Below are 72,089 nucleotides of genomic sequence, written 5' to 3'. Positions count from 1 at the left end.
ATACTTGTTCCCTCCTTCAGATAAATAAATGATTCACAGTAAATAGCTTACTAATCATAACTGATGCTAAATTTACAAAAATAATAAACACCAGTGTGCTCCTGTATCTGTGCTATCATATAAATGCTGTCTTGCTGTGCATCTGCAATGCACTTTATTTGTACAAAAGGGATTATTCAACAGATATAGGTATAGGCAACTTCAAAATGCTGATCTAGTAATTGATGGCAACCAGCTAGCTATACCAATAGAGACCTCCTGCACTCACAGTGTCTTGCCAATGAAACAGAGAAGTCTACTGCCCCACTCCTTGTGTCCTTCCAAAACCTTAATCAAAAGAGGCTCAAAGAGCTGCAGTCAGGGCCAAGTCTCTGTCACTGTAGCAGAAGTTTTGGCAGTGCACCCAGATGGGTGAGGGTACTCCACACTGTGGAGCCATATTTAGCCATCTTCCAACAAAGGATTCTGTTGTGATGCCCTCTGGCATGCCCAAAAGCCAATATTGTTTTGCTAAAAGGTAATTCTTTAAGTCATCTGCCTTGGCTTCCAGCACATATATTTGCCTAGAGATAGTGCCATGTGGCCTGGCAGGGAAGATGCTAAGTCCTCAAGGTCTCCAATCCCTCTCTCCGCCTCCCCAATTCTTTCTCTCCTGCCTGAATATTGCAAAGTTTGTGTGCATTTCATCAACTTTAGTAAACAAAGCAGAATGGTTGCTAGTGATTATATGCAGCACTTCTATTAGAGTTGGTTCCATGGGAGGTGGGGCAGGGAGTGGGTTTGCCTAGAGCAGTTACCATTCATACATACAATTTAATAGTTGCAGAACCACTTTTTGCAGCAAGATGAGATTCTTTTAGAGTATGTACCATTTTTGTCCACTGTTTGGAATGCTTCAGATTATTCTTCCAGTCAGAATTGCTCCATGATGTTCAAATCCAATGCTTTGTATATCAGGTTTTAAATAGTACCACAGATTCTCAAGTGGAATTTTTTTTCTGAAGTAAAGTACTCTTAGATTTGGCCCAACATATGGCTTTGTACTTTGGCCAAAATGGACTAACTACTGAAAGTCTCATCTGGCCATTAAACATTTCCCCAGTGTGGTTATTCATATGTTTTTTGTGAAACTCCAGACATCCATTCACATAGTTGTTTCTTTGTCTTTTACTTTTGTTTGTTTGTTTTTTTTTTACCACCCTAAAATACAGGCCAGTATTATAGAGAGTCCTAAATATGGTTGACCAATCCTTCAGTAGAGGGGGATGGGTTGAAATGACATCATGGTCAAAAAGAAAATATAGGCAGATCTAACAATTAACATTTATCAACACACTTTCCACTTTCACTTTCCAGTTTGTCAGAATGTGTTTAACTGCTTTTTTTTTTTTTACAGTAGAACTCCATTCTGTGCTATGGGGTGTTAGAGCTCAGTGTCTGCAAAGACTCCATCAGCAATAATTTCCCTTTGTAGTAGAAGCTAATTGGAAAGAACACACACAATTCAAACATTCAATACAAGTCTATATATCATAAGTTTATATTGCTTGTTTGAGTAAGAGAAGAGATCTGAGAATTTGCTAAACTTTCTTAAGCTGGAGGTTGGGGAGATAGGAATTAAACAATTCATGTGCTACCATTCATGTGCACCTACTACTGTACACATGCTACTGTTAATTTAAGATACTGACACATGCTTCTGCTGATCGGTATATTTCAGTATTGGTTTAATATTTCACACCTACAGTTAAGTGGAGGCAAGTGAAGAAATCTAAGAAGAGACCTAAATAGCTGATATATCTCTTTGTTATTTACATTCCTACTGACACTAAGAGGATGGATGAGTGATAATAAATTGTCACCTTACTGGTAAAGACCCACCATTCACATCAAAAACCTTGCTCATTTCAACACTGTACTGTAAAAGACAATTACAGAGCCTACGCAGCTGTGTTTTGGTTTGCCCATTTAATACAATCATTGAAAACCTTAAGGCAAGTAATATAATAAACTCATACATATTCCACTGCCAGAATTTATGTTCCCTTGTGATTTGTACATACCCGGCAGTTCTATAAAATAAAGTGAGTTAAGCGAGTGTAGAATCTAAAACACAGGAAATAAAATGTGAAATAAAGTATGCAAACAATCCATTTATTCACCTCTTCTTAGATTAATTCTAAATGTAGAAGTGAACAAAACATAATGAGAAAGCAACAAATACTTAAGAACAGCATTCTACCTCCTCTATTTAACAAGATTAGATAGGCTCAGTATATTTAAGGCAGGGTCTTTGACTGCATATGATTTGGGGAATATGGTAATATTGCCTTATTACCAACAGTATTCCTTACTTATGTAAATTGGTAATAAATGATTGGCACTCAAATGCATCTGGAAGCAGCTTATAGTTAATTAGCAAGGCATGTAGACACACGGTCACGAAAACCGAGGATGATGGATCTGCAATATAACGATTCCCTATTAATAGTTAATGATGCATGTCAAGACCAACTTTGTGACCGACGGTGAGTCCTTGCTCTTTAAGAGAATGTGTAAATCAACACTTCCCCCAACATGCACTTTAGCTGGTCAAGCTTTTCTCTCTTTCCCGTGTCTGGTCTATATTGAATCACAGCCAGGAGTAAGTAATTGAAATTTCACCAAGCTAAACACCATGAAGAAGTCAATCATGAAACAAGAGTCACTGCTCTCCTCTCAGTTTCTCAGTGTGCAGGAATATTATCACAAAGAAATACTCAAATGTCAAACTTGCTCAAGCAACCATTCACAGCATTGTTTTATGACCAGCCATTAATGGCTTTGCTCAATCTATAAACCATCTAAATAATGCACTATGAAATTTACTGAATTCAATTTTTTTTCTCAGGGACTGGTTATAAGTAGAGTTTGATTTATTTAAAAGACTGCATTTATTAAAAACAAAAAAGTCCAATCCCAAAGGCAATACATTTTTTTTATTGATTGTAAAACAACCCAATCACAATTATTTTAATTTGAAAGTATTAAAATAGTAGTGTCTTTTTCTGGGGTTAACAGCTGGTAACCTTTAATAATTAACATCTGTGGTGAAAACGCTATCATAATGTTAATAAACAGCATCCTAGACTTTCATATTGGTAGCATGTTTGATTGACACTAATTGCTTGTAAGGTTGAGCAAGGAGCCCAGGGATAAAATCTTTGTATTCTTTTTGTGTTAATGTGTCCAGTCAAACAGACTTGATAAGGGATAGGCAACCTTTACTCATGGAATTGTGGGTAAATTACATACTAGCACAAGGTAAGAGATACACATCTAAAATCTATCCAACCAATCCACAGTATTATCCTGTAGTAGGGCATTTATTTAGAGTGTTGAAAGTGTGACCAGTGTTTGGGGGAAAAGATGGCTAGAGGGTTGGAGGAGATTTTAAACTAGGAGTGGGGGGGGAGGGTGCAGAGGGAAATTCTGTGGTAGACAGGATAGATGAGGTAGTGGGCATAGTAAGGGAAAATGGGGGAGGAGACTTGCTTCGGGATACTGATAATGGCAGGGAGGCCCATAAGTTGTTTACACGTCATTCTCACGCCGGAACCAGTATTAAATGTATGTTTACCAATGCAAGGAGTCTGACTGGTAAAATGGGAGAGCTGGAGGTGCTGGCGTTGGAGCGGAAATATGATGTGATTGGAGTTGCTGAAACTTGGTTGAATGAGTCTCATGACTGGGCAGTTAATATTGGGGGGTATACATTGTTTCGGAGGGACAGGGGCAATAGAAAAGGAGGAGGAGTGTGTCTGTTCATTAAGCAGGAATTAAAAGCAAATATTAGGGAGGAAGTGATGGGGTTAACAGAGGGAGCTGAATCCTTATGGGTTGAGCTTCTCACAGATAGTAAGGAATCTACCAAACTAATTGTAGGGGTATGCTATAGACCCCCTAATGTAAGCGAAGAGGAGGAGGCCCAGCTCCTGTTGCAAAAAGAAAAGGCTGCTAGTTTGGGGCAAGTGATAATAATGGGGGATTTTAATTACCCTGATATTGACTGGGGCAATAGTACTGCCAGGACAGTAAATGGGAACAAGTTTATAAACTTGCTGCATGACAACTTTATGTCACAAGTTGTTGAGGAGCCAACCAGGAACCATGCTATACTAGATCTAGTGATCTCTAATGACCCAGAACGTATAGCAAATGTGCAAGTGGTTGAACCCCTGGGTAATAGTGACCATAATGTTATTTCATTTAATGTTTGGTGCAGGAAACAAATTTACACGGGGGCAACAAAGACACTGAATTTTAGGAAGGCAAATTTTAGCTCCTTAAGGGCAGCGCTTCAGGGCATAGATTGGGGCATTATGTTTTCTGATAAAAACACAGAGCAGAAATGGTTGTCATTTAAAATGATATTAAATCATTACTGTTCTCAATTTATTCCATTAATAAGAAAAAGTAGAAGTGTTAAGAATCACCCTATGTGGCTTAACTCTGAGGTAAAGAAGTTAATAGGGAGAAAAAGGAAAGCTTTTAAGAAATATAAGTCAGAGGGGACAGTAGCTGCGTTTAATGATTTTAAACACTATAACAAGTGTTGTAAAACAGCAATCCGGAAGGCAAAGATAGAAAATGAGGAGCGCATCGCGGCCGAGGCCAAGACTAATCCCAAAAAGTTTTTTAAGTATATTAATAGTAAAAAGATGCAGGTTGAGGGTGTGGCCCCATTGAGTTATAATAACAATATGGTTACAGCGGATACAGAAAAGGCAGATGTGCTTAACCAGTTCTTTTCTTCTGTGTATACAGTAGAGGAGCCAGTGGGCCAAGTCCCACCCAATAGCTGCACTGTTGCCTCAGCTCCAACTACACAGTGGTTGGCACAGGATATGGTGCTTAAAGGGTTACACACGATAAATGTAAACAAGGCACCTGGGCCAGATGGAATACACCCTCGGGTACTGAGAGAGCTAGGGGCAGAATTGCAGTGGCCCTTGTTTCTGATATTCTCAGACTCTCTTTCATCAGGTATGGTACCTAGGGATTGGAAGAAGGCGAATGTCATTCCCATATTTAAAAAGGGAGTAAGATCTCAGCCTGGCAATTATAGGCCTGTAAGTTTGACATCCGTGGTGGGCAAGTTATTTGAAGGCTTGTTAAGGGATCACATTCAAAATTATGTAGTGGAGAATGCCATTATGAGCAGTAATCAGCATGGCTTTATGAAGGACAGGTCATGTCAGACCAATTTAATTGCTTTTTATGATGAGGTAAGTAAGAAGCTGGACAGTGGGGATGCAGTAGATATCATCTATTTGGATTTTGCGAAAGCATTTGATACCGTTCCCCACAAACGACTGCTTTCTAAGCTAAGGTCTATTGGTCTTAGTGAAGCCGTTTGCACATGGATAGAAAACTGGCTACAGGATCGGGTACAGAGGGTGGTTGTTAATGGTACATTCTCTACTTGGAATAAGGTCCTCAGTGGGGTCCCTCAGGGTTCTGTACTGGGTCCACTTTTGTTTAATTTGTTCATAAATGACTTAGGGGAGGGTATTATGAGTAATGTATCAGTGTTTGCAGATGACACAAAACTCTGCAGACCAGTCAATTCTATCCAGGATGTGACATCCCTGCAGCAGGATCTTGACCAACTGGCAATCTGGGCAGCTAAGTGGCAGATGAGATTTAATGTGGATAAATGTAAGGTCATGCACCTGGGATGTAAAAACATGCAAGCCCCGTATACCCTTAATGGGACTGCACTAGGCAAATCCATAATGGAGAAGGACCTTGGAGTCCTTGTAGATAATAAACTTGGCTGTAGCAAGCAATGCCAGGCAGCAGCTGCAAGGGCAAACAAGGTTTTGAGCTGTATTAAAAGGGGTATAGATTCACGGGAGGAGGGGGTTATTCTTCCCCTTTACAGAGCGCTGGTAAGGCCCCATCTAGAATATGCTGTTCAGTTTTGGTCTCCAGTGCTCAAACGGGACATTATTGAGTTAGAGAGGGTCCAGAGAAGGGCAACTAAGCTGGTAAAGGGTATGGAAAGTCTCAGTTATGAAGAAAGACTGGCCAAGTTGGGTCTGTTTACACTGGAGAAGAGGCGCTTAAGAGGTGACATGATAACTATGTAAAAATATATAAAGGGATCATATAATAACCTTTCTAATGTTTTATTTACCAGTAGGTCCTTCCAACGGACACGAGGGCACCCACTCCGTTTAGAAGAAGGGAGGTTCCATTTAAACATTCGGAAAGGATTTTTTACAGTGAGAGCTGTGAAGTTGTGGAATTCCCTCCCCGAATCAGTCGTGCTGGCTGATACATTATATAACTTTAAGAAGGGGCTGGATGGATTCTTAGCAAGTGAGGGAATACAGGGTTATGGGAGATAGCTCTTAGTACTAGTTGATCCAGGGACTGGTCCGATTGCCATCTTGGAGTCAGGAAGGAATTTTTTCCCCTCTGTGGCAAATTAGAGAGGCTTCAGATGGGGTTTTTTGCCTTCCTCTGGATCAACTAGTAGTTAGGCAGGTTATATATAGACATTATGGTTGAACTTGATGGACGTATGTCTTTTTTCAACCCAACTTACTATGTTACTATGTTACTATGTTACTATGTTACTATGTTACTATGTTACTATGTTCTCTGCTTAATTATACTTGTCCAGTGTCCATCTACATCTGTAAAAGCACCAATACACCCACATAATTTTTGCCATTATACCTCAAGTAATTCTACTGTCCAATAATATCAAACCAAATCAAATTCTCTCACCCCATAGCACTACTGGCTTGTATCTTCTCAGCACCATTATATTCTTAAACACATACCTTGATAACATTGTTATACTTGTTGATATCCGCTATTAAAGGTTTTTATACAATATAATTTGGTACCATGTAAATATCAAACGTGTATTTTATCTACAGTAAATATATATATAATATAAGCTAAAGGTTTTTATGTATAATGAGTCACTAATGCACTTGATGGATGCATACCTGTTATCTTTTATGATAATCAGCAACATGGATATATTGTAGCCTCTTTCATTAAATAAAGTATCTTTCTGTAATAAAAAACATCTGTCCATGGAAATCACAGTGTATGGTTTTATGTAAAAGGAATTGCAGCCCCATGGTCACCTCCAGTTTCAGGCAGATACACTCTTGCCAAAAGCTGCCAGATCACTTTATTGATTTTCTTGTATAAAACTGAACTGATACATGTTAACTGACTGTCCATCTTCCATGCAGGATCACCCAAAAATTATAACAATAACTAAAAACCCAGCTGGTATGATGCAGCCTGTCAGGCACTTTTTAAGGGAAAAGGTTTCCCTCAAATCCCTTACCCTGGAATGGTGCATTCTTTAGCAGCTCTGCCATTGTGGGACCAAGTCTAAAGTTCACATTCTCACCAGCCTGGTTTTTAAAATCCATTTAAATTACTGGTCAAATCACTTTTATTTAAATTGAAACTTTTATCACTCCAGTTGCATGAGAATTTTCAATTATTGGCAGTTATAATAAAGACGCTGTAGAAACACAATCAACAAGATAAATTCCAACCATGTAGTGACTTGCCATTGCTTGATTCCTGATCACTGTTTTACTATTATTGCTTATTGCTTCCTACTTATAGCTTTCCTCTCCCCAGTCCTGTCTCATCTCCCTACCTGCTGCCTAGTCCTCTTTTCCAGCACCACGCTCAAACCACCAACCAAACAGGCCTGCCCTGAAGTCAACTCTAAGCTTGCAAAAACCACTAAGTTTACCTTTGATACTGTGGTGAAGTAGACTGAAAAAAAACAAGGTTTTTATCCACAGTACAAATTAAAAAGTAAAATGGAAAACAAAATCAAGGAGAAATGTTAATGGTCATGGAAGATCTTGGTGAGAGTAAGACTTCTGGGGATGGGCTAGTTTAATAAAGTTTTTGCTGGCATTTGATCAGCTCATGCAGATTCCTATAGCACAGTCGATAAACAGTTTTATGCCATTTTCCTTAAACTATGCGTCATGTGATATGGTATTCTGTTCAGTAGGAACACATTATGCAAATAATAAGTTATCATAACATGGGGTTAATGCCTTTGGCAAATAAAGACATTAAAACTCCTTTTGGGCATTTGCACATATGATACAATTTCCCATGAAATACAACAAGATGTATGTTGGCTATAGTTTCTCATAAGTAAGTGCTTTAGTAATTTGCCACTATATTCTAAAATGCTTTTACAGAGCTCACTATTCCTTCCAAAATACAACTTTGCTTCTTGGTAATACTGCTTACACAGGCATAACTAATGCAGTAATTCTCTTGTGATTTAGGAAGAAAATGACCGCCAAGATATATGTTTATAGCTGGTTCTGAATAACACATTCCCATTACCATTTACCGAAACTGTACAGATTCACTGTAGCAGGTGAAATTTAGATTTATACATGGATATCTGTAAAATGTACACATCCAACGAAAAGGGCATAATGCCACCAAGTGAAAGCTTTAATTAAAATGGAAAAATATAGGTCCGTGAATGTATAAATACTTAAAATGTATTGATTCTATGTCTTTATAGTGGGCACAGAAACAAAGATAAACCTTTTAAATGTTTTCTTAAAATGTCAAAGATATGCTGATTAACCTCATTTTTATTCCTCAGCAAATATGCCACGTTTGCAGGTTAAAGGGGCAAATTATGATATTATTGAGTCAACCACTTAACGGTATATGTGTTTTACTTTTAAAGGCCATCTTCAATGACTATCTTAGACTGTATAAACATAATTAACTCCCCAAAGACAGTGATGCACAGCAGAAAGGGAACTGTTAAAGCCTCATTTTTAGACATCATCTATGACACAAAAACTTTTTTTAGTTGTTTGCACAAATATTTAAAAATCAGTTTCAATCCAAAAGGCCAGGATGTGGTTTTACTATAACCTTATATAATTAGCCGCCTCTGAAATGTTGAAATAATTTAAGCAAACATGAGTGAGTAGGAGTGCTTTTTCCCAAAGGCAACTTCCTATTGCTTTCTAGGGCTATGGTAGAATCTGAAATCTAAGATGACCTGTAGGAATAGATTCTACACACGCTTGCTAGAGAAGTTTGTTCATAATCAATTCCTTTCCATACCCTCATGAAAAACCACATTTAGAGAAATGTAATAAACCATCTACAGTGTCTACTGTGTTACTATGCTCTCACCTAAAAGAGCTAGAGTAATCTAAAGCTCCAAAATCCATATGACAAGGTGACAGAAGCTTTTCTTACCTTCTTTAGATGAGTCCATTTTATTCCAAATGAAAACCTGTTCACACAGACACACGGAGCTACTTAGTAGCAGCTACCTGCCATAAACAATACTGAGAATTGCCTCTGATAAAACACATGTAGAGACAATTATCAGTAAATGATCAGCATTGTCTATTTTAGTAGCTGTGAAAATACCTTGTCATAAACAATACTCAGAACTCACTCTGCTAAAACACCCGTAGAGACAATTATCAGTAAATGATCAGCATTGTCTATTTTAGTAGCCATGACAAGTAGCTGCTACAAGTAGCTCTGTGTGTCTTCACCCTAACAAGTGAGAAGAATGAAAAAATATTGCAAAACTCACACAGAAGCATACATACAAATCTAGGGTAAGATATTCAGTAGAGAGACACCTGGGCTGAGTAATTGTGGCAATATTTCAGCTTTAATCTAAGGGGATTCAGACAGTAAAGGTGGCCATACACGAGCAGATCCGCTCGCTTGGCGATGTCGCCAAGCGAGCGGATCTTCCCCCGATATCCCCACCTACGGGTGGGCGATATCGGGGACCATTTAGGTAAAAAAAATAATAATCCGATCGTTTGGCCCTGGGGCCAGACGATCGGATTATGTGGGCGGCAATGGGGCAGTCGGATCGAGGACCGCATCAACGAGCCGATGCGGTCCCCGATCCGACCAGATTTTCTAACCTGGCCGATCGAGATCTGGCCAATTTCAGGCCAGATATTGGTCGGCCAGGCCGATCTGCTCTCCCCATACACGGGCCGATTAGCTGCCGAATCGGTCCAAGGGACCGATATCGGCAGCTATAGTCGGCCCGTGTATGGCCACCTTAAATCCAGTAGAGTAAAGCTAGCTTAGACTTTCCACTACTAGGGGGCTGATTTACTAAGACACGAATTCGAATCCGAATTGGAAAAATTCCGATTGGAAAACGAACATTTTGCGACTTTTTCTTATTTTTTGCGATCTTTTCAGCACCTTTACGACTTTTCGGAAATTGTCGCGACTTTTTCGTTACCAATACGATTTGCGTGAAAAAACGTGAGTTTTTCGTAGCCATTGCGACTTGCGTGAAAAAACGTGAGTTTTTCGTAGCCATTACGATTCGCTCGTATCTTGTCGCAACTTTTTCGTATTGAGCGCTCGTAAGCGGCGGGCGAAACTTTCAGACTTAGCATGATTTTGGAAGCCTCCCATAGGACTCAATGGCACCCTGCAGCTCCAACCTGGCCAAAGAAAAGTCACCATACTGAAGCTTGAATGAATCCGAATGTTTCATACTCGGCGCGAAAGCTGCGGAAAAGGCGCGACTTTTCGCGCAAGTTTTAACGCTACGAAAAAATCGCAACATTTTGCGCAACTTTCGGAATGGCTACCGAAAAGGCGCTACTTTTCGCGCAAGTTTTAACGCTACGAAAAAATCGCCAGATTTTGCGCAACATTCGGAATGGCAACGAAAAAGTCGCGACAATTTTCCGAAAAATCGCCAAATACCGATCATTACGAAAAAAACGCAATCGGACACATTCGGCCCGTTCGTGAGTAAGTAAATTTGCCCCTAAATGTTTATTGGCTAGTAATCTTGGAATGATAGAGCCCCAACATAATTTTTGCTTGACTACACAGGTTGCAGATTGATCTGTTATCCAGAATGCTTGGAACCTGGGGTTTTTCAGATAAGGGGTCTTTTTCTAAAGTGGATCACCATACTTTGCCTACTAAAAAATCATCTAAACATTAAATAAACTCAATAGAATTGTTTTACCTCCATAAGGATTAATTATATCTTAGTTGGGATCAAGTACAAGCTACTGTTTTACTATGATAGAGAAAAAGCTAATTATTTTATTAAAATTGAGTCTATGAGAGACAGATAACAGATCCCATACCTGTACCTTATTTGCCATTAAAATAAATTACTATTTCTGCTGTATTGCAACAAAGTGATTTTTCATATTTCAACAATAATAAACCGTTACCAAACCATATTAAAAAAAAAAGCTGATTGCTCTGGTTTTAATGTGTGCTTTCCATATATTGCAGCTGTATATTTAAATAGATAAATAAATGTAATATGCTTCTTATATGTTTCTAATGCAATATCTAAATGATAGTTTTTTTTAGATGGGAAACACTACCTGCTGTATTGCCTTAAAATATGCTGTCTAGCAGCATTATGGTTTTTGCAGGGTTGCATAAAAATGCTACGCTCATATCCTGTATGGATAATTAGAGGAAAGTGCTTTGTATGTGAAACAGAAAGAAAATGGCATATTTGGACAAGACAAAAGAATGATCTACACCTCACATAGAGAGGCTAAGTGGCATCATAGGACACATCATTTTATTGAGTACCTATGGATTAGCAGAATAGCTGTTTAAGGGCACCCTAGTGTTAAGCCACATAAAAGTAAATAAATCAAAACAACACAACATAATTATTACAAGCAAGCTAATTCCATCAAATTCCATGAATGCTGAAGAATTAACTATGCTGTGTTTAATTCAACCAAAAACATCAAAAACCATATGTAGGTTTTGTAGAAGAAATTTGCCAAATTATTTTCCCACATTGCAGCGTTTTCACCTGCAATCCAGCAGCATTGCGCCTGGGTGCCAAACTGCATCCACCACAATTTTGTGTTGTGTTCCAAAATGCACTCTGTTGCATGTGTGAATTTTTGTGAATCAAGTGCAATTTTTAGAGTGGGGATAGAGTCACTTTCACAAGTCTGTTGTGATTGTGAATATAGAAGCAACCCACTGTAGGAACCATAGAATTACCTTCATGTCTAGGATTGCAGTAGCTCCAGGGTTCCCTAGCATCATTAGGCACACTTGCACGCTATTCATCAAAGGGGGTTGGTGGTTGCATTGGTGCTCAGGACAGCTACAGTAAAGTGCAAGAAACATGTTTGGGCACAAGTACCTTTTATGATTGGTGATGAACACAGAGTCCATTTGTGTGCACCAGACTTGCGTTTGTAGTCGAGAATAGCCATTAAATGTCTCACATGTCCCAGCCTTGGTCTTATTTTGGTGTTAATGCTTAAAACTTAATCTAAGCACAAATCAAAATTAACTTGTGAAGTTACCACTCATGACCTGTGCATTAAATAGAAAATAATGCTAATTTCCTCTTTAATCATTATTTTCTGGAAACAGCTCCCAGGCACAAAGTCTGAGCCTGCTGTGTTTCATACCATGCGCGCTACTTATTTTCTTGTTCCTTTCCATATTAGATCTAATTAATCAATGTGCTAGGAATACTCCTATCCTTAATTATGTTAGCCTAGATATCAAGTGCAAAGAAATATCTCATTTGTTATAGCCGAGAAAATCAATGATAGACATTTATGTCTTCCCTGGGCTGTAGTACAAATGTAAGGATATGGATCAATCCTACGTCATCTAAAAAGTCCTGTACAAACATTTCCTATTAGATTTAGGTATGCTAATAAAATTCACATGACCAACGCACAGCTAAGCTTTAATTACATCTCCTATAAATACAATAGTGTATGCACAGATTAAGCGGGTGCAGCTATCATATGTTCCAAAAACCTTCTGAAACAGCCTTGTTTACCCCTTATTGATTTTCATGTTTTCCTCAGGACACATAAATTTGTATTCTATACAGGGTCAGTATAGTCACTAGTCATAATGGCTTTTAAAGCAAATATGTATTTAGATGTGTTTCTTAAGGGAAAACATAATATACTTGATAACTCAGATTGCTAAAAATGGAATGCTTTAACAATGTAAAAGGCACTCTTTCTCCCTTCTGGTGATTTCTAGGTGTTGCCCATTAGGACAGATGCTGACCGATGTTTCCATTGTAACCTAGAAAAGAAGATTCTCACTCAACAGCAGATTTAGGATTCTACACCTCAATCTGCAACTTAGCTGAGGCCCAAGGAATTGGTTTCTCTGCAGAGATAGCCTGACTACCAAGCCAGTTCTTAACAGAACACAAACGGGATACGCACATGCTATCATCATAATGAATTGAAACATAAACAGGAATAAAAGCTTAAATAGGTTCTCATTTTTATTTTATTCATTGAGCAGAACTTGACAAACTTCTAACAGGGTCTGAAAGTAGAAGGGAGAAATGTGCACATTGTAGGCAGGGCTGGAACTAGAGGTAGGCAGAAGAGGGACCTGCCTTGGGTGCAGCAGTGAGGGGTGCTAGACATTTAAGCCTTTTGCCAACCCCTAGTCCTGGATCTCTTACCCCTGCCATTCATTTCATGGTGCTTTCCCCCCTCCACAACATCTGCATGCCTGGTGCACCACACTCCCCCACTCCACGACATCTCCGCGCATGCACACCTTCGTGCACACATGGGAGAGGGAGCGGTGTGAGCGAGGAGTCTTTGGTAGATCGTCAGTATGCAAAGAATTTATCGGGGTGATAAAAATCTGAGTTGAAAAAGCACAAACAAAATGAAAGCGAAAAGAACACAAAAAACAGAATTTTTTGTGGTTTTTCCAACGAATCTTTGGTGGACTTAAAAACAACAACAACACCCAAAAACCTCTAAAATCACAAATGAAATAAAGGTTGTTACAGTTTGCCTAGGGCAACTCCCACTGACTTATACTAGATGGCAGTTTGTATTAGTGTTCTTTGTGGCTTTTACACTTTACATTTTTTTTTACTTTTTTACATGAAAAATGTGAGTTTTAGCACAAAAAAACACAAATTGTGAAAGAAAACAAAACAACGTTATTAAATGCTCCACTTAGATTTGCTGCAACCTGCTTAACTGGAGAAACCAAAGGGACTCATTAAGCAGATATAAAGAGAACAGAATAACAAATCGTCATTTTCTGGGTAAAAAGGCTGGCCTTATACCTATATCTACAGATTTTGGTGAGCTTTTGGTGACTTTTTAAACAATGGTACCACATTCTGCTCACGGTCTTGCAGCAGCAATTCCTATCCAATCATCCTTTTAGGGACTAGGGATTGGTCAGTTATAGACTCTATCAGCACACATGGTTGTATATGTGTAGCCAGAGATTTAAAATTCTGCTTGGGTTCAATCAAATTGTGGAGCTGTTTATCTATTTGTTGATATTGTAACCATTTCTTTCAGTTTTAGGACTATACATATCGGTTCCCTGTACATCTTGTTTTAAAAGATTTTTTCCAATGTCATTGAAATGTTACCTTCAGTTCTTAGTTCATGACTGGATTTTTTGATTATTTGCTAATTTACTTTTCATCTTTCTATGTGCACTGCAGTATTGTGTCCTGCCTGACAAAAATATGAAGGCATTTATAAACATAATTACATGTGTCTAGTTTTCTCTACATCGGCTGTGCTTCAGGTTATTGCATTTTGCTGACTCGACCTGTCAAAGTCTTTATATGGAAAATATCTTTAATCATAAATATTAGCCATGCATAGGATGATACTCATACTGTATTCATGGAAATAACTCAAAAAATGGATTTATTTACTTATAGCTGCTAGTGGAAAAGTTGCCACCTGCTAGACTGTTTTTCAATTAACAACTTTCTAGAAACCTGAGTATATGTTCTTTTCTCATTTGTGACTCAAAATACACACAGGTACTTTTTCAGTTTATTTATTAATGACCTGGAAGTAGGTCTGGAAAGTAAAGTATCATTTTTTTTTCTGACAATACTAAATTATGTAAGGTAAGTATTGCAGGTAAAGATATCCATTCATTACATATCTATCCAAGAGAACTGGGGATGGAAATCTGATGTGAAATTGGGGCAAATAAAAATATATATAAACTGAAGAAGAAACTTAAAGATACATTTGTAATATAAATGGGCTTGTAGGCATTAAACTAGACAACTTTTCTATGTCAAGCAGCAGCTAGTTAATAAATAAAATAAAAATGTTTATTCACACTGAAATGAGTTAGGAAGGCCAAACAACATCAGTCAGTAATTGGTTTGGTGTAAGTAGAATAATAAAGGTAAATAATCAGTTGTTGACAATTGCTGAAGATGGCCACAAGATTTTAGAGGATATCAAAATCAGATAAAAGGTTAAAAGCATCTCCATACCTTGAGATCCATCCTAATAAATGGAGCAAATGCTTTGATCTACCGCTCTTGTACAGACCTACGTACATAAACAAAAGAAATACAGAAAGCTAGTGTTGCTCTTCCCAAATTCACTACATAGTGCAGTATACATATGTACTGATCTATAGGTAACACCAATAAATAAAAATGTTCTTGGCAAAGTTATCACCTCCCACTGGTCTCCATTACAATAAGCTAAAAAGTGACATGGTCTAGGCCTCAGCCTGACGCCGACTTCCCTGCTCCATTCTTCTCTTCAGGGACACTGTACCTCATTACAGACTTTCAGCACCGGGGTCAACCTTGTGTAAGCCCTACTTAGCCTAGTCCCTGTTCCACTGGTTTACTATCTGGGCAAGGAACCACTGGGACACAGGTCCCTCTATATCTCCTTGTTGGAGCCTTGGCTGCTCGCCTTACTAACTGCTCACTAACCCTCTCTAACTTCCCTACTCTGAGTTGGTACCTGGCTGGGGTGTGAGGCCTCAGAATCCTTGGCATCATTCACTTGTTTTCAGCTAAAAAGGAAGTAGTAATCTGTACTCTCTCTTATGTAACCTCTCCTGGGGACTTTCCTCTCTCACTGCACCACCTGGTGGCTAAAGTATAAATGACAGTGTTTATCTAACATAAATTATCCCACTCCTTACAACCATGTATAAAAGATACCCATGCATTGAAACAGTTGCTCAGAGACAGTTGAGAGGTTGATCTGTGACTGAAAGAAGCGTGAGAACTGAGAAGCAGCTGGCTGGAAGCACATTAGAAAACAGTACAAGAGAAGTACCAAACAGGGAGAAACGGCAAAGTCTAGTTGCTGAAATATATATATGTGGTGGTAAAACTGGGACAATGTCCCTGTTCTGTGTACTGACTGACTTTCACAATTGTTGTGCAATATCTTGACCTGCATATTGCTATATATTACAATATGAACACATGATATTTAGGGGCTGATTTACTAACCCACGAATTCGAATCCGAATTGGAAAAATTCCGATTGGAAAACGAACATTTTGCGACTTTTTCGTATTTTTTGCGATTTTTTTCGGCGCCTTTACGACTTTTCAGAAATTATCGCGACTTTTTCGTTACCAATACGATTTGCGCGAAAAAACGCGAGTTTTTCGTAGCCATTCCGAAAGTTGCGATTTTTTCGTAGCGTTAAAACTTGCGCGAAAAGTTGCGCTTTTTTCGTAGCGTTAAAACTTAAAAGGCGCGACGTTTTGCGCAAGTTTTAACACTACGAAAAAATCGCAACTTTTTGCGCAAGTTTTAACGCTACGAAAAAATTGCAACTTTCGGAATGGCTACGAAAAACTCGCGTTTTTTCGCAAAAATCGTATAGGTAACGAAAAAGTCGCGACAATTTTCCGAAAAAATCGCAAAATACCGATCATTACGAAAAAAACGCAATCGGACGCATTCGGCCCGTTCGTGAGTAAGTAAATGGGCCCCTTAGTGTAGCTGTGATATTGATCTCCTCATTTTGCTTTATGGTGGTGCTTTCATCCTTCCAAACTTTTAAGCTTAAAGGTGAACATTATGTTCAACTGCAACCAGTCAGAGCAGTGTACAGGCATGCAGTGCAGAATGGGCCAGCTAAAGATGTGCAGAAGAGGGAGGGGGGGGGCAGCCAAGGGCAGTGGAGTGGGAGCCTAGATATTTATTTGGGGCGGGGGCTGGTCCAGTAATATTACATGAGTTGTAATATGTTTTGTAATCTGTCATCTTTATATGGTTCTTATGTGTTGGGGGAAGCCACAGAGGTTGTAAGGAATGTTGCAGATTAAAATTCATTTTGAGGGGTTGAGCTTGATGGACTTTGGTCTTTTTTCAACCCAACTTAATTATGTAACTATGTAAAGTGTGCCTTGTACATTACCATATTAAGGTCATATTTACAATAATATCATGCTACCTGTTTAAGTATTTCTTTGGTTGGTAACCTTTCCCTCTTACAGGGGACTATGCCCTCTGAAACAATCCTATAGTTATAAGGAGGATGATAATGTATGTGACAGTACCACAACCACACCCAGCCAAGCATATATTTTAAACAGATATAAAACTTGAGAGGAGACATAACCTCAGTAACCTTCAGATGAAATAAATCTATATAAAATACTGCTTCAATTTGCACAGCTCCCTGGAAAATGAATTAAATGAAACAAATAAGATGTATGACTGTGCAAAGAATTTTCATATGGATAAAGTATTCATCCGAATGTCTTAGTAAAGCAGAAACTGTTCTTCAAGGGGACAAATTAATGTAGACTGCAGTTGTGGAGTATAAACTTTAAAGAATGAAACAAAACAGTACTAAATGCCGTGCTTTTTCAACATGTCTTGTACTTCCATATGTTGATTTTACTTGTTACAAATAAAGATTAGCCTTAAATTAATAAATTCAGATAGATTGTGTCATTTCTGCATAATGGAATTGGATTTGCCCCAGCATGATTGTGTATCCCAATATTAGTAGTATTTAAATATTAGTATTTATAATCTTGGTATGCCATTAACCATCTGAAAATGACTGTCTAGTTATTTCATATTTGCTACAGTGTAGCGCGATCACTACTATGCACACAGAATGCCAGATAAATAGGGTTTAGGCATCTGTCAGCTGCGTAATTTTTCCCTGAAGGCTGAAGTAGTGTCAATTTTTAAATCTGCATAGCTATGCTGTCTACTGTGCCAGAATTCTTCATGAATAGACCTCATTGTCACTCCCTGCTCACATGAGTCTCAATTACTCAAATGCAATATTTCTCAGTTGCTACAGGCCAAAGATAGACTATCATAGATCTTTTTTGTGCGAGATATGTACAATTTATGATGACTGCCTTCTAACTACAGTATCGCGTATGCAAAATAATGTCCATCCATAAACACGCATTGTATTATTGCCTGTTCATTACAATGTGCTGCAATCCTTTTATCACCCACACAGGCATGACATACTTAATATGCAAATATGAATGAAATGCAAGACAAAGATTAGAGCAGCTGCTGTGGGTTCACATTTCACAGCCGTACACAGGAGTCGAGAGAACATTATGAACTTTCCTGTTTCCTGTCACACAAGTACTGTATTTCTGACCAAAAATGATAGCTACCTACTAATGTATAGACTTTAACACAGCTATTAATTGTGTGACATTACAGACGCCATATGTGATAAAATCAACCTTACATAGGTACTATAATTAAAAAAAAAACCCCAATATAAAGCTAGCTTATAACTCTAAAAAAAAGTGGTCTTCCGTCCCAGACAAATGAAGGGCACCCAAAGGCAAAGCTGGTAATGGAGATGCCGTAAGCTCATCTTACCTAGGGGTTCTTATCTGACTAAGGTCTAAAGGGAAAGCTATGCTAATGGTCACTCTTTTCTAGCAGCCTCTAAGTTTTATATCTACTATGTACATAAGGTGTATTTATCTGTTAACATTACCATTTCAGTACAATAATAAAGGGTTTAGCAGGAAGTGTGCAGAATTCAGGGATTCAAGGATATGAACATTAGGGCATCTTGATATGTGGTCTTGTCAGGTTAATGTTGCCAGGTAAAGGGATAATTCTGTGCTCCTTTATTACAAACCCAAATGAGATGGAGCTGGCACAGCAGCTGGTAAGCAAATGTTACTTGCTGCAGAAAAGACGTGAGGCCGTGATTAAGTGCCCATGGTTATAGTTCACTGATCCCACCTGGCAGCAGTCCCTTTATCCATAGCCACATCATGTTGGTTTTGAAAATGTAGGAAAGTAGGCCACCTAGCAATTACAACCTACAATTACACTTAAAATAACACAACTTTACCAAACCATAAACTATATCTACCCTTCCTACCTACCTTATAAGTAACTGCCCACTGCAAAAGTGAAATACTCAGTCTTTCACTTTGTCAACTTTACACCGTGGCTTTCACATTCACCTTGTTCTTTTAGATTTTAAACTCTAATAAAGAGGGCATTCTGTAACATCTGTATTTACACCTGTGAGTTCAATGAACATCCTTCTGTTGAATAGAGCTGTGAAATATATTGATGCTTTATAGATAATTGTCATTAATAATAATATTTATGGCCCTGTCTAAAAAGAGGTTTTATTTGCCAAAAAATAGATGGGATAGGGCCAAAGCTGTGTTGGTCATTCAGGTTATATGTTAAACTGGGAATGGTATTGGGTTTGCAATGTATCACAAAAATCTTTGGCCGTGATTAGTCCTGTAAATATTTCAATATATACAAGTAAATACTAATAATGACTTATATGAAGCAACTTGGTCTTAGATATATCGCAAACCTAAATTGTAATTTTGCTTTTATTTTGTCTTGCATATCACTGGCATAGAGATAGTAACCCTTCCAAAATACTTGTTTACTGGTTCTATCTTTCCACTTGGTTTTCATACACAAAGACATACAGTACTTAAATGCATACTAAATCCCAACTGTAATAGGTATTGTACATAACATTTACAGCAATATATAAACAATAAAACACAAGAAATATTGAACATCAAAATGAAGAAATTCTGTATTGTGTATTTCTCGGTAGGATTCTGCACTTGCACGAATGTTATATTTGGGTGTCATTTGTTCTGATTGGATGACAATATTATTATCCCAAAGCTAGACCAAGTAGAAACACTAATCAAATTAACTGCTGCATAGATATTTCTAACGTTTTCATTTATCTATAAAACTTTGATTAACATCCTATATAATATACCTTGTGCTTCCTTCCAATACCAGAGAAAGCAGGCAGTAAGATAGTTTCAAATAACTGTTGCTGTCTACAACAATTCAGATTAATCCAGCTAACAGATAAGCTTCCATTGTAATATTTCATTCAATATTTAAGCAGTGTATTTTCTATCTTCTGTATTCCTCATTGTGTCTTCATACAGAACTAACATCTTTGGCATTTCATGCCGTGTGCTTGGCAGCTACATAATACCTTTTTCAAGCTTCAGTGTTGGGATTTGTATCATGCAAGCCTTGTATATTGGATTCCTATGTTGTAGGCTATTGTGGTGTCTGGGAACTTTCTGGATGGGGTAGTAAGGTCACAGCTTTGAGAGTTTAGTATACTCTTTTTTTCTACTTCTCAGTTAGATCGGATTAATATTGTATTTGCTGTCTTTTAAACAGTATGGCATTGCGTTTTATCCCTAATTCAGGCTCCAACAGATATCTGAATATGTGTTTTACTAATAGGGTTGTCATACAGTCGGTAAAATTAAAAACCTGATGTTATCAATAAGGAAGAATGATAAAAAATAGGAAGAACATTATTTTCCCTGAATAATAAGCGCTTCACTGATATAGCTAACAAAAGGATACCCGGAGGACATGTCCCAAGGCACACAGCAAATGCCCAAACAATCATTAGTATTACACCCTTTCATTTATCAGCAATACCTACAGTAGACACCTGTAAAAGAACAGTGTTGCATACACATATGGTAAAGTGCCATTAATCACAAAAAAGGATGGTTTTCAGTCAAGGAATTATAGGCCTAATGGTTTGACATCAGTGGTAGGAAATCTTTTGCATGAAGAGACATAATATTGGAATAAATGCCAAAAAGATACACTTTAAGTATGTGCCAGCACAGAGTTATGTGCAAAGAATTGTACTGGGCAAATCAAATTGTCTTCCATGAGAGGGGGAGCAAAAACAAAGTCTTGGGATTGAGGTGTATGTACTTTATATACATTTTGTACTTGAATAGAGAACTGGTAAAAAAACCACCAAAAACAGATTACAAAAAGTGGTCATAAACAGGACATTTTCTATTTGAACCAGAGTTGTTAGTTGAGTACCTCAGGATTGTCTCCTTGGTAAATTGCTTTTAAATCATTCACTGTACCAAAAGTACTGCTTCTGTGTTTGCTGATGATATTAAATGGGGTCTAACCAGAATGTTTCCACTTTGCACAGTGATTTGAATAAATTGTGGGACTGGGCAGCAAACTGGTTAATGAGGTTCAACAGTGCTAACTGAAAGTTTATGTTTTTGGGTAAACATGAATGCTAGTTACACACTAAGGGAATATTTATTAAGGTGTGAAATGTAAATTTTTATTGAAGATTCTGTGAATCAATAAGGATTTTTTTTTTTTGCCAGTTTTTTTTTATTTTTCACCTATAATTTTTTCACCAATAATTTCAGATTTTTGCATAGTAGTTGAGCACTACTAAAACTTTGCCAAATTTGTTAAAAAATATGTGACCATCAAGTAGTTGGCTTATGCCAGTGGTTCATTGAGCTGCTGACTAGACAAACTGAGGCAATATCTAAAATTACTTTTGCTGTCCCTATTAATGTTCAAGAGTCAGCTGTCCCTGCAAGGATCAGAGTGCCCAGGAGTTTTAGAAGCTGCATCTTGCATGGGCGCCTGGAATAGGGGTAAGGGGGGGGGGGGTCACTAGTGCCTGCATTTCCGTCACACAGATTTTTAGGCAGTCTTTTTCTTTTTTTTGTCAAGTCTGGTGTGAGACAGTCCCTGCCTTTGTTTTTTTTTCAAGTCTGGTACAGATCAGTCCCCTGCCTTTTTTCACATCAGGCTAGCCACTGGCCCTGTAGGTTTCCAGGAGCTGTGATCAGAGCTTATTTCAGGGGAATAGCATAAGATGCAAAATACAAAGGCTTCTAATTATGAAATTGTAGAGAATTTATTTTATTTGGTCTAAAAAACACACACAAGGATTATGATTTTTGACATCCCCTTCAAGAGAAAACTAGTAGTCTAAAAAGATATGTAAGGAGAAAAATTATGCAAGCACAACAGGAAAGGCCCAGCCCGGAAAGATTTTTGGCTTGCCACAGTAAACATTATTCTAGAGTTAGTGGAATGCTCACTGGGCATTTTTAGTGATCCTTCTACAGTGATTACAGTGGCACGTCTGTATTTTATATGCTGGTCTCCATTATCTGTAGTATACTGGCACATCTGGGGTTAAAATGCCCAGTATCTACTATATTTAGTGTTTTTTCTTGCTCTTCCAGGGTTAATATGCAGATTATTCATTTAATATGCTTGTAGTGATTATACGTGATGAGCAGATCTGTCCCATTTCGCCGAAAAATTTGTGAATCTTTGAAAAGATCCGTGAAACGGAGAAAAATTAGCAAATGACACAGGTCAAAAAAAAAATTGTTGTGTGTGTCATTTTTTTGATGTGCGACATTTTGTTTATGTTCGTCACAATTTTTTTCAACGCGGGAGAAAATGTTTCCATGCGAGCAACATTTTTTAGGCGCGGGCGACAATTATTTGTGGCACACCACATTTAGCACAAAAATCCGCCAATGGCGAAACATGTAAATTCACCATCCATGCCTGGTGAATTATTTCCCTAGTGATTTTACTGGTTCATCTGGTTATTATGCCCATTATCCATTTTCTGTAGTAATTATAATGGCAAGTCTGGGGTATGCTTTGGTTAAATAGGCGTGTTATTTAGGGGTGTGTTTACAAATTGCACATGGCCAAAAGATTTTCATGATATTTACTCTCTTAAACAGCCCCCCCCCCCAGTTTTACAATTATGTAAGTTATATGCAACTAATACATTTAATTCCTACAATCTTGGCACCTATACAGGTTTAGTCTAGAAAAGCAGGTTGGTTTTACTTTACCTGGAAAGTTTTCTGTGGACGCCCATGGTATCTTTCATGCTTTCCATTTGTGCAGAGTTGAAATGATGCAAAAGGCAGGGAGCAATGAGAGCCCCAGACTTTACACACCAAAACCTGTGAGCTTTTTATTGTATTAAGAAAACCTGATACTGGGAAAAATGCAGGGGAAAAAAGCAATCAATGCCAAACAATACAAGCAAGTTAAAGAACTCACTTGCATTCTCTGACTTTGTCTTACTCAAATACGAGGACTGAATGACCCCTATGGATTTGGCATCCCTAAAAGATAAAGATAAGTGATTCCACCCAGTAATTTGTTCTGCACCCACAAAAGAAGCTAAAAGTAGACTTTAAGCTACAATAAATAATATAATTTTGATGTCTGTAACATGACAATAGGTGAAAGCAGCATTGCAAATGGGAATTATAGAAAGACTGCGTTACAGCTAGAGTTCAGTTACAGCAGAAGCCTGCCACTTAAACTATTTCAGCCCATTGATTCTGATCGTACGTATTGATTTTCAGTCTTTTGAATAGCAAAGCATGAATTGTGTACAGATGGCTTGAACAAGAGCTAGAGTAGTCAAGCTGGCATTCTAGTCTTGTTGATCACATTTACTTTCCAAGTCAATAATCTGTGTGGTTATTTTCCTTTCTTTTCATCAGAAACTAAGCATGAAAATTTGAAGAAACAAAAACACACTTGTTTATGTTACTGGACAAATTCCAGGACACAAATACACCATTCCCGGTAAAATGTTTCATACATGCTCATAGGACAGAAAATCCAAATTAAACCGGTAATTAATGTATGACAAGCTTTTGGGTGTGAAAGCATAAATACAGACTATAGACTATACTACTGCCAGCAGGGCGTGGAGATATAGAAACTGGGCCAGTGGGAAACTGAAGGATAAGCACTCTCAGTATATATTGCAGTGTATTGAAACTAGTTATGCCACTGTTTAAACACTATCCCCAGCATGAAGAACAGGTGATGCTTTTGGATATTAGCTGTGTGTCACCATCCTTACTGTCAAGTAGATCTGAGTCTTTGTATTGGTCTGGGGAAACTACAAGTCTAAATATTGCAGATCTTATTCCTTTTTGAAAAATTTTTTCATAGATCACTTACTAAAGAATAAATGATCTATAGACTTTTCATTCAGAATGCATAGTACACAAGGTCAAATGAATAAAGAAAGTTTAAATCTCGTTCCTGGCAATTACTTTACATGACTAATTCATATGTATATGTAAAATATATGTAAGCTCCTGATAAACTTGTTAGGGTTATCTTAACCTTTCTTAATTTTTCTGATTCACTGTGTTTAGGCCAATTGATGGTATGTATATATTGGAAATGTGAAAATTGTTTTGTAAACATCTACTATATAAAGAGCATTATATGTTAAACATACTATCTGCCATTCCTTTTTTTTTTTATAGGCGTGCATTAACCATTTGATCTTAACCCCTTATCCACCAATGTTCTAGGCCAGCATGTTGCTAGTCAACATCCTATTGACTTATACAGAACCCTGAAACATAGAACCTACGGTACTTGTACTATATAGCTTCCTAACAAGGACGCAGATTCTATAGAGATAGGGATGAAGGTCTGAGGCATTTTGAGATTTCTGGACTATTGTAATAATGTCAATTTATTTTTCTATATTGCTTTACTCTTTTGTACAGTGTGATCATCTATGGTATTATATTCTCATCTGCAACCATGACAAACTCTCACTTTACAAATCAAATGTAAGAAATCACAAATTACATACAAGAAATTAAGGGTTTTAAAAGTATTTTTAATTTACATAAAGCAAATTTAACCTATAAAAAGAGTTAATACAATTAAAATGTAACAACTTCTTTAATAAGTAATCTATGCAAGACAAGATCTATAAAAGTGGACATATTTTCATGCTTGTGTTGCTCCCCAACATTTCTTACATTTAAATGTTGCTCATGGGTAAAAAAAGTTTGGGGACCCCTGATCAAGAGCATTTATAACTTTTTGGGGTTAAAGTAATAAGTCTGGCCTTGTATAACAGGCATAAAATGGAACCACGTCATACTACATAACAAGTGGGAGATTTATAACTATAAATGTATCCGGTCCTAATTGTTTCTACTAAAATATATGCAGATGCTCCTTCACATTAATGTATGGGCAGAATAAATACTGGGGTACTTGTTCTGAAAAAGCAGCTGTATATTATAAAGGACATCTGGGCCATATAACAGCACTGATAACAGTTAATATAATGAATTCTTTAGGGCCATGCCACATAACTATATTTTATCAACACAAGAAACTAAATTATTTCATTAGCTGTCCAAGCAAGCATTTCCATAACACTTCACAAATAAACCTAAAAACACTATCTCAATAAGGATAAGATGCTTTACTGGTGATTTTAATCAGTACTTAGCCAACTCTCAAGCCAAAATTCTAAACAAATACATTTTAAGCAGAAATGGAAGACAGTTATGATTCATACCCACAGTTGCATCTTGGATGAGGAAGAATGTACCAAGATTTTTGGTCAGTACTGATGTTTCTTAAAACTTATATTTAAAGCTTTGGGTTTCACGTATAGTAAAGGAAGCTCATTGGATGTAATTGTATAAAAGCATGGTGATCCTCCACCTTGACAGGGCTTTACTGTGAATTTTGCATACGATACCTCCCCCAGTCCTCTATTTGCTTGTTGTATTATAACAACCAGTGTCATTCATGGTAACCTTTATTAATGGCAACTTCACCTAAAAAGCAATTTCATTTGTCCACAGTATACAATGAATACTTGGTGCTTTAAAGTCTTAGAACCTGCAGTTCTGCTCTGTTGTCCTCTGCCTTTATTGGAAAAGCCAACAATATCTGTGATGACACAAGGATTGTCAAGAAGTTAAAGAATATTGAAAAGGTCAGAACAGCTTCATGACTGCAATACTTTATATCATTAAGCATCAAGCATTTTCCCTTCCTCGTGGCAGCTAATTTATAATGAATACGTAATGACAGAACATTACTGATCGGCGTTCCTGTGACCTGGACTGTAGGGAAAATATTAAGTACAATAAATATTCAGTTAACTATAATGCATATGACATTCAGGCATGAAATACACAGTAGACTGTTCCAGTTTTGTTAATGTAAATGGCATCAGTACATACTCCAGATTTGCTGGACAACTGATAAAATGTTATTCTTATGGGTTTTTTTGAACATGTTCCTCCAAAAATGGCCTTTGGATGCATGCTGGCTGGGTGAATATGTCTGTAAAACAATGACTGTTATTATATTATACTGATCTTACTATATTGTTGTTCACCTGTGTTTCCTCCAATCCCAATGTAAGATACAGTTTTAGTATTTATTAATTTTAAGGTTTATTTAGATAAAAAACAATACATTTATGTTCATATCTATTTGTGTAATATTTGACTTAGCTTCAAGCCAAAGCTCATAAAAGCATACATACAGAAAGGTATTAGAAAATCTAAGTCTAAAAGAGGAATTCTTTAATACTGCCTTTTGATAAAACACTTTCTTATACTGAAGTGTGAAAGCAGGGAATGTTTTCAAATGACTTGCAGCAGATACAACATCCACTGCCAGAATATTAAATTCAACCATCTCATATATAAATCAATATATCCTTGCAGGATGGACCTTGGGAACTTTAAATGAACACTGAAGCTTCACAAAATAATTGTAAGACAATATATGACTACATTGACATTTTCAGTGTGGGCAGTATTTAGTTTTTATTCTACAGATAAATAACACTTTTTCATTGTAAGTCAATATTTGTTTCATTAGAGGGAACATTGCATCTAAAGACGGGTTCCCTCCGCCCATATATACAGCCATATCATCAGACTTGAAACAACTCACCCATTATATAAAAACATTGATAAAAATCAAAGTAACATGTTCTGGGTACCAACATGTGCTTACATTAACTTTAATGAATTCCTGTCACCCATACAATATAAACCTGTACTCTAGGGGGCACATTTACTATGGGTCAAATCCGAGTCCGAATTGGAAAAATCCGATTTGAAAACGAACATTTTGCGACTTTTTCGTATTTTTTGCGATTTTTTCGCCACCTTTACGACTTTTCGGAAATTATCGCGTCTTTTTCGTTACCAATACGATTTTTGCGAAAAAACGCGAGTTTTTCGTAGCCATTCCGAAAGTTGCGATTTTTTCGTAGCGTTAAAACTTGCGCGAAAAGTTGCGCTTTTTTCGTAGCATTAAAACTTAAAAGGCGCAGCGTTTTGCGCAAGTTTTAACGCTACGAAAAAATCGCAACTTTCGGAATGGCTACGAAAAACTTGCGTTTTTTCGCAAAAATCGTATTGGTAACGAAAAAGTTGCGTTAATTTTCCGAAAAAATCGCAAAATACCGATCATTACGAAAAAAACGCAATCGGACGCATTCGGCCCGTTCGTGGCTTAGTAAATGTGCCCCTAAAAGTGCTTTTCAAATGATTTTATTTTGTTAAAACATCTATACCTGTTATAAAAGTAAATGCCGTCAATCATATATTGCCTGCACTACCTCTATGCCTCTGGGCAGGCAATTACTTTCACTTCCTAGATGTCATTGCACTTCTCCCTCCTCACTGTCTATGATTGTGTAGTTTGTGCATGGGCATTAGGTCCCCCATTCTGGTGCATACTCAAGATTTTGGGATGATGATGCAAAATGGCACCTGCATGCTTGCTGTGATTGTGAATTCCATTCCATTCCATTTCTGAAGAAAACAGAATTTGTATAAAAGTAAAGTAAATGAAGTTTATTTTGCCTGACTAGCACAATAGAAAATAATTTGGAATTATTTTATAGGGTAACAGGCCCCTTTGAGACATCGCTTTAGTTCTTCCTACTTACTTTTTTCAGTAAACAGATTTGTGACATTTACTACTTGTTATTGCTATTATAGTTGGTAACATGACTTTATTTTTTAGGCCCATGGTTCCATTTTGGATGAAAATGTTTATACTGAGGAGCCAAGCCTCCGTCTGCTTTACCATGATGACACTGATGATAATGTGATGATCTGCACAAAAGAGACTTATGAGCGGATAGTGCAGGTATGCCATAACTACCCTTATAATATGAAACAGTTTTACCCTTCTCTATTCTACATAACAAATACCCAAAAGCTCAGTATGAGAGAAACGTTATTTTTAATGCTCATTCCAAAACCAGGTAATGAAGAGAATGGGATCTCTGTAACTTGTCAAGCCAAAGTAGGTGTGGTGAATTAATCTGGAGAAAATACAGGGCAACCATCTTAATAAAACAGGGATAGGCAACATGTAAGCGACTTTTTAGTTTTAATTTGTATTTTTGTAAGTTGTTGATTACCAGATACTTGAATATGATCTATGGTCCTTCCCATCTGCTAAAATTACAAAGGGTGTTTCTCCAACACACAACTCTTTATATTTTTCATCCATTTTGATCATCCTGCAGGCCAAATGTGGTCATTAACATTTTTCTTTATTTGACAAGTAACCCTCAGAGGTACAGCATACTCTAATTGTACTGATAGCCTTTTAGACTGCATGGATTCTAGATATTGTATGGAGGCAATATTTTTCACCTTATGCCTGCCATGTTGGTTATGTGACAGCTTTGCACCTGGGTGTCATTCACAAATGGGGAAGATTGTAAATGGCTTATCTAATTGACTACATATTAGTATGCTGTGCGGCTGCAAGTAAGTAATGCTATGTTTATCTAAATCTCTCTGCATCATTTCCCTCTTAAACCGTTTAATTATAAAAAGGTCACCTACTGTATATAACTAACTAAAGATTATGACAGTCACATAGCAAATGGAACATGTGTAATTTTGTGGAAGACTTTTTGATTTGCTTGTAAAATATTCGATACATGTAAGAAAAATATGCTGGTTTTTTACAAAATAGATTTTGTACAAGGCATGATGAATATTATGGCCTGAAATACCAAATAAACTGCAGAATAACAAATCACTGCTTATTTTGATAGCTGTGATGTTAAGGTAAGCCAATCTGTTGTACTATTATTTCGCTAAAGCTGACCATATATTATAAGATCCGCTTGTCTGTTGAAGGCACCAGATATGTGGATCTTTTCCCCCCATATGCCCAACTAAGGTGGGTGATATCAGGTTAATTCAAGGGCCAAATGATCGGATTACAACAACAAAAGAAAAGACCACACCAACAAGTCGATGTGGTCCTCGGCCTGACAGGAAAATCAGACCTTGCCCGATCAACATCTGCGCAATTTTTTGCCAGATATCGATTGGGTAGGCCCATCGAAGGGCCTCATATACTGACAGATAAGCTTCCAAATTGGTCTGAAGGGCCAGAATCAGCAGCTTAAATCTGCCGTTTATGGCCACCTTTACTCATCCAACATGTCAGCAATCTAGATAGATTTCCATTACAGATCATGAGAACCTTAAAGTTTAGATCTCTCAGGAGGAAGCCTGAAGTGGCGAAATGCGTCAGCGGTGAGAGAGGACACAGAGAGGAGCACTATACAGGGCAGGACTGCTGAACCCAGGAACGACACTGCAGATCGTGAACAGGGCAAAAAAAAGGAGCAGTCACTTGATCCATACCAGTGACTCTTACGTGCATCCTATACTCTGTGAGTGTATTGGGAAGTTTTATTTGTATTAAGGTATTTACGTTTTTACACATATGGCGTATGCATTTATTCCACAGTAAGTGCACAGAAGGGGAAGGGAAACGGAAAGGTCGTGGAATTAACCTAAAGTTGCTAAAGTTGGAAATTTACCTATGTGAAGTGGTTCCTAACACTGTCTGAAACTAAGAGGTGGGAAAGCAGAGAGTCGTGAGCTACAAGTGAACCAATTGGATGCCATATAAACCAAAGGGGGTCTGTAAGTAGATTGGCAATCGGAAAGGGATATCACAACTGGGCACAAAAGGGCGATATAAGTAAAAGTCATCACTGGTGTTAAAAAGCACATGAGAGTGCACTTTGTGAAGCAATAACAGTATTACACTATATTTTTTTTTCTTTCTTTTCTTTTCCTCATAAGACCTCATTGCTAAGTCTAAAGCAGAAGAGGGCACTTTGGAGTATTTTATTGAACTTAAAGTTTAGAGGCAGAGACAGGGTGCAGAGTGACAAGTGCAAACAAGGTGTAAAGTGCAATCTTTTATGCCCAGACATCACCTTTTCCTTTGTCATTTGTGCCTCTAGTATGAGGTGTAAAAATGTCATTCCAGCACAGATGGAGGTTGGGAAGAAAACATTGAAGGTAAAAAACATGGACGGTAACCTCCCCCCCACACACACTTATATACTATTGCCCTTATTCAAGTGCATGAAGTGCAAGAGTTGTGAAAAATGGCTTTCATTCTGCTTGTTCCCTAGAATAAATGTTTGAAGAACACTGTGTAGAAGAACAATGTTAGCAATTTTAGCTATTTATTGTTCTAGATCTCAGAAATGTAGCATTGACAGTGCCACTCAATTTGTGTGCTCTCAGCTTTGGTTTGCATACATGCTTTGCAATAGCTATTATATTGGATTTAGTCTGTATCTGAAATATCATCAAAAGAGTTAGTAAGGCTTTCAAATAAATATTTTGCAGGTTTTATGTATATTAAATAACTTGCATTTTATATTTTATTTTTCTTTTAAGTGCCTAGGAGAAAGAAATAGACCATTGTAAATGAACCATTTCAAGGAGAAGTTGAGGTCAGTAAATAACAACAAGCTGAAAGGACTGCATGAAATTCATAGCAAGTCACTGTAAGGGAGAGAAAGGAAAAAGCAAAGCTGTGTGTCAGCATGGGAAGATTTAAACTCCCACAAGCTTAAAAGGTAGAAAAAGATTCTGGAGGACAAAAAGTATCCTGTATGTTTTCTTAGGTGTTGCAGTGTCCAAGAGTTTAATCCATTTGGTAATCTGTGTTTCACACTGACAAAATATCATCAAGCACAGACCAAGTGGGAGTTGAGCAGGGACTGAAAGGCAGCTTGCCACCACCGCACATAAGCCACCGCATGGGAATGCTCATTAAGTCGACATTTCCATGTAGCAAGGCAATGTAGCTCCTTTATATCACAGAGGCTGCTACTAGTCTGACAGCAGACGTTTTTGCATTACGTTGTAAATCTCTCTGACAATGTGTTAATTAATGTTGTAAGTATAACCATTCTCATATAGAGCAAAACATTCCATAGTGCTGTACAAGTGGTTTGCAGAAGCTGATAAGAAAGTAAAGCAAGGTGCTGAGCAGAGCATGCATTATATGATTGGGGGCCTGGGGCAATGCAAGGATGTAAGGGCCTGGAAATGGAAAGAAATGTGACATAACAGCTAAGAATTATTATATCTGTTATATGTTTAACATTGAAATAATATAATGTATGTGTTAATATGATCTTCCTCCTAAACATAGGCAGTATTCTGTAGCAACCATCTAGCAACCATGTAGCTTTCATCTGTCTACTGTGTTGACCTGTCTACTGCGCAAAAGCTGTGTACAGACTTAAGGTGGCCATACATGGGCAAATTTAAGCCACAGATTCAGGCCATTCAGACCAAGTCGGCAGCTGCCCATGTATCTGCCCCTGTATGGGGCCCTCCAAGGGGCCTGACCGACCAATATCTGGCCAAAAATGGGGCAGGTGTTGATAAGGCAGGTTTAAGAATTCCATCTTGCCCCAGCAATTGCATACTCATTGTTGTTTTCCAAGTGTTTGGCCTGAAAACATAGATCCACTGGTTTGATTTTTGAATGTACGGCCTTCTGTAGTGTTTGAGAAGATCACTGGCTAACTTACCTTCAAATACTGGCAGTCAAATTGAGTCCATTCAGAAACAATTCTGTATATATAGTACAAATGGGACAAGTTGGTCTATGTCCATGTCTATGTACTCAGAATCAGTGATGAGCAAAATTTTTTGCCAGGCATAGATTTGCAGAGATTGTATGTGTTTTGTCATCAGCAAATATTTCTAAGAAACCACAACTAATGTTGTCGTGAGATAAAAATGCCCATTGACCAATGAATTTTGTGTGGAAAAAACGCCCTTGACTTCAATACATTTAGCACATTTTTCAGTGAAGCAAAACTGGTCAGATCACTGCCCAGAATAACAAAGCCAAATATTTGGCTGCTATGGGTATTGCACTGGTAAAACTTTACCCCCAGTATAGGAAATAAGGGGTACATTTTTAGCTGTTACTGATGAATATAGATGGCTAAGAACCAGGGATTTTTAACTTCAGGACAGAACAAACAGAATAAGAAGGCTAATAATTTATAAACCATACAAAATAAATTATGAAGATTAGTTGAATTGACTGGCCATACCTTTAAAAAGCTGATGATTGAACAGTGATGATTCACCATAGAGAGCTGGTAATATTTATTGATAGGGTGCCATCTCAAGAGTAATATCTCTTTGTAAAGGAGTGTGTACCTATATTGCTCTGCATCAAATCAATTAAATGTTAACGTTCAAATTATTGTTATCTATAAAGCCTTCATAAAACATAATTTAAAGCACAAATACTATCTGCTGAATGGTTGCTATAGCCTACTGCACCAGGGCAAACTTAGTACTGGGGATCATTTATAAACACTGGACAAATTTGCACCTGGGCAGTAATCCATGGCAACCAATCAGATGTTTCATCTCATTGTTTAACTTGCAGCTGGTTAGAAAAAGCTAATCACTGGTTGGTTGCTATGGGTTACAGCCCAGGTGCAAATTTTCCCAGTGTTTATAACAGTGGGGAAGAATAGTTAGGTTAAAAGATTCCACTTAAAATATATTAATATTTAAAAAGCAATAAGAAAAAAGATAAATTCATATTAACACTCCATTAAACTGAGAGTTCCTCTTTAAGAGAATGTATACAAGTATTTCCACATGCTCATATATTGTTGCAACTAAATATGAATGTCACATATATCAGTTTTTTGAATGGACCATGAAACCTACCATAGTGAAAGAAATATAATCTTAGGTCCCACATCTAGAAATAATCAGTTATTCTGGTTACTGAAAGCCGTTCTGAGCAGCTTTGCACTGAAGAAACATGCTACAATATGTTGCAGAAACTCTTCCTGTGCAGAAATGTTGGTTCTTTGTTATACCTTTATGCAGCAAGGCTGTCACTTTAATGGCTTACTCAGTGCTGAGTGTATATTTTTAATGCAAGTGCTTTTCTATAGCCTAAATTGGAATAAGAAGAGGCACTATTAGAAAGCAGTAAACATGCTTATATTTATCTAGAGAATGACAGATGATTACAGGCTGTCTCTGAATGAATACAAAGCTCCTACCTTTTATTGCTTGAATAAAATCTGAAAAATACTGGCTTAAACAAAAAGGCGCCTGCGAACTAGTTCCTCATTGCATCTTCCTCAAGTGAGGTCACTAAATCATTTGAACTAATGTCTTTATGTTATACAGACCGTTTTACTCCTTTCTTGTAGTTTTATGACAGATAAATAATGTTCTTTTACCTTTTTTTTCATTGTAAAACGAAAGTAGATGATGATTCAATTTAAAAGTGACACTTACAAGATGAATTTCCCTTTATCTTTTATTAAAGGTTTTATGGGGAAGCTAGAATTGATCAACATTGCAGGCAGACGTGGAACCTAGAAGAACTGTTAAAGAAGGGATAACAAATTGTAATATTGATCCATTTAGGACTGGTGTTTGGGTGTATGGGACACCAGCAAAGCAGGGAGGTAGGTCTCTCTTCCTAAATAAACTGCTTAAAGTAGGCATATCCCCCCTCCAGCTATCCAGAATCCTTTTGGCGCTGCAGTGATGAGAGTTGTATTCTACTATAGTAGCAAGGCTGCAGAGGTTAAACATCTCTCATACAAGTATCATTATAAAATGCAAGAGACATTTTAAAGTTCAGGGATCACTTCTGAAGTCAGAGACCAAGATATATAACAACTCAGAGTGGAAAGGATACCATCATATCCAGGAACTGAGAAGGCCCATTAGCCCAAAGGATGTGATTGTTCAGTATATTAGTCTAGAATCTATGGGGGTTTGAGAAACAACACGTTGAATCCCAATGGCTGAGCCTGTAGTACCAATACAGAATGTGGGTCCCTAGAGGTTCGAGGTGCTTATTAGAACTATATTCAAGGGAGGGGGTGGTTTACTAAGGGGTGGACAGGAGTGTAGTCAGGAGCATGGCCAATACTGGAGTATCAGGGATAAAATGAAGGCAAAAACTAGAACATAGACAATCATAACCAATAAGCAAGACAACGCAGATACAAGGATCCTCCCAAACAAAAAAAAAAAACTGATAGCTGGAACTTACTGGCTAACTGAAATAAACTTTCCATAGCACCCCACTTCAACACACAAAACTTGCTTGCTCAGGCATTGAGTGAACAGATCACTAAAAATCCTCCCCCAGTGGTTGCTTGGTGGAAGGCTTTAGGTAGGTTTAACCCCTCTTCTTGCCAGACTGCCCCTGACCATGGGGTTATTGGAAAAAAGTCACACAGTTTGCACCAGCTCTAGTGACCAGATATCAGATATTTGTATTCAAACAGGTAAATGCTACCCTAAGTGGGAAATGTTGTATCAGGTATCAAATGCATATGGTTAAGGCTCAAGGCAGGCTGTGATTGTGACTCTATTAGTCATAAGCAGCAAATTAGAATTATACGCATAGCAATTTGCATTGTCAACTTTTTAAAATATTGCGAAAAAATCAAACATTTAATTTAGATTTCTTTTTCTGCTTTCTACACATTGACTATCAGGCAATTCTTCCACCTTTGTTTTAATAGGCAACCGAAACTGGGTTATTTTTTCTTTATAAACTGGGCCACTGGCCAGGATTTATGAACTCTGCCAGATGTAGGCAAGTTCACAGCCTTGTCAACACGAATCAATATGCAACCATATTACTCATGTTACAAACTCTGTTTCATTGACTGACTTTCTAAATGAGCATACCCAGATATTCAGTTTTCTTTTTCATGTATACACTATGCACTCACAATAGCAAGGTATATATGAGCATGGCCAGCAAACAAAAGGGTCCCTAACCCAATAACTCTTTTACTTACTTTACTATCTTTAACCTTTTGAATTGCAATTAAATACCAGTGACATTTGAGTTTTAACTAGGCTTTCATGATGGCACAATGTTTGGGATTGTACAGTCCTCAGCACAAGTTAAAGGTAAATATAGATATACAAATGGAAAATTATTTTTTCTAGGCATAACTATCAGTCCAGACATTTGGTTTTGTCCTTCTTTACAGTAGTAATAAAGAGTAGGTATTTTTTAAACTTCAAGGGTTTCCACAGTGGTTTGCATCATTACATGCAAGGGAATAGCACCTAAAAAATTAGTTCCAATATATATATATATATTACATTACATTAACATTTATTTATAAAGCGCCAACATATTCCGCAGCGCTGTACAATAAGTGGGTTTCATACATTGGACATACAGAGTAACATATAAAGCAATCAATAAGCGATACAAGAGGTGAAGAGGGCCCTGCCCAAAAGAGCTTACAATCTACAAGGAGAAAGGGTTGAGACACATATATACAAATGCTCCATATACACGTGACCAAAGCGTAACTGGCAAGGTACCCTTTAAATATGTGACTTGACAGTCATTAGTGCCTATTCTAGTAGGTACCCATCAGGAGAGCCTTAACTGTGGAATCCAACATCCACCTTACACATGGCTTCTCAGCTTTCTGATTTTATCAGACAAAAGCTACTATTTAAACTACCCAATTTCTCATTCTTCTCAACCCCATCAAACCACCCCCCCCCCAAAAAAAAACCAAAACACCACTAATAACTCTCACTTCCTCAAAGGAGGTTCAAACTTTGGACTTTTGAGTACCAGTCTACCTATGATAACCAATATTCTACCACGAAACCTAAAGTTACTGAACAAAACACCAAAACAAAAAGTTGTCCTAATAACAGTCCCTGGTGTCCTCCTAAAAGGTTAACAATAATTAGACAGCACTAATCATCTTTCTATATACTTTGTTGAATTGTTTATTACTACCAAATTATTCATTTAGCGTGTTTAGTGTGTTCCAGCCCATATCTAATGTATCATTCTTTTCTCAAAACAGTTAGATAATCAATTTGCTTATTTACTCATGATATGTATAGAGCCTATGTATGTATGTATGTATGCAGACAGTTGTGTGTGCAAGATTTATATATTTTGCCTTTTATATGCTGCCAAACATTTAAACACATACACCATATTACTACAAGACCCAGCTCTGGACACAGGGCACTTCTTGGGCTTTACAAAATTCAGCTTCTCTAGCATAAATGTAGAAGGCATTAAATCTGGCCGTTTTTATTAATATTAGATTTGACAGTTCACTCATTTTTGCTTTCAACCCTAATGTTTTTGGGCGGAAAAAGCCGCCGTTGTATAGTAGGCTTCTTAGGGTACTGCCACCCTTATGGATGTCCCCCACACTCTAACATAGAGAATAGGAAATTTCAGACTTATTAAAATTCTTTCTTGTAGGTTAGAACTGTCAGTTCAGAAAATCTAGCCCGAGCTAATTTAGTATGAAGTAAATAGGGACTATTCTCTTTACCAGTATCCTTATCTTTTTGCCTTTTAATCTTTCATCTTCCTTTCTATCTGTACCTGTAAGTTTCTCAATGATTTGGGGAGTTGAGGTAACCTATATATGGGGAAGGCAGATTTACTGCTCTGTGTCCTGCCTCAGACCTGCAAGAAAAAGATTTTCCTTAAAACCCAGATTTCCCTTATATATCTGGGAAAAATACACATAACCCCTCTAAATGTTTGTGCATTTAAGCACTTCATCAATAAAACTAGATATACACACACAAGCACCTTCATTTCGCTGGAATTGGTCCTCTGGAAAGTGGTCTGAAGTGACACACTCCCGGCACAGCAAATCCTGCATTATAGATCACAGTGTGCAGTGAGTCTGACCTTGCATCACATTGCAGTACAGTCTGTATCCATCAGATGCTGAGTTATGCTACATTGTATGAAAATAGATCTCTGAAACAAATTGTACATTGTGACCTGTATCTATAGAGACATGCACTTCTAGGGTTATTTTTACTCCAATACAATATTTGCATCCTTGTCCCATTTTATTATACATATGTAACAAATAGACAAGGAAAGTGCTTTTGACATTTGCTCCATAGCTATAATAAACCTTTTTAGTGATACTAACACATTTCTATAACTATGAGGAACATGTCGGTTTAATTAGATATGCAGCATTGTATTGTTCTTTACTAACAAGTGTTTCTTAAGGTGGCCATACACGCACCAATAATATCGTACGAAACCTCGTTTCGTACGATATTCGGTGCGTGTATGGTATGTCGACGAGTCGACCGATATCGCAGGAAGCTGCTGATATAGGCCGACTCGCCGATCGGACCAGTTTGAAAATTTTGATCGGGCGCCATAGAAGGCGCCTGACCAAAATCTCCCTTCAGCACTGAATCGGCAGAAGGAGGTAGAAATCCTATTGTTTCTACCTCCTTACCTGCCGATTCAGCCCTGAATGGTGTGTGGCGGATCTGACGATGTTTCGTGCGACCGATGGTTGCACGAAACATCGTCAGATCGCCACGTGTATGGCCAGCTTTAGCTGTCCCCATGCTGGCAGTACTTACCCCACCAACACTATATTCAGGCTAAAGGTGAAAACACATAAAGCTACTAGTAGCTTCTACTTGTCTTGGCTACTAAAATAGGCAATGCTGATCATTTACTGATAATTGACTCTACATGTGTTTCAGCAGAGGCAATTCTCAGTATTGTCTATGGCAGGGTATTTTCTGGTGTTTAATAGCCATGAAAAAGTAGTGTGTCTTCACCCTAATAGTTGCCAGGACACAGAGAGCTGGTAGGGGTTCTATCCTTCCTTGGACTGGAGTACTGTTTCATTTGATTCATTTTATATAAGGACTGAACTGCCCTTAGTCCATCATGCCCATACTCATATCAGTGGTTCAGTATCAGTAGTGGTAATTACCACTGAGCTGGAAACAATTGCTAAAACAAATGTAGTGTTGCATGTCTGATGATACCAACACGCTCCATATAGGCCATTTTTAGTTTTCGTATTAGAAAGTCCTCTATACAAACACTACATTAAAACCAGCAATAGTTAAATTACTAAATAGAGACCAACGCTGACTTTGTATTTCTCAGGGGACCACAGAAGTGTACAGTATATACTGTAAATTGCAGAAACATGTAAATTCAGGGAAAATTAAAATTAATTTTGGGCTCATATGAATAAGTGGTGTAAACTGCAGGAATTGAGAAAACAAAATTGAGGTGTTTTTGTTTTTTGGGTACATTTAAGTGGGATGTAAGCACCTATAATCACCATGTAATTGAAAAAGTAAAGCTGCAATTAACAGGGCCAGAAACAATTTTTTTTTGGAGCTAGACTATCAGAAAATCCAAAACTCCATCTGCAGTAAAAACACAGCTACAATATTTATGTATAAAATGGATTTTTTGATGTAACCCATTTCATGCATTCAGCTTGGTATTTTATTCTTTTTCTTATTTTTATAAGGATTAGTAGTTTTATATTGTTATTAGATAAAGTAACAAAGAATACAAAACTCAAAAACATGTTTTCCTTGTACTCAAGAATGACCTATTTACTTCAACACCATAAAGAGTCAAATAAAAAAAATGGCGAGTTATTTTCTAGGATACTTGAATAGGTAATGTTACACATTCATCCATGACATCCATGCCCCCAGTACTATAACTTAATCTTAGTCTTAATTTAACCTTGGTGCTATCCATAGGCTTCTATGCATAAGAAATTGGGTAGTGTCCCTTCACATTTTTACAGAATGTGTCTGAATACTGTCCCCTTTGTTCATGGCTCTGTATTTTGTGCATATTACACACTGTACACAGAGTTGCTGTAGTTGCCAGCCTAATTTAGAATATGTTATTCTGGTTTCTTCAGATAAGCTTGGTGCTTATATTTATCAGCAGTTTACCTCCATTTCACATGGGTGTGTGTAACCAAGCCAGATTTAGCAGATACTAAAGTAATACGTAGAAGAAAAAGAACTGTAGGAGGCAAGGAGTTGTGCCAACAACTGACTTTGAATCTTTTAGATTTTGGCTGCTTTACAGTCTTCTGAGATACAAGATGCTTGTGCTAAGCTGTGAATGATGTACAATGCTTGCATAGGGAACTCTGGGAGCACATAAGACCACCATGTTCTTACGGAGCCAGACAGTAAGCTAATGTGAGTTTATTAGATTGCCTGACACTGTTACAGAGGCAAATGCATTGGAACCTTCTTTATCCTATGTGCCAAAGTTGCCTAGCTACAGCATAAATACCGTAGAAATGCTTCTATCATGGTTGGACACATGCACATACCAAGCATTACCAATATTCAGAGCAACAGGCACTTAGATTCCAAATTCATTCCTTCTTTTAGAGGGAAATACTTTATTTTGATAATCCTAGTTTATTAAAACATTAAAAAAGTGCAATTTCAATTCCAGTTAAAGGGGTGGTTCACCTTCTGGTTAACTTTTAGTATGTCATACAATGGCCTATTCTGAACAACGTTTAAATTAGTCTTACTTTTTTACTTTTTTTGTTGTTTTTGAATTATTTGCCTACCTATTCTGACTCTTTCCAGCTTTTAAATGGGGGTCACTGACCCCGGAGCCCATAAAAAATTAATCTGTGAGGCTGTGATCTTTTTTTTATTGTTACGTTCTATTACTTATCTTTCTATTTAGACCCTCCTCAATTTATAATTTTGCCTCTCTTTTAAACCACTACCTAGTTGCTAGGTTAAATTGAACCCTAGCAACCTGGCAACTGCTGAAATTCCAACCTAGAAAGCTGCTGCACAAAAAGCAAAATATGTAAAAAACATAATAATAATAATAATAATATAATAATAAAAAGTAATAAAAAGTGCAGAAATAGCACTCTCTACATCATAACAGTTAAAGGAACAGTAACACCAAAAAATGAAAGTGTATAAAAGTAACTAAAATATAATGTGCTGCTGCCCTGCACTAGTAAACGTTGTGTGTTTACTTCAGAAAGTCTACTATAATTTATATAAATAAGCTGCTGTGTAGCCATGGAGGCAGCCATACAAAGGAGAAAAGGCACAGGCACATAGCAGATAACAGATAAAACACTATTGTAATCTACAGAACTTATCTGTTATCTGCTATGTAACCTGTGCTTTTTCTCCTTTTTTCCAGCTTGAATGGCTGCCCCCGTGGCTACAGAGCAGCTTATTATATAAATTATAGTAGTGTTACTGTAGCAAACACACCAGTTTTACCAGTGCAGGGCAACAGTGCATTATATTTTTATTACTTTAAAGCTCTTTCATTTTTTGGTGTTACGGTTCCTTTAATTTGAAGTGAACAATCCCAATAATGCATGCACAACATTTAGTTGTTTCTTTTCTGCAATAACTTTTTTTTTTTTTGTTTTCTGACCTCAGTACAGGTTACTGCAAGAAGGACCAGCAAGCCGTATTTCTAAGCACATTTTGCATAAGCTATTTTCATACTTTGCAAATGAACTGGGAAGGGATAGGGGAAAGGTGTGCCAAAAGAAGGAACAAGCTAGAGGAATTCCTGTTATCCTGTACTGTTGTCTCTATAATACAAAAACCTTACAACCAAAGGGGTTTTTATGCCAAGGAGCTGACATGGCAAATCAACTGGTTAGCCAATAACGTGGCCCCCTTTTATTTATAAGATATAAATGTCGACATTTATTTTATATATTTGAAAAGTGGTTTCGATTTTAATGATTTTAGGAGCATTCTCATTTTGTAACAACGGTTTAAATGGCGTGCAGTTTTCCATAAGAGTGTTCAAATCCAGCCACCTGCTTAATTATCCAACAATGAGATTTGATTGTAATGCACAAGATCGTAAAACAAACTCTTGAACATTTCCCCAGGTGCAGGGCCCTGGCAGGTGTACCTATCTGCTGCCATTTTGCTGACTCACGTATTCTTTCGAAGAGATGTTTGCCTTGCATGTTAGTTTGATTCAGATTACATTAAGTCAAAGGCTCATGCAGAGGGATAGAGAAGAATAAAGCCATAGCAAAATACAGGAATAGATCAATGGAGTTTTAATGTATGTACAGTATAGCACTACTAACATATAAATATTTAATAAAGATTTAATATCACAATGTCTGTGGTTTCATTCTCTTTGCTTGGGCCCAGGAGAGACAATGTGCTTCACTGAAAGGGCCCCATACTATTCAACAAAAACTCCCACATCCCCACAGGATGAGCCATTGTTCTATTTGCTCTTTATTAAGTGGACGGTGTAAAATGGTAACGGTAACAGTGTAAAATCTGACGTTTGGACAGCAAACATTTATTTTACACAGCTTTTTACACTGTTTTTTCTGAGAATTTCATTTTACACAGCATAATAAATAGGCCCCTGCCTAGGGTGCAATGGTGGGGAGGGTGCTAGGCAGGTACTTCTTCTGTTTACCCACAGTCTTGGCTCTCTTGCCCCTGCCACTTGTCACTTGCTGGCTTGACCTGCCTCTGCTTATGACTAGTTGCCCATCTGGTATAGTGCATACTGGTGTGAGAACTGGAGTGGGTTCAAGAACCTAAAGAATGAAGGTACACAGAGTGGAACCCTGTTCCTCCAAATGCTGGAGTGCTGCACCTTAGGTTTATGTGATAATTAAATCTCACAATAGTTAGAGCAGTCTATTCTAGTAAAAGCTTATATGAAGCTATTTGTTACCAGAACAGTCCTAGTTTTCTCATTTTACTTTATTGTAACCAATGGTCTAAAAGCTTTCACAGAAGTGTAATGATTGTCATGGATCCCTTTTAAAGGAGAAGGAAAGCCATTTTGGCATTTTACTGCCAATAGATTTGCCACATTAGTGCCACCTAGAATGCTCTATTTGTCATGCAGAAAACATTGCCATACCTGAGTAAAGAGCCCTAAAACCATTCTCTGTTTGCTTAAGATAGCAGCAGCCATTTTAAATGGCTTCCTGCTTGCAGTCTAGCCATTATAGCTCAGATCACACATTCCTAAGGGAGGAGGAGGGAGTTCTTAGCATTCTTATGGGGGGGGGGGAGCAGGAGAGGGGAGAGAACTGCCTGACTCTGGCCATGGGAATTAAGGATTTTTCTGAGAGAGGAAGTCAGACACCCAAACAACATGTTTACAAAAAAGGAGACAAGAAATCCTGTGTTTTATTTGATAGAGGACTCATTGCAGCTTTTCTATGAGCGCTTATGGCTGTATTTACATAGATCTTTCTGATAAAGCTGGCTTAGTTTATACCTATCCTTCTCTTTTAACAGATGCATGGTTATACCTTGTTAGCTAAGCCTCTCCTCACCAAATAACCAGTGAAGAAAGGATCCCACCTAGCAAAAGACTATTAAAAACCATTAGCATCTTTTATAATGTTAATAATAAACAAACTTAAACAAGTAATGCAACTTCTTTGTACAGTATAAGGCCACTGCCCACAACTCCTTGCACCTCACAGCTGAATAGGGATGCTGGAAGTTGCAGGAAAATCCTTGTTATGGTTTCTCTCAGTTCTGCATATAATTTTGCAAGGTTGAAAAGGTTTTTATTATTCTTCCTTAATAAATAAGGAAGGCAGATTTCCTCCTCCAAGCATTGTACTTACATTTCACTAAACTTTATTCAGAGGGAGGTGATTATTTATAAAGACCTTTTCAGAGGTGAACATCTGATTTAAAAAAAAAAAAATACAGTGTATATACGAAGATAAACAATAGAAGTCCTCTTAACCTTCTGTGCTAAAAAAAAAAGAATCTCATGCAGAGTAAATTAACAATCTGATTAAAAATAGATGCCTCCCTTATAATGGCAACAATAAAAATGAGTTGCCTTGTATTTAATTTAGGTACATAGGGTATTTTATTTCATGAAATGCAGCAGATAATTTGTAATCTATTATAGTTCTTTCTTGCATGTCTGTGTTAACACTATTTTATTGTTTATTTGGAGTTTTGTTGTAGAACTGATCTGAAGATAAGCCTCTGGGCATTTAACAGATGAAAGCAGCATTTAGACAAGGGAGATATACAAAGGGACCTCCAAACTGGAAGCAACTGCAGCTGAATGGCTTCACATTTTACCGTATCATTGGGCTGGTCTATGTGCTAGGATAAGTTGTTAGGTTTAGGGCTCTGGCACACGGGGAGATTAGTCGCCCACGACAAAACTCCCTGTTCGCGGACGACTAATCTCCCCGGATTGCCATCCCACTGGCGAAAATGTAAATCGCCGGTGGGATGGCATACGCGGCGGCCTCGAGAGGAAAGGAAACTTATGTGATTTCACTGAAATCGCACCACCGCGTATGCCATCCCACCGGCGATTTACATTATCGCCGGTGGGATGGCAATCCGGGGAGATTAGTCGCCCGAGACACGGGAGATTTGTCACGGGCGACTAATCTCCCCGTGTGCCAGAGCCCTTAAGCAGGCCAAACATAAGATGACTCCTCTGTGATCCACTTACTTGACCAGTTGACCAAAAGAGTATTTTAATGGGCAAAATTACGAGTGATTATGTGTAAAGTAGGCCCTATATGTGTTGATTTTTAAAAGATCTTATAGTTATTTTATGACCAAGCTTATAGTGCAATAAAAAAAATACGATTTGTCCATTAACCAAAACGACCATTTCCTGTGATTTCATTGAGTTGAAGCTAGGGTAACGACCTGCTTGGTCCTGCAAACGATTGGACAATGGACATTTCATTGTTAGTGATGGAAATTTCTAAACCTGCCCAATCAGTTTTCTGACTCATGTCAGATGAAAGATCGTTAGATCAGTAGAATCGTTTGGTGCACTAAAATTGGTTGTTAAGTACAGAAAAAATGTTACATGTATGGCCAGCATAAGACCATGTTTCAATGCATGTTATTGCTTAACTGGACCACTATCTCTTCATATTTTAAGGCAAACTAAGCTACATCTGAGGTAGGCAACTTATCATGCTAGTCTAACTCAAAGTCCCAACATGTCCCTACCAGCTTTTTTACCTTGAGTATAGAAGAAAGTTGATGTTTTGATATTTTTTTAGTCTACTCCAAATAAACCAAGGCTTATGGCGACAGAAAGTGTCTTGGAATTTCAACTAGAATTGAACAAACTACTTGTAATTTGTTTCAGCAAAACAATTCAAAATTCAAAAAATAAAATCCAGCGACTTGTCTCATTCTCCTTTTAATATGCTGGTTCCATGAATAAACCCTTTAAAAGGCCAAGATGAAGCTTTTAAATATGATTAAATGAAATCCAATGTAAAGTGTTAGCTTATCTGTATTAATCCAGATGCCACCTTCCACTGTCACTTACTCGCTTACTATTATATAAAGTAAAAATATGTAGATGGGAAAAGAATCTGTTGATGTGTTGATGTGATCTTGATGTGTGATGAATTACTGCAAATGCACTGCAAATTTTCCCACAATTTTACTGCTTTTGAATATCACCTTCAGTAAGTAAATATCCTTGCATACTACCATGCCTACTAAATCTAATAATATATTTGCTCTGCATTTCAAATCTGCCCCATCCCCCTAGTATTGCTTTTACAATTATAATCATGTAATCAGCATTATTCAGTGCTTACAATAGCAGCAATTGTGTCTATTCAATACGGCAGATCAAGAACTCCTGTCCAACTTGAGCATGTATATGCCTATGCCGGACCTGTGAGTGAAGTTTAGCAACATCTGCAGCCATTCCCATGCCAATTTAGCATCAGCCCTTGATTGGCAGCAGATTTTGCTACTGGCTGTAAATGTTGCCTCTGCTTTCTCACAAGTCCAATTGCAGATTATTTAAACACATGTTGGACCAAATTTCATCTTGTTATGTGAAGAAGAAGGAATGTTCACTCTGAATCCAGTGTTTCTACCACTGGCAATAGATGTTAGTGATTATAAGATTTTATATCCCTTTGTTTTCTAAAAGATAGTAGTATGTAGTTTAGGAGAGTGTGTGGTGCTGCATAGTAATTACCTTTAATTAAGTGCGTTTACTACTAGTGATGAGTGAATCTGTCCATTTCGCTTTGCCAAATAAAAATCACAAAAGCCGAGCATGACATTTTTCTCACTCCAAATGGTTTTCGTCATGTCTACCACAGTACATTTTATTTATGTGCACAACTTTTTTTACACGCACAAGTCAATGAATGTTTTTTTTTCAAACTTTTGGATGCTACAAGTTTTCGGAAAAAACATAGCAGATGTAAAATGCAGAATTTTGCCACAAATCCATGCCAGGTGAAAAAATTCACTCATCACTATTTACTACTATACTTTTTAATTCACCAGACCTCCAGAGACAAAGGCCAAACACATATACTGGAGTAAAGCTTGACACAAAATGAATATTTATTGATTAAAAAATGTCCCTTTTACAGGAATATAGGGACATTTTTTAATCAATAAATATTTATTTTTTCCTTTGTGTTTTTGTGTCGAGCTTTACTCCAGTATATGTATTTGGCCTTTGTCTCTGGAGGTCTGATAAATAGGCAAGCTTAATTAGGTTTGGCACATTTTTATAATACTGGCCTTTGGGTCTGGGGCAGGCAAGTGATGGTATCATGTAGTGGAAAAATGGAAGGCTGGGTGGGTAAATAGGCAGATGGGGCAAAGAAATGGGAGAAACAGAGGAGGGTCTGCGATTATAAGGAGTGATCACCAGCGGAGAGGGTCAGGGAAGGAATGGATTTGTAGGTTATTAAAAATTTACCAGCAGGTACATTACCCATGAATACTGACCCAGGCCCTTGCTGGTAATTTACCAGCTGGCAACCCTAGACTCACTGTTTGACCTGTTAGGAGACAGTATTATTTATCACACTCTTCAGAATCTAGTAAACTCTGATCTGGTATGGCCTTTGTATGGATAGTTAAACTTAAATATACACATTTCTCGCTTCTGGCACTACACACATAGCAGGGCCTTGGCCTATTCCACTACCAAAGTCTGAGAGTTATCATCCTAATCCAGGTTCTGGGGTGTTCCACTGAGTGGTGGCTTCCCATCTGGTTATAGAGGACATTCTTCAGAATACAATCATTGCCTATCCTCTCAACATGCCCAAGCTACTTTAGTCTATATGGCTTGATGTCCATGGTTGTAAGTGACCGCAGAAAAGCACTATCACTGACAGCTCAAAATATCTTAACATAATTTCATGCTCTCAGGTGTTAAACAGGTTTTCATTGTGAAAGTCCAGGTCTAAGCACCATATGTCACCAGAGGTTTAAATATAGTATTGTAGGGAAGTAGTTTCAGATGTCTTCTCACAACAGAAGATATCAGTAGCTTTTGGAAGCTAAAGTATTCTAGTAGCAACTAGCCCCATTGCTGTTTTTCGTAATCATGCCACCCAGGTATAGCCATCCCGGTCCATCACTTCCACCAGCAAGTCCTGACATGTACCTGCTCTTCTCATAGCTCATTCCTAATCAAGCTTTTCTGGCTTCCTTTTAAGGGAACAGCAATTTTCTCTAAAAGTTACCAAGCACATACCAAGCACTGAATTTCATTTCTGAAGACCAGGTTTGGCACGTCTTGTTGAAAAAAGTGTTTCCAGGGTTAACATGCATCTTCTTTAAAATGGCTTCCAGCTTGATTTTAATGAGAAGCACTTGCTTGAGGTCTTACTTTACCTTGAAATTTTCACACAACTGTCCCTGAACTAAAACATTGCTCCTCATGTCTGAGTAGACCTTCTGAAAAAGGCTCATCAGCTTCTGCAGCACTCCAAACTCCTTCATAATTCAGGTGAACTGTGAACAAATAGCTGGTGTACTGTCACATTTTATTCCCAGCACTTCTTCACTTATATTCTCTTTCTGAACATCTGATCTGTTGTGGAGCAGTTGTTTCTAAAGCCACATTGGTAATCTTCCACCATGAGTATAGTTTTAGCTTTTCTGCAAGAATTTTGCTCAGCATCTTCTAGCCAATATTTAAAAGGGAGTTATAGTTACTACAGATGGTTTTGCCAAAATTTCTTGTGCATTGGTGTTATTATGGTCATATTTCATATTACCATATTCCATACCTTATTGAGGACTACCATCTTACCATGGCAAATACCTAGAGAGCTATGCTGGTGGGCACCTGGTAGGTCCATACAAGCCAGAAAGGTTGCCCTATTTGTTGGTGATAGGATCCCCAACAGTTAGAAAACCCCCCTTAACAGGAATATGCACGTATTCATTATATTCATTATATATGAATGAATAAAAACATTTTATCCATTCATGGAGTTTGATACTATTAAGAAAATTGGACCTAATTAAGATTGTTGCACAATTAATATACAGTGGTGTGTTTTGTGGTTTTAGTTGCATGATTAGGGCTCACTATAGGGCACATTACTTTTGCCCTACTTTGGCACTAGTAGTGTACCATATCTAGCAAATTTTGTATCAATTTAATTTATAAAATGTATCTCAGTGGGATGTGAAAAGGACAAGCTTCAGTTGCTTGGTTGTTTACTCTGCTCTCTTGGAAACATAATAAAAAGGACCCAAGAGTGGAATAATCTGTGTTGTTAAATGATTTAATAATATAACATTTATATCACATTTTTGTGACTTAACACTTCACTATTTCACATTCTACCAATAACAAGTTTAAAGCAGAATGGGTCATTAACCCCACTATATTTATTTTTAAGGTTATGGTTCAACAAACTCCTGAAACAGCATGAAACACCTCCCTAAAACCTAAATTCTGTCTTAAATCATTTGCGTGTGGCGAATATTAAAATTGAAAGTAAAGCCATGATTCTGTCTGCAGAACGGCGTATAATCTATCTCAAGGACAAAGCCCTGGATTATAAACAAAAGGGACAGATGTAGGGTCGTGCACGTTGCTGGAAGCCTGTTACACAGGAGGACAATGTGGAAGCAATAAAGGGAAAGCAAGGAAAAAGATGTAGCAGTATCCACTGTCCAATTTCACATGTTTAAGCAAATGCAATGCTACGCTGTGTATAAGAATTCATTGATTCGCTTGATTTATGTATTCAAAGGAAGATTTGGCATCACGTGAAACTATAATTGCAGTGATATATTACAGTGCAGCTTTCTCACACTGAAGCGGTATTGTTTTAGTAAAACAAGTTGAAAGATTTTTATGTATTCCATAAAGCTTAGTTCTACAACAACAGCGACATTTACCAGAAGAATTGGTAATAGATGATGCAACAAAGCCTTAAACAATGACTTCAAGACAAACTATAATATTACCCACACATATATTTCCCTATTATATTGTTTTTTTTATTTTTCAGAAACAGATTTATTCTGCTGCTTTTCAAAGCAGGTTTCTAAAAATAAAGGATTATTGAAACAATGCTCTTTATGGGGCAGGAACGTGATTTATTTATTATATATGATTGTTAATCTTATGTGAAATAAATATCACCCCGTTCTATTTTATTCTTTGGAAAGAAAGATGTTCTAAACTGTTGAAAGTCTCAGAATGGGTACCATAGAAAAAATAAATGTTTTATAAGATGGATTACTATGCACAAAGCCTTTCTTACCTTGCGATCCGCATACCGATGAGGACCTTGAATACTTTTTCTGAGTCTCCCTGTTAATCAAGTAAAATACTCAGCAAATATTTAGCTGCATTTTTAATAATACAATGAGTCTGACAACCTCAAATCAATATACTGATTTTACAAGGCACAATAAGTACCGGTACTTATACACTGTGCAGGATTATTTCCAATAAATGCAACAAAAGTTTCCAAGCTTAAACACTTGTTCACACTGGCGTTTCACCCTGGGTTCGACTGCGATGGCGTTCTGCTGTGTTCCACCACAGAGGAGCTCAGGTTGAATATCAATACATTCTTTCTTACTGGGTTGTACTAACACAGGTGCATGTAAGCACCGAATGCATCATTTTGTTCCACCTGCATTTGGCACTTACATGCGCCTTTCAGTACAATGGGATGCATTTCATCCTGTGCTTCCCTGCAGTGGAACTCAGGAGAACTCCACCGCAAAGAAAAACAAGGTGAGTGTAACACCTGTGCAAGGTACCATATGTTCAACATGCTATACAGAAAGACCTTACTACTTAATGTTTCTTATACTAATAACATTGCACCCATTGCACTCATTCCCATGAATTATTTACAAGGTGTAGAACACATAGGGATTCTGTCAAGATTTTTATTGTGTTGTTTTTATTACCAAATTATACTTATGTGCGTTGCAAATAATTCCTTCTACCATTTAAAAATGTATTCTCAAACCAATAAATATATATTTTTAACTGTAATATTAGTGTGTAGACAGCCATCTCAGGTCATAATGGCTGATCCTGTGCTTTTAGACAAAGCCAGCACTTCACAATGCAATTAAATTCAGATGAGCTATTGTTTCTCCTATATAATGTAACTGGAGGAGTCATGGGTGGAATTGTGTGTTTTACTATTGAGTGCTTCTCTCATATTTATCGCTAGGTGGGGCATGGGAGCATTTTCAGTAATGCAGGTGTCATGGAACTGTTATCTTGTTACATCACTCCAACTTAAAGTGCAGCAGTAAAGAGAGACTGAAGTTTATAAGAGCACATGGCTGTGGGCACCTGGGAAACTGAGAACATGTCTAGCCCCACTTCAGATTTCAAAACTAAATATAATCCTTCCAGTGCAGGATTTTGCTAGAGGAGCACAATTAACTGATGCATTTTGTAAAGACATGTGTTTCTGATCTATGACTCTTGAGGATCAACTATAACATGTACAAATTTGTGCAAGTTCTGCACTGTGGGAGGGGAGAGAAATGCTCAAATGAATCAATTTTAATGACAAAATGTTCTCAGAAAAATTATGTGCTAATTATTCCAAAAGAATATACAATAGGTATTTTTATGGCTGTCCAATGCATGCAATGATTATGGGAATGAGCAGTAGTTTTTAAGAATTATTGGATTCAAACCCCTCTTTCATGTACACCATTTGGTTAAGACCCCCTTACCTCATAAAATTATAGAAATATGAAAAATGTGTATATGTAGTCATCTTGCTATAGTAACTAGATAATCTAGAAGGGCATATTAGCATCCACTCTATTCTCAAGCTTATTGGACTTCAGGCTGGATCCATCACCATCACATTGTTTTGAGTCCAATGGCAGGGACATCTATAAGTTTGTTGACCTTTGGCTTAATTGAAAACTGCATGACCTACATTATTTCTTTTGACAGGTGCATGATAAATGGAATAAATGTAAACTGGAAGCACTGCATGTAAACGGGTAGATTTCAGCTCATAACTGGGGAACTGGGTGGGGGGGGGGGAGTTTAAAATGTACTGATGCTAATAAAGGAAGCATAGTCCTAAAGGAAGCATAATTCTCATTTAAAGCTCCTAGCTGTGGTTCCATCAATAGGCATACAGAAAATGAAATATAGATGTGTCAGAATTAATAGGCTATATTGACAGGAGAAATCTTGCCAGTGCTAATTTATCAATTTGAAACATGTAGCAGTGATAGATAGCAGAATCCTGTGCAAACATTCTAAGTGACATAAATGAATGAGATCCAGGTGACTGATGCAGCAAAAGTGTAAGCGCTGTACATAAAGTTGCTGGCGGTACTTGCATGTTAAGTGCTGATCAATGCCCAGTGACAGCAGCAGAGGATGGGGCAAAGACTCCATTACGATATGATGGGTTTGTAATGTATGGCCATGGATATTTACTGTGAAAAGGTTCAAGTAGCCTATGCATAAGGTACATTATTACCTACTGAATACGTTGTGGAGCTTATTCTGCCCTTAAATACATTAACACCATAGTCACCATTGGAGGGATGTGTTGTGATGAAGGGAAGTGGTTTTCAGCCAAGAACCTAAGCTCCAAGTATAACAATTTTACTTGAGAAACATTATCTTAAATCAAGGAATCTATTTCTATCTATTCTGGGCATTTTGTTTGTAGACAAATTGAGAACTTTTTTGCATATTATTTTCTTATTTTTAATAGCATGTTTTGCATGTGTGAGTAATTATCTTCTTTACATGCTGTTTATGCTTTCGTTCTATTTCTGTAATCTCAGTTTCTGTGTATTTCCAGAAAATGGTAATTTAAATCTGCATAACTGTGCATATTAATTAGCAGTGAAAAGTGAAACATTGAGAAGCACAGAATTTCCAGCATTTACCGGAAAGTTCCCAATGCTGTATCCATTAGAAATTATTTACCATTTAAATCCATTATCCGGAAACCATTATCCAGAAAGCTCTCAATTATGGCATCTCCCATAGACTCAGTTTAAATAAACAAACTCAATATATAATTAAATAAATTTAATTTCTTTTTCCCAGTAATAATAAAACAGTACCTTGTGCTTGATCTCAACTAAGATATAATAAATCCTCATTCAAGGCAGATTCATCAAAGTACGAGTTTGAATCCCGAAATGGGTAAAATTCACAAATATGCTTCCAAAAAAATAATAGTCATAACAATATTGTTTTTTGTCGATCTGAAAGTCACGAAATTTTCGTATCTGAACAATCGTAAACAGCGGGAAAACCTTTCTGACTTTGATCCTTCTGTGCATGTTTTTGGAAGCCTCCCATAGGACTCAATGGCACTCTGCAGTTCTAGCCTGAATCCGAAACTTTCGGTGCAACAAATACGATTTTGTGGCGCAAATTGTCTCAAAGTACGAAAAAGTTGCGCAAATTAACGAAAAAGTTGCACAGTAAGAAAACTTAGAAAAAATACTATTTTTTTGTATTCGGAAACAATCGTACTTTGATAAATGTGCCCCTTATGGGCATATTTATCCAAATTTGAGTTAAGAGCTTAATAAATAAAAACTCACCCACATTATATTCATTCCTACTGGATTGTTAGAATCATATTTATCAAATGGTGAGTTCTAACTTTTACCCATTGATAATTGTGCTTTCAAAAATCCCATAGGAATGAATAGGATGCGGGTGAGTTTTTATGTATTGATGTATTGGCAAATTGTTTTTCGAAACTTCTGCGAAAATTTTCCGCAGAAAAATTTGTTGCGTGTCAAAAAAAGTTACAGACGCGTCAAAATTGGGCGCGGGTAACAAAAAATAAGACACAGGCGACAAAAAGTAGCTCTACAAATGAGTTTTGCGGGTTTTTTGCCATGTCAAAAATGTTCTTGTTGTTTCACAAGTGTTATAGCAAAGCGACAAAGCGATTTTCTCATCACTAGTGAGGTTCTCATAAAATGGGATATTAGGTTTTTTGTGGGTTTCCTTCTACACAAGCTATTGCCCCTGAGACATATACACTTGTGTTTGTCTTGAGTGTTTGCCCGTCCTGTCAATGTTACCCAGGATGTGGATTAAAATGCTTTTTTCAAATAAAAAAACTCTTCTCTTCCTGCTGCACAGTCCAAAAATGAACATACACAGAGAAGGAGGATAGCAGCACAATTCAGCATTTTCTCCTAGAATTCCAGTGTAATTGTGGGTGCATTATAAGATGCCTGTTGTTGTAATGCACCAATATGGACACAAATTAGAATTTATTTTAACAAATCCCTTTCACGTTGCAATGGACACAGTTGCCACAGGATTTGGTCCTGATTGTTAGAATGGAATCAAATGGTGTTAGTAATGACTTTTTATTCACTTGGCGCAATTTAGTTGTGGCTGTGGGAACTCTCAGTTTGGTAGTAATTCCAGGGTTCTTTTATCTCAATGTGTTCAATTGTGTGTAATTCATCAGAGCAAGCAGTTTAGAGAAGCATTTGTGGCTGCAAGTACCACAATGGGTTCGGATCTATCCAATTCATCTTTCACTCTGCCATGGTACCTATGATCAATGGGACCCTAGCAATCAGATAACATTTTAAATGTCAAACTGAAGAGCAGCAAAAAAAAACTTCTAATAATAAATAATGTGAAACAAAGACCTAATTATCCCAGAATACCAGTTCCTAATAGTAGCCCCTTTTAAGACATGGACTAATAAAATATTTCCTTTAGTGAGAAAATCATGAATATATTGACTAAGATTTTCTGTCTGACACCCCTGCAATTTCCTCTAACCACGTATAATATTGTTTCGCTTGTGGGTAGAGGACACAATAAACTTTAAAAGGGAAGCGTTTATACAGATTATGAGTCACTGCAGACTGGGGGGTATTCAGGAAAGGAGGATGAAATACTGTGTTAGGAGGATTCAAAACGATGACTTTCCATGGGAGAGCTTGTAACTAGTGATGAGCGAATCTGTCCGTTTCGCTTTGCAGAAAAATTTGCGAATCTTTGAAAAGATTCACAAAACGGTGAATATTTGCAAAATTTTGAAAATGAAAATCTTGAAAAATTGTCAAAAAAAATTGTTGCGCTCACATTTTTTGTGTGACAATTTTTTAAGGCACAACAATTTTTTTGACGAATGCAACAATTTTTTTACATGGGCGACAATTTTATGTTGTGCAGGGAATTTTTCCAATGGCAAATTTTTCCGCCTATTTAGTGGAAAAATCCACCAGTGGCAAATGCGGAAATTCACCGTAAATCCATGCCTCCTGAAAAATTTCACCCATCACTACTTGTAACTATACACCTATGTATAAAAAAATCGGTCTCTATTTGGAGATGCACTTTTACTTTTTTATTATTCTCTGCCTAAAAAGGAAATACAAACATGTACAAACTTTATTGACATTTCTATATTTTTAATATCTAACTGTGATCACATGGTTGTACAGATGTATTGTTGGTCCGTTAAAAATGCATTGCCTCCATCAAACCTAGAAGAACAAAGCACATTTTATGTTGTATTGCACCAAAAGTAGTCTTTATTTATACCTAATTGAAACAAAAAATATATCATTATTCATTTAAAATGTGCCATTAAGTAGAGAAAAAACTTGCAGTATAATAGAGGGATGAATCTTGTACATGTTACACAATATATATCCATCAGAAATCAGTTTATTATGGGATCCTTGAGAAATGCCTGTGGCAAACTGGTCTGCAGATGAGATTCTTCAAAATGTTTTCCTGTGAGAATAACAATTCTGTACAGTACTTTTTGTGAGGGAAACAACAACACCTGCCATTGAGTAACAACAATAAACAAGCTTTTTCCCCAATTAACACTCACGTCTAGGAGTGAATATGACGAAAGTGTGGTGCTATACGAGACTCTCTCTTGGCTTAGTTATACAGTTGTCAGTATTCACTGTTTATATAGAAACGAAAGAAAGAGAAAAGAAAGAAAAACAGAGTCCACTTTAAAGGAAATTAACCAAACCATGTTGCAGGCGCCCCAGTGTTCAGTAATGGAAGGCAGGAGGGAATAAGTGGCACCAAGCACAACTATACGGAAGTGCAAAGAGTGAATTTTGACACAATTGCCTTAATAACCGTGGTTATCTGCAAAACTAACAGCACAAAGTTGCAGGGACCGCAACTGTATTTGCAGATTCACATGAGCCCTTGGGTATCCCCATACTCGTGCTATATCCTCTCACTGTTATGTATCATATTACCATTCAATTCCTGTTTGTCAATATTACACTGAAATCAAACTTCAGAAGGGCAGATACGGTGCTGTTTAGGAATTCAGGGCTGGAACAAAATTGCCCATTGCCTTCTCCAAGGATCATATGAAACCAGGAACAGAGAAATCCATTGAAATAAAGCTGGCATTCTCATAGGTGATTTCTCATGCTTCAATCTGGTTGCTGGTCTTGAAGGACTCAGAGGAAAAAATTTTATTGCTGCTTTAAGTAACCAACTTTTTTTTAACTACAGCTCCCATCATGATTCAACCCTTGATAATAGGTAGAAATATACTGCGGGCTAAAGTTCAGCAACCTTTGAGGAAAGCAACACTTCTGTGGAAGATATTTGTCTGCTTCATTTGCTTTAATATAAGAATCAGTGAAATGTGTTGGTTTTTTTAAAACCATCCCCTAAACTAAACATTGAAAAGAAATGATTAAATGAAAAGGAATGAGGGAAACAATATCTCACCCTTGTAACAGTGACAATATGAGTTTCTAGGGCACCACACATTGCATTTTTGATGTTGATAAGTAGTATAAAAAAAACCTTTAGGGATTCAGTATTAACAAAGGCAAGGTTTGGTCAGACACAGATGTTTGCTGTTATAATTCTAACTTTGATGCTGATTGGTTGCTATGTGTTAATGGTCCAATCCCCATTGATGTACAGGCATGAACTGGAAACACCCGCCAATGTCTAGGAAACCAACATAACACTCATCTATTTGCCCAGGTGCTATGGAGACTCATACTATTTACTAGCAGAAATTGTTATACAAGATTATAAGACAGGGAAAGACTTTTCATAACCAGATATGATTTCTCAATCACCAAGATGTCCAGTAAAAGGGATATGACACTGTAAATCGAAAAGACTTTCTGTATCATGTTTTACATTTTTCCAATTGTAACCACCACCTTCTTTATTCGGTTGCTTCTTCCTTTGAGGGTGACGTTAAAACATATCCAGCAAAGAGAGGGTTAAAGAGCTTATTCTAGTTTACCAAGGCAATGATTTAGTGCTGGATTTGTATTAGCTGTAAACAATGTTTTCGTATTGTGGACTGCCTGAAGGACATGTGGCAACCGGCAACAGGATTTTCCCTAAGGTTTAGCAATGCTTGATGTAACGTGATCTGTACGCCCACAGGGGGAAAGACAATATGACATACACAGACCTTATTAGAGTTCTCATCCTTAAAAATCAGAGCAGATGCTGCCAGTTGATGGAGAATGAAAGCCAAACATAGCAGTCTCTTCCGGGCTCACAGTTCTCTGCTGAAGAAAAAACTTTAGAGCAAAACTCAAATGCTGTTCATGATTGTCCAGCAGCAGATAATTAACCATAACGCAAGTCTTACTTCTACTGTCAGGGGCTTATTCAGCATTACAAGCATGTTAAATAAAATACTGCTACACATTTAAGAAGAAGCATTTTATAACAAATTCATACCCATGTCAGATCCCATGCTTTGACAGAATTTGACATTTCTGAAACTCATCTTTCTCAGCATTCATCTTTCATATATACGTTTTCTTCCAGAAACTACCAGGGAAAATGTAGATGTGCAAAAGGAATTTGTTGTTAAAAAGACAGGTATATTTTGGAATATCTTTAATTATGATCTCTCAAACAGGTATGCTGTGTGCCTTCTGGGATTCCTTTAACCTTTTACAATAGAAACAGTAATTAACAAAAATATAATTTATACTTGATTTTTAACAGTTTAACACAGAGATAAACATCCTCTCTGCTCAAGTTCTCTGTATTTAATGTATAATATTAAAACAATGTAAAAAATATTTCAGAGGGGGGGGGCCGCAGAGGGGGGAACCACAGGCCTGCTGGTGGCCAGCGGGAATACGGCCACGGTGGGGGGAGGCCCAGAGTCAGGCAAAGGGGAGGGCAGCAGTGGGACCAAAAGGGAACAGGAGAAAGAAAAAGCAGACATGATAGGAGGGGTAGCGGAGGCAAAAATCTATAAACTATATTTTGTTTGTGTGACCATTGGGGGTTAAAAAAGGGAGTGAAGGACAAGATATGGAAGGGATAATTTGTGGAGATTTTCTCCTTGCTCCCCTTGGAGGAAGTGGTCGAGGTTAAGGAAGACAAGAAAAAAGACCCATGCAGGGGTCATAGGGGAAAAACAGCCAGACTGGTGTCCTTGGGATGCCAGGCAGCAAATCCGGGGATGCGGTGGGACCAGGCAGATATGATGCTATGGATGAAGCTAATGATGGCACAGAAGGTACTGACAGGGGGGGGGGGGCAGGGGGGGCTAATTAAACTGGGTGCAATGGACAGAGGGTTGGTTTGCCCAAGGGGCTGTCTGCAATGTTTCCTAGTGGTACATCCTGAAGGGGGTCGAAGATAGGATACCACTGTCAAGTTGTGATGAGCGAATCTGTCCCATTTTGCTTCATCAAAATATTTGAGAATCTTCTAAGACGATTTGTGAAACGACAACATTGTATTTGCAGCGCGCCATTTTTTGACGCATGCAACAATTTTTTTTGCCTGTTTTGCGAAAAAATCCACCAATGTCAAAACACATAAATTCACTGTAAATCCATGTCTGCTGAAAAATTGTGCTCATCAGTACTGTCAAGACACCAGTTCTTGAAAGTATTTAGATGGTGCTAGGAAAAGCACTGAATGCCTACAGTATGCCGACAGCCACAGAGGCGGCTTGAGTGGGATTAGGGGAGGAGACCATTAGGAAGATAGAAAGGTGGGAGTCGGAAAGGTGCAGGAATTACATTCACCCACACTTGCTTTGAGTAACAGGCACATTAATAATGGAGGAGCAAAGGGAGCAGGTGGAAGGTTGGTGTGCTTTTATACTTTACTGGTTGTTGTTTTTACTCTTGTTGAAGGTTATACAAGAGTGTTTATACAAGTGGTTCGATGAGCAGGAATGCAGCTGTGGTCCTAAAATTGTTTGGATATCCAGGGCAGTCTGACTGGACTGTTGCACAAGGTTCTGACGTTGAGGTGTCAGGAAGTCCCCCCCAATGTTATACAACTACATGCTGGCGGGAATGATATTGTAGTGATGGGGCAAAGAGACGTGGTATGGGCCATGAAGCAGGATGTGGACAAGTTGAGGTCACTATTCCTGGGGGTAGTTTTCATCTGGTCTGAGATGGTAGGGTGGTAGGTTTGGAGGAGAGCTTGGGACCTTGCAGCTATGGAAATGAGCAGATAGAAAGTCCACAAGTTGCTGGGTGCCATTATCAGGCTAATGGGAGGTGTTGTGGTGAGGCATAAGGAGGTGGAGGCAAGGTTGCCAGGTTATTTTTGGAAGGACAGGGTACACCTGTTAGAGGTGGGTAATATTATATTTAACTCAGGTTTGGTGGAAGGTGTTGAAAAGGCCTTGCAGTTGGTGGATGGGTGGGTGCCCCGGCATAAGGTGTCATGTCGGAATAACCACTGTGGAAGTTGTTTTGAGCTGAGGCTAGGGGTAGTGGATATTAGATGCTGTTAAAAGGCGAGGGTTAAAGGAAACGGGGTTAGCCTCAGGATTGCTGAGATGGGGGCACAGGGGATCTCCATAAGAGCAGCTTCCAGTGGCTAGTTGTGGGGATCAAGTTAGATAATTTTCTATAATGTTTAATATATTGTGAAATGTAATGTACTTGTTGGTTAAGGTATGGTTAATAAACATGGCTTGGAGGTGTTGGAGGTGGGAAAGGGGCCAAAACTTGATGCTATACCTGTCAAGTATCTGCAACTTTTCCCAGTAATTCCTTCAATGGCATTTTCATCAGAAACTGTTCCCAGATTAAAGCAAATGTCATTGTACTCTTGGGCAGTGGTAATGTTAACTATATTATTGATAGTAAAGGTTTGCAATGCAATGTGGTTCTTTAAAAGGATAAAAGTATAAGAGAAAAGAATGGGAGTGAACAATAACAGCAGTTTCACTAGGGTGAAAGATTTCTTTACAGCAGTATAAAGCAGCTTTTTTTACTGTGTGTTACATTGCCCTTCAGATATTGCATTCATATATGTATTTTCAGACACTTATTTTAAATAGCAGAGATTTGTTGACATTTTACTTGACAAACTACAGGCCAACATGAACCCCGCCAGCAAATAGTTCCTGGCTTCTCAACACATTTTTTATTTAATTACCATTCATCTTCCCAGAGGAAAGTCTGTTTATATTAGAAAATGGAAGAACCAGATTTCTGGGACATTCAGATCAGTGAGTACACTACCTCTTTTAAAAGTTCTATAGAATTTAAAAATATATATTTGCTGTATTTATATTTAATTTAAACTTATAATGCTATTTATTCTCAGCTCTGTCTAGGAAAGAAATGCCAAGGGATGAAGTTTAGCCGCTTAAAAGTAAAGACTGAAACTGTAAACTGACAAATCCCTCCATTAGGACAAGTCATCAGATTCCCAGTGTTTGGAAAAATGCGCATTGATTTCCCAAGATGAAAAGCAGGTAATCCTTAATGTTGTCTCATGTATAAATGGGGTGTAATATTGGGAAAATAAATTGTTTCACAGGAATGCATTCAAGTTATGTGGATCTGAAATTTAAATCTAGATCAGGTGCAGTAAGAAAATAAATCAAATATTTCCATGAACAGTACAATAAAGAAGATAATAAAAAGGCTTTATATACCAAATAACATGATTGCTTTTTGGAACCACACTAGCGTAAGTAAAATTTGACATTATGGGGCCTATTTATTATGTTGTGTAAAAGGAAATTCACCGAAAAACGGTGTAAAAAGCTGTGTAAAATGAATGGAGAAGTTCGCTGTCTGACCGCCAGATTTTATGGCGTTATATTATGTAAATTCCAGTGGAAGAAGAAATGTGTACAAAAATTATGCCGATCTTATTATACGGTGAAGCCTGGCGATGTGTGCCAAATTTTGTCGCCTCTTTTTACACAGCATAATAAATCTGCCCCTTACTGTACTTGTGTACTTCTGCTCCAATTCTCATTCTCTCACATTTATTGGGTTATTTATTAAAATTCATATTTGTGTAAATTTTGTATTTTTTTCTATTTTGAATAACCTTTAAATGATTTATTAAAAAATCTGAAAAAAAACGTGATTGAATAAAACCATAAAAATAACTGAAATACCTTGAATTTGTAATTTTCATGTAATTTTTAATGGGTTGTAAAGTTTGAAAAAATACTTGAACTGATTAACAAAACAAAACATTTTGTCTATGCCAGCTCTCATTGACTTCTACACGATATGGCAGTTACAGTACAAGCAGACAAATTACCTAGGAACCTATTTATAAATGTGCAGTCTTACATTTACCCCCCAAAAAGCAGCATAATTAACTGCATACTTATAAAAAATTATATTCTTACAGTTTTACTAACTTATTTTTCCTATTATATTGTTTTTCTACTATACCATTACTACCCAGCTTTATAAATATGCACAAAATGAAAATAGAAATTGAAATTCTACACTGCTTTTTTAGACTGCTTTATAAATATGCACCGAGTGACCTTTTAAAGATGATTAAAGGGTTGTGTATATATTGTATTAAGGTCAATTGTCTCCGCTCATTGTTTATTGCATGTTGTTTTTTTTCTTGTAGGAGAGTTTAAGATGTCAAGCCAGGATATATAAAACCAAACTCATCTAGTAAAAAAGATGTGGGGAGGTACTTTAAAGCAAATCTCATATCTGTGAACATTATCCCTGGAGGTATTGTAAAAGCAAGTGCTGTCTTCTGTAGTAAATATAGACACAGTGACAAGTATATTAAATTCCTAATGTGGTCATTTTTGTGTTTGAATTATTGTAGGCCAGGGGATTTCTTTAGCTACATTTCTTTTGTATTAATCTTTTTGTTTTGTTCTGGATGTATTACCTTGGATAGGCGGTGCTATTTAAATAAAAATGTGTCCTGTAGAAGTGATCTCTGTGTATAAGGGCTGATTTATCAATGTTTAAATACAACTTTTTGCCGCAATTCAAATTATTTTGCCCTAAAAATTTGAATTAGGGCTTCTAAAACCTTAATGTCAGATATTTGTTAAGCACAAGAAGTTTGAAAAACTCAAAAAGTCCGTGAAGCTTTGGCATTTAAAAGTTTTGCAAGTTCATGTCATAAATTGGAGTTGCCATAGGGAAAATGTAAGTTATTTTTTTCACGTTTTTCTAATATTTTAGAATTTTTTTTTAAAGTTTGTAGATCCATTGAAAATGATGAGTTGAATACAAATGTGACACATTCAAGTTTTTCTTTCAAGATTTTATTTGAACACATTTTTTAGATTAAATGTTTTTCATAAATAAGCAAACATTTGAGTCCTCTATCAAAAGAAACCACGAGTCCTCTATCAAAAGAAACACATGATTTCTTGTCTCCTTTTTTGTAAACATGTTCTTCGGTATCAGACTTCCTCTCTCAGAAAAATCCTTTATTCCCAGGCCCAGAGTGCAGTTCTCTCTTCTCTCCTGCTCCCCCTCCCATAAGAATTCATAAAACTCACTCCCCCCTCCCAAAGAAATGTGTGATCTGTGCTACCAGTGGCTAGAGCTGCAGCAGGAAGCTACTGTAGCCCACCTATGCTGTAGTCTGTGGTACTACTTCTTTACTTGGCGCTACAGGAGCCCTGAGCCCCCGCTTACTGTGGGGGACAGGCGTTTCCCAGCAATGGCGTGCCTCCACCCAGGGATGATGTTGTGGAACTATATCCACCCCCTGGGAACTTAATAGTTTTCCTTGCCCCTCGTGGGACCCACGTACCCCTGGCAGATGTACCCTTCCCTGGGGTTGTTTCTTACCCACGTGGTCCTCTGGGCTCGGCAGATGCTCAGGTACACAGACACAATCTTGTAGTTGAACTAGATGCACGGTTTATTTAGGCAGGGTCCTCTCCAGGAGTGGCAAACATATTATTGGTACACAGTGCAGGGCATATCTCCTTACTACTCATTGATACTCATTTTCTGTTGGACTACTTCACGGTACTCCCGCCACATGCTCCCATCTAGGAAACCTTCCCGGTACTCTCGGCAGAGGCACCCCCTCTTGAAGCCCTCCCCGGTACTCACGCTAGAAGCATTTCCACAAGGACCCACACCGGTACTCACATGAAGCATCCTCAAATCCGAGATCCTGGACTAGTGGTGCCTTGGTACACCTTCCCTAGCCACTTGTGGCCCTGCACTCCAGCAGATGTAACGCTGGGAGGTCATAACCTCACTACCACTCCTGGAGGGGTCATGTCTGCCCATTCTAACCTATGTTGTACTACATATTACTCCTAGAGCAATCTATTACCAGAACTTCTAACTAAGCTGTACCTGGGGTACTCCTGCCTGGAGCAGTGCCCAAGATGTCTGCCTGACTGAAACTCAGCACATGGCTGCTATCCCTTATATGGGCCTATGCACCACCCTGTGGCCATAACCCGAACTACAGGTGTACACCCTATTAACTATTGACAACCCAGTCATCCCAGTGTCCCTGTTTCCCAGCACCACCCTGTGGCCTGTCCTAGGGGTTCCTGTCCTAAGGGCCTGTTTTTGGTAAACCCCTACATTCTCCCCCTACAAGAAAATTGTCACCTCCTGGCTGACACACATTCTACTAAATACAATACATTTACCATGTTGTTTTCACATCACGCTTCACAGTTCCTCCAGGAGACTGCCAGGGTACAATGGATGACTGAAAAGGAAAAGTGAGACATAACAACATTCCCACCCTCCAAAGTCTTTGTGAAAGTCCCCACAAGAGTCTCTGTCCCTTAGACATTTCACACTGAAACAAGAGAAAGGACAACTTATTGCCCAAAAAAATCAAAACAATTTCTTTATTTTTCAGCAAAGAAAATAATAGAAAGACTTTCTTTTCCTGGCCCTCCCCTCCTCCTTGAGGGAGTCCAAATCCCAAGGTGCTCCCACCTTGGGCCTGCATACCCACTGATTGTGGTAACTTGCAAACTGGAGCCCTCCTGGGCTAACTTTCTCAGCTCCCCTATGGGAATCAACTGGAGTAGTCCTCACTCCAGGCCATCCGGCTGGCTGTGGTGTGGATTTCCTTTCCACCCCCAACAGTTCCTTCTTTGGGAAAGTGAGTCTCTCCTTGAGAGTACACCCCAACAGTGGGTGCTGCTCCCTTTAAACTGAAAACTCCCCGCATGGGGTTGATGGACGCCTCCTGAGGCTACTCACACCATGTATCCAAACCGCAATTTAATATCTTCATACGGTGCGTAGTAGTTAGGATGGGGTTTCTCTACCCGCTCCCCATTTGGCAATTCTACTTCCACACTGAAGTACCTGGACTCTGGGTGCTTGCGCCCACAGCTGTGGACAGTATGGCGCAGGACTGTGCGCCCCCACCACCACTCTTTCTCTATTGAGCGGATAAATCTTTTGGCAGCCATCCTCTTTCCCTCATCTGGATGTAACAAGGCACGGCCTACCTTTTTCTCTTTTGAGGTGATTTCTGCTTTCACCCAATCATCCATCATGGATTCCATCTTGTCATATACCCACAGTGGAGCATATGGCATAAAATACCCCCATAGGCGAAAGATTTTGTAGTTCATGACCCTTTGGATTCTAGAAACTCTGCAGAAAATATCAGGGTCAGCTTTCCCTGGCAGAACCCAAAAGTCTTTTTCTTCCTCTTTAGGGATCTTTCTTGGGGCATAACATGGGTCAGGTAATTTAAACAACTGAGGGCTATAGACATCCTCCTCTTCAGGGTCATCCCCTTTCTCATCCACTCTGGAAGTATTGCTGCTGGCAGACCCACGGGCCCCCACTGATGGCTTAGCCCCTACCCTGATAACCTCTCTGTAGGCTGGGGGTTCCGGAGTCCCTGGGGACTTCTCTCCGGTTTGGGCTGCGGTGGCCTCACTCTCCACCTGAGCAGATATGGGCAGCTCCCTCTGGGGTGTGCTATCCGGGCCCTGGGGCATAGGTATGGCACCTTGGATGACAGGCAAGTCGGGCGCAGGCCCGCTCCCTTCTCCCTCCCCTGCTGGAGTAACTGGCCGGGACCCCTCTTTCTCTGCCTCTTGGGCTACAGGGCTTTCATCCCTTGTTGGCACATAGTCAGTAACCGCCTCTAGCTCGGGTACTATCACGGGGGCAGCCGCCACTTGGGCGTCATCACTCACCTCCGAGTGCCCGCTGTGCTGTGAGGAGCTGAACTTTCCATTGCTCAGTTGAAACAGCAGCGCCAGCGTCGCGCTGTGTCCGTGGCTCTTGGCTTCATCTTTAAAGGGGCCCATCCAGCATCGATGGCCGCAGTGGTCACAGCGCCCTGTGGGTTGAGTCAAGGCCATGCGCGCCTCCTCTCCACACTCGCCGCATAGTGGGACCATTTGGGGCTCCCCTCTTGTAGTGGTCTGTTCAGCAAAGGACCCGAGCCACACATAGCGAACGCCGCCATCATAAGCTAGCTGGTAAGTAAGCTGCACCGGTAGGGACTCAAGGCCCGCGCTACCGCACACTTTTGGCACAGGTGTCTCCATGGTATCATACAGCAGCCAGTCGCACACCCTGCTCACGCTGTGTAGTACTTGGAACTGAACCAAAATGGCCCCCGTGACGTCAGGTCGCATCATCACTCCCTGGCTCACTGGCGCCCTTTCTAAGGCTTCTTATTGGCCGGCCGGCCTCACGGGGCGGTCAATAGGTAAATCAAGGGCGCGTCACCTTCTGGCACGCCCCTATTTCACGTGTCTTCCCCGGCTCTCTCTTTGGCGCCCACTTGCCTGCAATCCTATTGGCAGGAGCTGTCTTGCTCCCCTTTGGCGCCAAATCCCCCCTGGGGATGCGGATCAGGGTGGCCCAAATCTAGCCCGGTCGGGAACAGGGTTTCACAGACACACTAGGCCTCAGTTCCTTTAGAGCCCTGTCTGCAAAACGGTTCCTGCTCTCATCTCAGCAGTGCCTCCAAATGTAGCCCACCTATGCTGTAGTCTGTGGTACTACTTCTTTACTTGGCGCTACAGGAGCCCTGAGCCCCCGCTTACTGTGGGGGACAGGCGTTTCCCAGCAATGGCGTGCTTCCACCCAGGGATGATGTTGTGGAACTATATCCACCCCCTGGGAACTTAATAGTTTTCCTTGCCCCTCGTGGGACCCACGTACCCCTGGCAGATGTACCCCTCCCTGGGGTTGTTTCTTACCCACGTGGTCCTCTGGGCTCGGCAGATGCTCAGGTACACAGACACAATCTTGTAGTTGAACTAGATGCACGGTTTATTTAGGCAGGGTCCTCTCCAGGAGTGGCAAACATATTATTGGTACACAGTGCAGGGCATATCTCCTTACTACTCATTGATACTCATTTTCTGTTGGACTACTTCACGGTACTCCCGCCACATGCTCCCATCTAGGAAACCTTCCCGGTACTCTCGGCAGAGGCACCCCCTCTTGAAGCCCTCCCCGGTACTCACGCTAGAAGCATTTCCACAAGGACCCACACCGGTACTCACATGAAGCATCCTCAAATCCGAGATCCTGGACTAGTGGTGCCTTGGTACACCTTCCCTAGCCACTTGTGGCCCTGCACTCCAGCAGATGTAACGCTGGGAGGTCATAACCTCACTACCACTCCTGGAGGGGTCATGTCTGCCCATTCTAACCTATGTTGTACTACATATTACTCCTAGAGCAATCTATTACCAGAACTTCTAACTAAGCTGTACCTGGGGTACTCCTGCCTGGAGCAGTGCCCAAGATGTCTGCCTGACTGAAACTCAGCACATGGCTGCTATCCCTTATATGGGCCTATGCACCACCCTGTGGCCATAACCCGAACTACAGGTGTACACCCTATTAACTATTGACAACCCAGTCATCCCAGTGTCCCTGTTTCCCAGCACCACCCTGTGGCCTGTCCTAGGGGTTCCTGTCCTAAGGGCCTGTTTTTGGTAAACCCCTACATTCTCCCCCTACAAGAAAATTGTCACCTCCTGGCTGACACACATTCTACTAAATACAATACATTTACCATGTTGTTTTCACATCACGCTTCACAGTTCCTCCAGGAGACTGCCAGGGTACAATGGATGACTGAAAAGGAAAAGTGAGACATAACAACATTCCCACCCTCCAAAGTCTTTGTGAAAGTCCCCACAAGAGTCTCTGTCCCTTAGACATTTCACACTGAAACAAGAGAAAGGACAACTTATTGCCCAAAAAAATCAAAACAATTTCTTTATTTTTCAGCAAAGAAAATAATAGAAAGACTTTCTTTTCCTGGCCCTCCCCTCCTCCTTGAGGGAGTCCAAATCCCAAGGTGCTCCCACCTTGGGCCTGCATACCCACTGATTGTGGTAACTTGCAAACTGGAGCCCTCCTGGGCTAACTTTCTCAGCTCCCCTATGGGAATCAACTGGAGTAGTCCTCACTCCAGGCCATCCGGCTGGCTGTGGTGTGGATTTCCTTTCCACCCCCAACAGTTCCTTCTTTGGGAAAGTGAGTCTCTCCTTGAGAGTACACCCCAACAGTGGGTGCTGCTCCCTTTAAACTGAAAACTCCCCGCATGGGGTTGATGGACGCCTCCTGAGGCTACTCACACCATGTATCCAAACCGCAATTTAATATCTTCATACGGTGCGTAGTAGTTAGGATGGGGTTTCTCTACCCGCTCCCCATTTGGCAATTCTACTTCCACACTGAAGTACCTGGACTCTGGGTGCTTGCGCCCACAGCTGTGGACAGTATGGCGCAGGACTGTGCGCCCCCACCACCACTCTTTCTCTATTGAGCGGATAAATCTTTTGGCAGCCATCCTCTTTCCCTCATCTGGATGTAACAAGGCACGGCCTACCTTTTTCTCTTTTGAGGTGATTTCTGCTTTCACCCAATCATCCATCATGGATTCCATCTTGTCATATACCCACAGTGGAGCATATGGCATAAAATACCCCCATAGGCGAAAGATTTTGTAGTTCATGACCCTTTGGATTCTAGAAACTCTGCAGAAAATATCAGGGTCAGCTTTCCCTGGCAGAACCCAAAAGTCTTTTTCTTCCTCTTTAGGGATCTTTCTTGGGGCATAACATGGGTCAGGTAATTTAAACAACTGAGGGCTATAGACATCCTCCTCTTCAGGGTCATCCCCTTTCTCATCCACTCTGGAAGTATTGCTGCTGGCAGACCCACGGGCCCCCACTGATGGCTTAGCCCCTACCCTGATAACCTCTCTGTAGGCTGGGGGTTCCGGAGTCCCTGGGGACTTCTCTCCGGTTTGGGCTGCGGTGGCCTCACTCTCCACCTGAGCAGAAATGGGCAGCTCCCTCTGGGGTGTGCTATCCGGGCCCTGGGGCATAGGTATGGCACCTTGGATGACAGGCAAGTCGGGCGCAGGCCCGCTCCCTTCTCCCTCCCCTGCTGGAGTAACTGGCCGGGACCCCTCTTTCTCTGCCTCTTGGGCTACAGGGCTTTCATCCCTTGTTGGCACATAGTCAGTAACCGCCTCTAGCTCGGGTACTATCACGGGGGCAGCCGCCACTTGGGCGTCATCACTCACCTCCGAGTGCCCGCTGTGCTGTGAGGAGCTGAACTTTCCATTGCTCAGTTGAAACAGCAGCGCCAGCGTCGCGCTGTGTCCGTGGCTCTTGGCTTCATCTTTAAAGGGGCCCATCCAGCATCGATGGCCGCAGTGGTCACAGCGCCCTGTGGGTTGAGTCAAGGCCATGCGCGCCTCCTCTCCACACTCGCCGCATAGTGGGACCATTTGGGGCTCCCCTCTTGTAGTGGTCTGTTCAGCAAAGGACCCGAGCCACACATAGCGAACGCCGCCATCATAAGCTAGCTGGTAAGTAAGCTGCACCGGTAGGGACTCAAGGCCCGCGCTACCGCACACTTTTGGCACAGGTGTCTCCATGGTATCATACAGCAGCCAGTCGCACACCCTGCTCACGCTGTGTAGTACTTGGAACAGAACCAAAATGGCCCCCGTGACGTCAGGTCGCATTGTCACTCCCTGGCTCACTGGCGCCCTTTCTAAGGCTTCTTATTGGCCGGCCGGCCTCACGGGGCGGTCAATAGGTAAATCAAGGGCGCGTCACCCTCTGGCACGCCCCTATTTCACGTGTCTTCCCCGGCTCTCTCTTTGGCGCCCACTTGCCTGCAATCCTATTGGCAGGAGCTGTCTTGCTCCCCTTTGGCGCCAAATCCCCCCTGGGGATGCGGATCAGGGTGGCCCAAATCTAGCTCGGTCGGGAACAGGGTTTCACAGACACACTAGGCCTCAGTTCCTTTAGAGCCCTGTCTGCTAAACGGTTCCTGCTCTCATCTCAGCAGTGCCTCCAAATGTAGCCCACCTATGCTGTAGTCTGTGGTACTACTTCTTTACTTGGCGCTACAGGAGCCCTGAGCCCCCGCTTACTGTGGGGGACAGGCGTTTCCCAGCAATGGCGTGCTTCCACCCAGGGATGATGTTGTGGAACTATATCCACCCCCTGGGAACTTAATAGTTTTCCTTGCCCCTCGTGGGACCCACGTACCCCTGGCAGATGTACCCCTCCCTGGGGTTGTTTCTTACCCACGTGGTCCTCTGGGCTCGGCAGATGCTCAGGTACACAGACACAATCTTGTAGTTGAACTAGATGCACGGTTTATTTAGGCAGGGTCCTCTCCAGGAGTGGCAAACATATTATTGGTACACAGTGCAGGGCATATCTCCTTACTACTCATTGATACTCATTTTCTGTTGGACTACTTCACGGTACTCCCGCCACATGCTCCCATCTAGGAAACCTTCCCGGTACTCTCGGCAGAGGCACCCCCTCTTGAAGCCCTCCCTGGTACTCACGCTAGAAGCATTTCCACAAGGACCCACACCGGTACTCACATGAAGCATCCTCAAATCCGAGATCCTGGACTAGTGGTGCCTTGGTACACCTTCCCTAGCCACTTGTGGCCCTGCACTCCAGCAGATGTAACGCTGGGAGGTCATAACCTCACTACCACTCCTGGAGGGGTCATGTCTGCCCATTCTAACCTATGTTGTACTACATATTACTCCTAGAGCAATCTATTACCAGAACTTCTAACTAAGCTGTACCTGGGGTACTCCTGCCTGGAGCAGTGCCCAAGATGTCTGCCTGACTGAAACTCAGCACATGGCTGCTATCCCTTATATGGGCCTATGCACCACCCTGTGGCCATAACCCGAACTACAGGTGTACACCCTATTAACTATTGACAACCCAGTCATCCCAGTGTCCCTGTTTCCCAGCACCACCCTGTGGCCTGTCCTAGGGGTTCCTGTCCTAAGGGCCCGTTTTTGGTAAACCCCTACACTACTTAAAAATGGCAGCTGCTATCTTAAGCAAACAGAGAAAGCTTTTAGTTCTCTTTACTCAGGTATGGCAATGCTTTCTGCAGAATAAATATAGTGTTCTAGGTGGCACTAATGTGGCGAATCTATTGGCAGTAAAATGCCAAAATGACTTTCCTTCTTCTTTTATGCATATGGTCCAAAGGTTCTACTCATTATAGTTATCTAAACAATGATATCCATTTACAAACTCAGTTCAGTTTTTTTGCTGAACGGCATCTCAAATTAGAAGTGATAAAATAGTTATTATCTCAACATTTTTATGATTAACTCAAATATTAATGAAATACTGAAAAGCAATGAAATACTGCATGACCCTATAGAGTCCAGGGTAGGGAATGATCTGGTCTGGGGTCTGAGTTCTGGGTATAATGAAGACCTTTAATAGTGAAATACAGTAGTTTTTATTGCATAGAATCCACTGGTTAGCCTAGCAAATGCAAAAAGTATAAAACAAAAGAACCAGCAGACACAATAGCTCATACGGGGCAGTAATATAAAGAGCCCAGTAGGGCTCTGAGTGATGGACAGTTTTTAATAATGAGCTCCTGTGTGCAATTTTCCTAATTGTTTTGGACCAGTAACTTCTTATTATGCCAATGCAAAATAACCTAAGAATGTAAATAAGAGTAGGAATCTGACACTGCTCATATAATATATACAGCATGAAGACTTTCACCAGGAAAACAAATTGGATTTCTTGACACCTCACCATACAATTGTACAAGAGCTCAGATACAGTAACTCTTTAGTAATGGAAGGGATTGTGTTCATTGCTTGGCAGCCTCATCCATCAGCAAAAGGTTGATAGCTCATTTATACATCTTTAGAAGCACATGTGTGTTGAAAACCTCAATTATGCTCCTTGTTAGATTTGAGATTAAGCTGCTGTAAATATGACTTTACAATGCTGATTTCTTTTTACTGGATGATGTTTTATTCCAATGTTATTAGGGATAGCAATAAATTAAGTGCAGAAATGCAGACACGTACTCATTTCATTAGCAGTGATGTTGATGGTCTTTGTTTCTGCTTGCCTCATTTTATTCCTAATACAATCCAGTATATTGATAAAATAACTTTCATTTCCATTAGGGATTTGACATGTAGCAGACTAAAGACAACAGAATCTGGCTACTGGCAATTGGAGAATAAGTAGCAGCAGATTTTCCTATTTGACATAACCCAATGTTTCTACAAATATTTTTTTTACTTTGTGATGACACAACCTTAAATGAATTGTCACCAAGCTCATTACTATCCTGCAGCCACAGTTTAGGTAAAGCTACAATTAGTTCATAATTGTAGGAGCATGTCAGGGTATGTTAACAAGAACATCATGCCATCAAGGACATTTCCATCCATTGAGCATGTCTGATCCTTTAGGCCCAGTAAACTGATACAATAAATAAATTAAGTTGTTAGAGAATATTAGCATAGACTTACAGTATATACAATCTTGCCAGCCTTTACTTGCCAAGTTTTTTCTGGTGAGTGATTATTTTTTTTTCTTTAATAAATCCCAATTATTCAAGGTTTTAGAAAACACTTGCAAGTTTGCCCCATTTTTGCGGCCGCATTTTTTTGAAATTTTTTCTCAAATCAAGAAAAAAACACCAACTTGATCTGCCCCTAAGTATAAAAATGACAATGACCATGGGGGGGGGGTAATTTTTTGTCAATGCACAAATTTGCCCATGGGCAGTAACCCAGTAACCCATGGCGACTAATCAAACTGTAGCATTTATAGTTCTACCTGCAGCTAGATGAAAAAAGCCAATTACTGATTGGTTGCTATGGTTTACTGCCCATGGGCAAAAATACCCCGTGTTGATAAAAAAGCCCCCACATATGACTTTTGTACAACTGCTGAATCAACAGTCCCTTATTTAAAAGAAAGCTACATAGAATAGCATCACTTGTACTATGACATTACATGAAATAATTCTTACATTTGGTTTTTCAAAAGCAAGGAAGGATATTTGATTTTTTCTTTCAATATAGATGTCCCAAATGCAACCAGATGCTCTGTACAAACCTAGCTGTAATTAAGGCACATAATGCATCTTACATGTAAGTAATACTTATTGCCCAAACATCTGTCACCTTTCCTGAAGTAGCACCATCAACACTTTCGAGCAGCTGTTTTTATACATAACCTTAGAATGCTGTTACTAATACAGGCAGCCTGCAGTGCACTGGCTTGTAAACATTGTATGGATAAGAATATTTAATACATATGATCCTGGCCCTAGATACCAAAGGGCTGTTTCAGCAGCATTTAAATCGCATTCGCAGGTGATAAAAATGATATTATTTCCTAATATATAACTTGTTTGGCAAAATGAGTTGAAACTATACTCTAATACCAGGTATTCCAGACTTTACTCAATGTTTTTGTTTGCTCCCTTCTTAAAGCAAAGCAAACGTTCACGTTCTAACAGAGGCCATTTTTAAACAAGATACATTTCCTTTTCTTTTATTTGGCCTTTTTAAATCTTAGGAGGCATATCAAAGCTGACAACTTGATGGTGATGTTCTAATGAAGTTTATATTGAATACACACTCTGAGACAGGATTCACTTTAAAAGGGGTTCCAAACCTGCTGTAAAACTACACCCCATAACTTTGTGAATTAGGTGGCCCAAACGTAATTGTAAATGCAAGAATATTCATCAGTGCACTGCCATTATCTCATTGTTATCTAACATACAGATAGAACGGCAACTTCCTAGCCTAACTGACTTTCTGGTATTACATTGTAATCTAACATAAAGGAGGGAGGAACACAGAACATGGAACAGGTTCTTATTGAATGATCAATAAAATAATCCATAGTAAATGCAATTACTATTATCAATATATCAAAGAACATTAAAATACTTTGAGCTAAAAAACCACTAAAATGGCCCTCCCTTTAAGGCTGGACCACTAATGCATTTATTAGTTAATGACCCTGAAGAGCATGACAAAAAGTTTTGCTTAACGAGGTTGGTTTAGGAATACAATGCTGTGGTTATACTACAGCTCCCAA

This window comes from Xenopus tropicalis, chromosome 8 (genome assembly GCF_000004195.4).
Source record: "Xenopus tropicalis strain Nigerian chromosome 8, UCB_Xtro_10.0, whole genome shotgun sequence".
NCBI lineage: Eukaryota > Metazoa > Chordata > Amphibia > Anura > Pipidae > Xenopus > Xenopus tropicalis.
Note: the sequence above shows the minus strand (reverse complement) of the source record.